The sequence below is a fragment of the Quercus suber genome, unplaced genomic scaffold (genome assembly GCF_002906115.3).
Source record: "Quercus suber isolate HL8 unplaced genomic scaffold, Cork oak 2.0 scaffold_70, whole genome shotgun sequence".
Classification (NCBI taxonomy): Eukaryota; Viridiplantae; Streptophyta; class Magnoliopsida; order Fagales; family Fagaceae; genus Quercus; species Quercus suber.
Genome location: NW_027069535.1, coordinates 1110278 through 1182366, shown reverse-complemented (window position 1 = coordinate 1182366; position 72089 = coordinate 1110278). Strand labels below are relative to the sequence as shown.

Below are 72089 nucleotides of genomic sequence, written 5' to 3'. Positions count from 1 at the left end.
TTCTTCGGCCCCTTTTAATTCTTTTAATTTCTCTACAAGGGACAACCGGACATGACCGAAGGTATCACGGTTCCAAATTCTGAGATTATCTTGACAGTTGATTATTTGCTTGGTCACCATGCAAATCGGAGATGGATCACTCACCTCTTGCCACGAATTTTTAACCACTTCTTCACATGAATTATCCTTGAGCCACCTAGCCTCAAAACGAAAAGGTCTTCCTTTGCGGTAAAACCTTTTTTGCTCGGAATCAGAGATAAGCAAAATAGGTTTATGGTCGAAATGGAAGGCATCCAAATGATGAATACGACATGTGGTGAATTGAAGCATCCACTCCACCGTAGCTAACCCTCGGTCTAGCCTAACCCACACATTTTGGTCACCTGGTCTTCTGTTGCACCAAGTGAATGGAAAGCCATTAAAGCCGAGATCTTTTAACCCACAAAAATCTATTGCATCTCTAAACCCTTGCATTTGCCTCTCTTGCCGATCCAGCCATCCTTGTTTCTCCTCTACTCTAATGATTTCATTAAAATCCCCCAAACAAACCCAAGGGATGGAAAACCGGGAGCTAAGGTCCCTTAGTAATGACCAGGAATTTTTCTGGTTGGCAGTATCAGGGTTTCCATAGAAACCTATGAAACGCCAGGCGTCATTCATTCGATGATCAATTACTGTATTAATATATCTCTCTGAAAAATTCATCACTGTAACTCGAATACCTTGTTTCTACAACAAGGCTAAACCACCTCCCCTAGAGATCCGGGGAACAACAAAAGAATTAGTATACTGCAATCTCCGGCAAATTCTTTCAATGACCTCTTGATCAACCTTTTATCTCCATCAAGAAAATCATTTTGGGATCTTTTTTGTTGACTAAATCAACAAGCTCGCCTTCTGTCTGTGGGTTCCCAAGCTCACAACAGTTCCAGCTCACGCAACTTATAGTAACTGGTGGTGCTGGCGACTAGCATCCACCTGAGCATTTTCATTGGAAAATCCTCCCACTACACTTACTCTCTTTTTCTTTTGAACAGGTTGCTCCGAAAAGTTCCAACTCCGGTTTCCTACTATCTTGCACTTCCATATCAGTACTAACATTGTTTTCATCAACCTCTCGCTCCAATTTTGACCATTTTTTCTTTGGACCTTTTCAAGGTTGTTTAGTAACCTGGTTCATTATATCTGATAATGGAAGAGTTTTTGTATTGGAAGGTAAAGGACTAGGCAACCTCACATTGTTTACTGCATTATCAACACTACACTCTACGTTCTGCATGGGCATGCTAGCATGGGCATGACCTCCCAAGTCTATCAACCCATTAAATAGTTCCACCGTGTACACAAGAGGTTCATTGATAAAAGCATTACTTGTATTAAAATTAGTAGATAAAAGTTCACCTTTTGGTTCAAACTCCATAGTAGTCACATTAGACTCCAATGTATTGAGAATATTAGATAAAAGCTTCCCTTTTGGCCCAAGTTGAACCCCTTGAGTAGTCACTTTCTCTGGCTGTCCATTCTGACCAAAAGCCAGAATTTTTGTTGCGTGTTCAGAGTTGATCTCATCCCCCAACATACGGTCCTTCTCATTACCCGGATTCAAGCTTTCACTCCTATCAAACAGCTTTAATCCCCTGTCAATTTCCTCAATGCGCTCCTCAAACCCATCCCCCAAATCTCAGCTTTTTCCCACTGTCTCCAATGTAAACGTAGCCTCAGTACCAGCCCCTGTGTCACTGTCACACCGCTCTTCCTGAACAACCACTCTTACCTCATTCCGAGTTTGCCCAACATGGGCAATGGCAAGATTGTAAATATTTTATTGTATATCCGGTGGTTGTGGTAGGAATACACATTATTTGTCCCATTTTATTGTGTTTCATTTATGATGTACCAACTCATCAAAAATTTATGCTCTACCAATTATGGTATGTAATGTAATGTGTTTTTTTTTTTTTTTTTCCTCCAATTTTAAACTCTAAATATTTATAAAAAAAAAAAGTAAAAAGAATATTTAACAAGTTTAGATTAATAAGTATAAAGTGAAATACAAAATGTGGGATAAAGAATTTGTATTTGCTGAGTTAATGGACTATTTTAGTAAATTTTTAATACCACTTTAGTGGAAAATATTTTTAAAAAAAATTGTCAAAAAAATCAATTGTTTTTTTTTTTTCCATAAAAAGTTTCTAAATATTTTCTAAATTAATACCCTTAGAACATTTATCAATTTTCCCCTTTTTAGTTTCTTACCCATATCTCATACAGTTTTTCTAGGGCTAGCCAAGTTAAACGGACTCTCAACTTGGAGATCTCTATCTCATCTCATCTTGTGTCGATGCTATTAGTCTTATCATCCCTCATGCCCAATTTCTTAGATGGATATATTGCATATTAGATAGCTTATGGACAATACATGATGTAGGGTTCTTGATTTTAAGGGCAAATTACTTTCGTTATTGTCAATGACACATCATATGTATTTTTACTCTTTATTTTTGAATGGGTAGATAGTGGGAGAAGAGGAGTTAGAATTTAAATCACATATATAAAGCATCACCACAAAGTATGTTACTACCACTAAACTATTACTTAATCCCATTATTTCTTCCTCCTTGAAAATAAGAAACTGTTTAGATGTAAAAAGAGTTTTAAATGTTTTTGTAACTATGGATAAAATGTGAAATATGAAGTTAAATACATTTAGAATTAAAAGTTTCTCAAAAAAAAAAAGAATTAGAATCGAAATCTTCTATCCCACTCCCTCTACTTCTTTTTGTGCTCCACAAACCAAAACCTTCCACATATCTACTTATTTAGCTAATTCCTAAAAGAGAAACCTAACACATTACCATTACCACTACCAAGCCTCTGCGAGATGCACTGGCTAGAGGTTGTTCGTGCCATTAACTCCAGTCATGGGCATGCCATCGCCGCCAAGTCCATGCGGGTCCGAAAGCCCAATACTGTTGAATTGCCTCATTCACAAGCCATACTAGATCGGCCCCACTACCACTAATTATTTATGGTCGAGTTGATTTGTTTGTGCGGAAGATCTAGTTTATGAACGTAGGCCCAGTTCATCAAAAAAAAAAAAAAAAAAGGAACGTAGGCCCAAAGCTCAAATAAATTACTTCATTCAAATTGAACTAACTTTAACACATTTTTTGGATCATGTTGCCAGGCTCACTCATCTTATGGAAAGCCTCCTACGACTTTTCTTTTTGATCTTATCCCATGTCCATTTATTATATCCTTCTGACTCCTACCAATTCAACTTAGCAAAATTAAATGTCCTATCAATTCAATCCCATCTTTTATCAGCATTTTTTTTTCATGGTTGCAAAAACTCTATAATCGCATTGAGTCTGTCTAATTGTTCATATTTTGCAATTTTTCTTCCATCATTTCTGACATAGAAACTTGCGCTATTGTACTTTTTAAAACTTTAGAGGCAAGATCACTATAAAATATCACTAAGCAAAAACATCTACAAATACAAGAGTCCGCCTAAGAATTTGCATATGAAAAGCTCAATCATTTACTCGTAAACACACACAAATGAATAGATCCGCACACATGGGTAGATATCTCTGGTATTCAGAGATATTCTTCTCATAGTATATCAAGCCCATAACTGTATGAGATTCACATATTATGAAATGAATGTTACATTGCTACATATGCCAATTACATTAGATAATATAATTATTGACAGAAAAAAACAACAAATCATAGGGAAAGATCTTGATCAGAGAATGGAACAAAAAGAAGAAGAGGGTTGAGAAGCATCGGTAGCAGAATGATCATTATCTTTGGACTTGACTCCCGACCATGCTCGGCAAAGACAGTGCTGACCTTCTGGTATGCCCTTATAAACAGAAGGAACATGTCTTCCACACCCGCCCCATGTGGTCTTGCCACACGTTGAGCACTTCGACTGGTAGCACATCTTGCTCGATCGTTAAATCTTACCTAGCTAGCTAGCTGATCTTAATGTGAAACCTTCCCTTAATTGAATTTAAATGAATTTGAAATGAAAAACTAATAATACAACTATGGTATCGCCTACCAAACAATGATATGCAAACCCAGGGATAAAAACAACTACTACATTACCAGTTTTGCATTGCTTTGACCTGTTGGTGGGCTAAGCCTAAGATACGCGTTTTGACTTCAACTGGTCAGTAAAGGGCCTAAAGGCCCGCCTGCCCTGCATTGGAAATGTCCTTTATTTTTGTTTGTAGTTTTAAATATATTGTTTTTGACAAATTTACCTAATTACTAGCTTCTTCTTCTTCTTTTTTAATTTATCACTAACTAATTACTAGCTTAATTATATGATTAGATGCAAAGGCATGTTAACATTAGGTAAATCCAATTCAACCTAACTAACTTTTACTGGACCTGGTCAGGCCTAAAATGTTGGGCTGAACTATAACAAAAATTATATATATACACATAACACATGGTAATTATTTTTTCTCAATATTATTACATTATTTAATAATCTCTTATATTTCCCTAAAAAAAAAAAAAAAAAAACTCTCATATCACTACTATTTTACTCAACATACTTGAAACCTATAACCTTCACCTATTTAATTACTAGTATTTAGGTGTGTCAATATGGGTTAGTAGATCATATTTGCGTCATGCTTAGCTGGTCAATAAAAGAAGTTTGTTGTATGTGATTCTCTTTAATTATTTTCTTTGTAGTTTTTAATATTAGAGAATTTTACCTAATTATTATAATGATAAGGTGCAAACGCATGTTAACATTATAATAGATCAACCTAACTAACATTTTCTTCCTCAAAAAAAATAAAAATAAAAATAAACCTAACTAACATTTATTGGGCCAGGTTATTAGGCCAGGTTATTAGGCTTGAAATGTTGGACTAAACTATACTTAAAATTAATATATAGTTATATTATTATTTTTTATATTATTCTCTTATATATAGTACTACTATTTTACCGAACATACTTGTATCATATAACCTAAGTAACTTATTGTTGAGAATTTTACCTAATTACTAACATTATTATATGATAAGATGCAAATGCAATTGAACATTATGCGAGATCAACCTAACTAATTACTTCTTTCTCAAAAAAAAAAAAAAAAAAAACCCTAACTAATTACTTTTATTGGGCTGGGTTGTTTCTCCCAAAAAAAAAAAAACTTTTATTGGGCTGGGTTAGACATAAAATGGTGGGCTACATACATTATACTAAAAAAATGGGGTCTTTTCAGATTGATTGCAAGTCGAGCATGTCAACATGATATTGATTAATTTTTCAATCAAGTCGAATAAAGTCAACCTCACTTTGACACAAATCCAATTATTCTAAACAATAATTTGAAAAAAAAAAAAAAAAAAAAGCATAGCATATATGTGGATCATGTCGAATATTGTCACCTTTATCAATAATACTTATGAAATATTAGGATAATTAGAAACTAAGAATTATTTCATCTAAAAGATATTCAAATTTTTGGTTTTATATATTTTAAAATATACCAAGAGATAAGTTTTTGAATGGAATAGAATTAGTGAATGACATTTGATTTATGCAAAATTATATATGCATGTATGATAATCATACATATATATATATATATATATATGGCTAATGTGTGTAAAATAATGGACTTAGCAAATTATTGATCTAAATGAAAATTGTCTAAGTATTGTAATATTGTAATAAATATACGGCCATGATTAAACCCATTCATGAGAGAGAGAGAGAGAGAGAGAGAGAGAGAGAGTTCTTTCATCTCAAAAAAATATATACGTACATATATCATGTTTTTCCTAGACAGCTAGCTAATTGGAAACCTAACATGCTCCAATGTTTTCATATTTTATTGAAAATAAGTTGCTTACAATTTATTGCCTACATCCACCAAGGCATAAATTCCTTGCATATATAATATAAAGTACATGAACCTTACACAATTGAAAGGAAACATATATTATTGGACCATGGCCACATAAGAGGACAGTTCAAAACTTCAACAACCAAAATCCATTGCCGCCCAAAGCAAAACAGCCATCCATTATTTCTCACTAAATGCCATGCAAGACATTGCAAGTTCCCTGAGTCACACATGCCATGTTTGTATATGCAGCTGGCTACCATGCATGCACCGTCGTCATCCTAAGCCGACTGGCCAGCTTGTGTATTATTGGGCCCTTGACACTTCACAAATCGACACCCTAATAATGGAATGGTTTGTGGTGTGCACATTTGTTCACATTAATGGGTCAAAAGCCTCAGGGCCCAGCTATAGTTGTTAATACTGTTCCATGAGTTGAGGGCCCAAATTGATCTCTAGATTTATTTGAAGTATGGGATTGAACATCGGACCCATAGTTTTTTGCTCAATATGCACTATCTTGAGTAAGCACATGCTTGTACTCATAATGATTCATCCAAGTTGTGTAGGGAGTATCGGATGAGAACGGATCAAAGTGCATGAAACATTCAGCATGCCTCTCACAACATTTAAATATTCCTATACAGATTGGCTAGGGAATCATATATTAAGAGAAGTATAGTATATATGTCTGATGCATAAGATAATCATTTGTATAAAAGTAACTCAAATCCGGTTAATGAAGTAATATATAAACTTGACAATCCATGGCTTCTAAGCCCTAGTAAAGGCTGGAAATTATAATTAACTATTTCTTTTTTAAGTTCTTAGGATAACTGTTCACGAATCGGTGTTTAATGTAATATATTTTACTTACAATTGGACCCATGTCTCAAAAAAGGAAAACAGCGGTAAATTAGCATCTGGTTAATCACTTTATTACTGTTTCAATTCTTACTATAGAAGTCCTATTCCTTTTTAATCCCCATGAGATAAATCCTGAGTGGCCACTTCTTTCCCTCCAGGACCAGCTCCGTATATGGTTGTACAAGAGAGAGATATATAATGGCATTGTAGTGAAGAAAAAAGCGGCAATTCCACTTCTACTCTATCCTCAATAGGGATGAATAGGGCTTTGGTGGGATAAGTTTGGCAATTGGCATTAGAAGCTAAGCTTGTAACAACACCCTATTCATCATTATTTTAGTGACCAGCCCATTAAATGAATAAAAAAGGAAAAGAAAAAAAAAAGTTCCAAAGAAAGCGAAAAACAATAGCAAAAAACCAAAGACAATAGAAACGAACAAAAACAACCACCAGTAGTCATGTCAAATATATATATATATATATAGATAGCTATATATTTACATTCCTCATGTGTGTGTGTGTTTCATGTGGGCCACTCAAGACCTTGTGGACTTTGGAAACATGATAATTGCCAGGGTAACCAGTCACCTTAGAGGAGGGTGAGGTGGGGGCTGAGTGTGACATGGCTCTCTCTCTCTCTCTCTCTCTGAGGCAAAGCATGATGCTCTCTTATATGAAAGTCTATCCTAGTCTCCCACAATAGTAAGTAGAAGATATTGACGACAATATAAGTGGGGTAGCTAAGCGTAGCTTTTGGAAAAGTCGGTGCGTAGCTAATGCCTCTCATCTCATCTCTCATTCAAATCAAAGAGGATTTCATTATATACGTTGCTCTGACTAGACCTATGTTGTCCCACTTGGGAACTTATTCCACCCCTCAAAGTCACATAAAAAACGGGTCGTCCAATTATTATTATTATTGTAGTCATCGTTAGGAAAAATGTTATTTTCACCCCTTATTTTTGTTACTTCATGATCAATACCCCCCTTGTCTTCAGGGGAAAGAAGTGGATATAGATTATATAGGCTAGCTAGCTCCATGCTATTATTATTGTATGTTGTCCCTCCTTTTTATATTATATGTACTTCATTTAAATTATACTTTTCTGAGAAACTGTAAATAGTTCATTGGATAAGTTTCGAAGTACAACAATCTGATGACAAATTTGAGTAGATGGACGGAGCCCCTAATTTTTTTTTTTTTAATTTACTATATTAATAGGTACTAATTTTAGTAATTTTGTTCATTAAAATTACACTTTGTCATCCTTAATAATGCCATCAATTTTTTTGAGAGTAATATATAGCCACAAACATTTTTACAACATTTATGCAAATTATTAGGGTAGCAAATTCTTATTAGTTTGTACACTTGCATCACTTTTTACTTATCAATAACAACTCACTACATTAGCAATTTGTAAAAATTTTGTAGTTTTAGCATTTTTCACCTTTTAAAGGACATAAAAAAAATTATCTAAAACAAAATTTACAAACCCCAAAAAATTAGCCCAACAACAAAAATTACGAATAATAAAACTAAAAAAATTAAGCCCAATCAATCTATTTTACCCGAAAAAAACAACTTGGCTATTTAAAAAATTTTAAACAAAAATCCTTAGTAAAAAGCAGTAGACTTAAGGGCCGGAGCTGCCGCATACAACTAGCAGAAGAGTTGCCCACCCCTAACTTCAAGTCTTGACTCTGTCCTTGTTTGAGTACTCTATATTCTTATTGTATAAGCTATATGGATTATAATTAGGTGTTTGTTTCGTAACCGTTATTTAACTTATTTGTTTATATATAGTTTTAAAGACATTACCTTTTAAAGTACAATTATACTTCATTCAATTTTTAACAAATAAATTTTCAGTTCCATCTATGAAGCGTGTCAAGATATGCATATTTAAAAATGGATCAAGTTTAATATCTAAGGGAACCTTCCTATAATTTGATGAAGCGTGCATAAAATAAAAAATTCTATTGTGTCACTTAATTAAAATCTTGTACAGCTAAATAAAGTTATGTACAATTATATACACGCGTCATGGGCCAATCATTCTTTACCTCTCACTAAATTAGAGAATTGAACTAGATGCTAATAATAATGCTTAAAGTGTAACGTAGGTTACAATCAATTAAAATCCAGTTGGTGTGTAGTAGTGAAAAGCAGACAAAAGTGGTGGCTTCCTCGATATGGCCGGTTGGTATGAAAGAAAAAGGAGTGGCAAAAGCCAAACAAAGAGCATAATTCTCACACTCCCAATGGTCGGCTGGCCTTATAGCCTGGAACACATCTGAAACCTTATCTCCAACACCACATTTTCCTCCATCATTGCCAACTTCTACGCTCCAAAATCCATCATCATCATCCTTTAGAATCGAATGCCCCATCATCATGCCAAATCATTAGTGGGTCCAATACTATATACCCTATTATTATTATCCCTATACCTAGCTCAATTCTTTCTTGCTTCCATGCTTCCTGTCCACATGTCGACCACCTAGGGTAAACAAGTTGACGACCCATGATAAAAGGAATCAGCAAATGGGTGTCTTACCTTTTTAATCAACTAGTCATGTAGAAAACATACCCAAAAAAACAAAAACAGAAAAAAATAATAATAATAATGCTACTTTTATAATATTTTTATGATAAACCTTATGTAAAAAGTAAATTATTATTATTGATTTTAATTTAAATTTATTACTAAAATTATTTTTTTAATCTATCAATGACAATTTGTTCCTAGATTTTGTTGTGAAAATATTTTAAAAATAGCATTTTCAAAAAAAGAAAAGAAAAAAGAAACAAGGCAGGTACAAATGAGATAATATATAATAGGGTGTGGTAACATGAGGACCAACATTAGTGCTATTAAGCTTTACATCTTCCCTTAATTTGTCCTTTTGGTTAGTGTTTGATTTAGAGCCAAAAAAAAAAAGATTATTTTATTCTAAATTCAAACTTTTCTCAACCATCCCTTTGGACGAAATTATGTTATTTTACTCACTGTTTCAAAGTCAATGTCTATCAAATCACGCGCCTTAGAAACTTGTCAATGAAGGATCCTATTTGATTTTCTTTAAAGAAAAACCAAAAATATATATATATATATTATGAGCATAACATTTTTACAATTTTTAGTGAATTATTAAAATGATAAGTTATTAATTATAGTAACATTACCTTTATAATAAATAATAAATCATATCAATGATTATGAACAAAACATTAAAAAAAAAATTGTGCTACTAAACTTAATTAAAAACTATAAGTAGAAATCCCATCTTCTGCATGTGAGATATAAATTCAACCTTGTTGCCCGCTTAAATAACTTTTCGTGACCTAAGAATCTTTGATTAATTATTTTTCTTTATGGTCATATCATTAGATTATATTGAATCAAAACCACTGTTAAAAAGTTCATTTCCCCGACAGTTAGATGTCTCGTCAATACGAAATTATCAATTATGACTCACACAAGGGGTGCACTCGTAGATTCGCCGGTGGATCAACCGTACCACATGGCAATCATTTCCAACACTTTTTTTTTTTTTGGGCCTCTTTTTTTTATATATTTTTTTAATAATTTGTTGATTTCTTACTTGTAATTTCAAAAGAAAATGATGCTTTTATAAATGGTTATTCCTAAATGAGATCAACGGCCCAGCTAGTTAGCAAAAATGTGATTGTCTTCTTTTTTTGATTCCTAAGGCAGTAACGGATTATACACTAAATTGTAATATTCTGCATACGCACGTAGTAATATATATTAGGCTAGTGCTTATTTAAGGAGAGAATTTATTTTTATTTAACTTAGATAAAAGTATAACTGCACTTAACAAAAATCGAATATTGTAAATAAGCCAAGTAGAGTAAAAACAAACACTACGACAAACATATATATAAGAGTGTGGAGGGGCTTAACTCTCACGTAAAGAGGATCAAGCAATATATTAAATTACAAGAGTTTTGACTATGAGAAACATGCTTTAGACATCAAATTCTATACTAGCATAACCCTTTAATAAGTTCAATTATCAAGAAGTTAATGGCTACTGATCTCTACATTATATTATAGCTTCAACCTTACATGAAAAATGATGGTGGGTAAGATTTTGGATTTTTATGCAACTGAATAATATATTAATAAAAGATTACATAGTCTATAGCCTAGGGCTTACATATATAAATGGGTAGAACCCAACCCTCTAATAGCATGCATGCACAAAACAAGGGTAAATAAAAGAAAGGCATCATGTGATTCTATAAATCTTTCAAAGTGATTTTTATAAAAGCAAATAAATAAATAAATAAATATTTTCTTGTGATATATATCTTTCATTCTTGGCAAGATGCCACCACGGACACGTGATTTGAATGCACCATTCTGCTACCAAAATATTTCTTAGTGTCCAAAATGGTTAAGAAGATATATATTTTTGAATAATTTCTTTGATAGCTTTTATTAGTGTATCTATTGCTGATTAAATTTGGTATTGCTTTTTCATCTTTCATTGCAAAAATAAAATTAACATTGGAAAGTTCAGCTATTAAGGTAGATGAGAACCCTCTAAGGCTCTAATATTTACTAGTTCCCTATAACTTGTGCGTTTTCGAATGGAACATGTTAGGTTCTAAGCCTTTAGGTTCTAAAGTATTAGAACTTCAATTTGTATTGTATAGGCAAACCATGATCAAAACATAGAGTCTAGATTTAGGCTTACTCAAAATATGTTTATTTGTAAAATTTGAATCGAATGATTGTAGAATTTATTAGACTAAATCTGTAAGGCTCGATTGATCAAAAATTAGACTCAATCGATCGAACCATATGCATATTTTTTTTTTTCTGCAGAATTTAAATTCAGCCCAAACTCTACTTAAACGTATTAGGTTTCAAGTAAAGCACTCCTATATATAAAGGAAACCCTAAAACGTTTTTATAAGTTTTTAGAGATATTAGAGTGCCTCTTATGCCTCTTTTGTATTTAGGGTTTTGTACCCAAAAACTCTCTAAAGGTTGTTCTTTATGCTGTGTGTGTAAATCTTTTATGAGATCTAAAGGTGTTTGCCTTCACACATACTTAGGGTTATTAAGAATCAAGACTATGTTAAGAATTTGATGATCATTTCAATTGTTGATCCAAGAGCTTAAAGATATACAAACAGGAGTGCTTGTACTTACTGGGAATCCAAGAAAGAAGTAGTCTGTTAACTCGGAGCTGTCACATGGTCGTGGTAGTAAGTTTCCTACTTGAGGTAATAATAGGATGTTATTGGTCTAAGTCACTATTGTGTAAATTTCAATTCTTTCATAGTGGAGTCGGTTTACCTTGAAGATAGCTAGGTTAAATCTTCCCCAAGTTTTTTACCGGTTTGGTTTTACTGGGTCATCATATATTTGTGTTCTTTATTTTCCGTACTTACATTGATATGATATATTTGTGTTAACCTAGATCTAATAATTTGACTAAGTAATCACTTGACTAATTAACTAGGTTAATCTAGTTGGTTTTAAGGAGTCTAAAAACAAACAGAACAATTATTTAGAAAGTGAGAAAATACAAAGTACTGTATAAAAATTGTCATTATTTAGTTTTTCTTGCTAAAAAAACAATTTATTTTTTTTCCTAAACAATGTCATTTAGTCGGTTCAAACTTCAACATCAACTTTCTTTGGTAAGCAAAGATTCTAATGAATCATATTCTGGAACCATTTATATTTCTTTTTGAAATTTATATAGCTTTCTGTTTCATCCATGACAATTGGTTCGAAATTGACCTTTAAGGCCCCAGATTATTAAATTTTAAATTGTGCATACCTTTCTCTTTTCCACATTAACCAAAGCGCTTACCGACATTCTTATAGATAACTAGCACTTTTCATATTTCTAACAAATAGGTTAGAATTCTAATCTTCTCTTCTCCAATTATAGAATTATTAACAACAAAAAACCACTCAATTATCTATTTAAAAGGAAAGTTATTTATGGAAAGAATCTAGTAATTTAGTAGTGTTTGTTTTTAGACCCCTTAAAATACAACCAGATTAACCTAGTTAATTAACCAAATGATTATTTAGTCGACTTATCAAATCTAAGTTAACATAAATATATCATATCAATGTAAAGTGCAGAATATAAAGAACCTAAAGATATGATCACCCAAGAAAATCAAACCGATAAAAAACCTGGGGTAGATTTAACCTAACTATCCTCAAGGTAAACCTGAATCCACTATGAAAGAATCAAAGTTTTATAATAGCGACTTAAACCACTAACATCCTATTACTACCTCATGTAGAAAACTTACTGACACGACCACGTGCAAACTCCGAGACTACAGACTTCTTCTTTTTTGGATTCTCCAGCAAGTATAAGCACTCCCACTTGCGTATCTTTAAGCTCTTTAGTGCAGCAACTGAATGATCATCAAGCTCTCAATGAAATCTCCTTCTTGATAATCCTAAGCATGTGTGAAGGCAACCACCTCTCAGATCTCACAAGAGATTCACACACACAGTAAATAGAGCAACCTCTAAAACATGGATAGGGTTTGCCTTTTATACCTAGGGTAAAATATAAAACCCTACACGTCATATGGGTTTAGGGCTAAGTTGAAAATTCTACTAAAAAAACAATCTGTACAACTTTCGATCGATCGAGTCTAATTTTCGATTGATTGAGTCAATCAGAATTGCACACTCAATTCTGCAGTTAACTCGATTCCAACTTTACATAAAAGACATACTTTGAGCAAATCTAAAACAAGCCTAACAACATGTTTTGATCATGGTTTGCCAACAATATAAATTAGAGTTTTAATACAATAGTTTCTAAGTACTTAGAACCTAACAAGTAGGACTTTTTTTTTTTTTATTAAAGAAAAACTTCATTTCAATTTCTCTTATCCCATTTGTTATAACCAAGCTTAAAATAAGAATAAAAATAAGAGAGAGAGAGAGAGAGAGAGAGAGAGAGTACACACTTGCACATATGAGCTTTGGTATAACTTAATTTATTTCTTTTAAATTCAGATCTTTAAAAAATTTTGTAAGGTATGATTTTGTTAAAACTTAACTTATTTATCTCACTAAAATAAATTATACCAAACACACAAAATGCAATAATTTCTTCCATTTTTTCTTTGATATATTACTAATTGGGGGTGAGGGTTTTTAACCCTAAATATTTATGATAAAAACATCATAAAGTACTAACTAGTTAAGTTACAAAAGCTCTTAGCGCAAGGCGTTAATTTATAAGTCGCACAAAATCTGAAACTTTGAGTTGGAAGATAAATTAGGAAAATAGTTGAAAGCATGTTTCTCAGTCATCATGGTTGGTTATTTTCCACGCTGCGCCACACCTTTCTAAGCTTATTTCCTTCAAGAGGGCACTCTCATGTTGCCCTATCCAACTTATTCAGTTCCCTCATAAAGTCATAGGTAAGGGCATAAAGCAATGGCCCCATGCATCTAGACAATTTCAAGTCAAAAGGGCTGATGGTAACGGACACTACCCCCAATAAATGAGGCAATCATCTAGTGCACGAGAAAAAAACTGAGGGAATCAACTCATAAAAGATCAACTTTTGATATAGTTAATTTGGAATTTATATTGTAACTTGTAAGTTTATTGCATTTTCTTAATCTAACTACTTTTTTTTAATGCTTTGGCTTAGCTTTCTAATCATTTTTTTTTTTTTTTTTGGATATGGGCTTATATATGAACTTTTATACATATATGTCAATGGGATATAGGGTTATATGTGTAGTACGCATCGAGTGTGTGTAACTTAAGAACAGCCCCAAAAATGGGCAGGGGGTTACTTGTAATTTTAGCACACTAATTGCAAAAAATTCTCCATCGAGTGTGTCATTTGGACAAAAATTTACAAAAAATATTCACTTTTACGTTCTCTTCTCTCATTAATAAAGATATATATATATATATATATATATTTAAATAGAGTGGTAAAAGAATAATGTACGAGATATAGAAGTAGTATGTTAAAATAAATAAAGTAACGTTTTGATGTACTAAAGTAGAATTGTTTTGTCAAAGGCCTTGTAACTGAATTAACACCTTCCTATGCACAAAATGCTTGAGGAACTAGATTCGCGCTGTAGATTAGCAGCATATTGTAATTATCTCTATAAAAAAAATAAAAAATAAAAAATAAAGTAGTATTGTTTTATAGCACACACTGAATGCTTAGCCATCTCATCATGACCCCCATGTTAAAAATAAAGTAAAAATATCAAAATTTTATGTAACATTAACTTTAAGATCAAGAGCCATGCTTACTATTGTCTACACATCTTGTGAGTGAAGTGATTAAGGCATGTAGTGGGGGACATTTGGGTGGTCTGCAACTAGGTGTACAATGAGGCACACGTGATGTACTCTCCGACCTTCATGGGTATAATCTTCAATGAGTTGTTCCACTAAACTCAGAATCATAATTAATACTAATTATTTTCTCAAAAAAGTAATTAGTACTAATTATTCATTATTTATAATGCCTTTAATATCAATGGTGCTAGATTAATTTAGTTATTCATTATTCTTCTCAAAAAAAAAAAAAAAAAAAATCTATTCATTGGAGAGACAAGTTAATCATAATACCCATACTATATATATGCCCAAATCAACACGTCCGTACACATGCATACATGCAACGTACAGTACGTAGTATACAATATTATTAGCGTTATATACCCTATATATAAAGTTATATACCTTAAATTAATACTCTCTCAAAATAATTTGAGAAATTGTGTACTTTCCAACTAATATAGGTAATCTGATGTTAGTTACGAATAGTCCTTAGCACATTATACAATAGTTTTTTTTTTTTTTTTTTTTGGTTTGGTAAATTTATTCAATAGTTTATATATTTAACTCTTAGCTATGACCTTTGTGCTTAGTTACTAAAGCACATACATGATATATTAACATCTAAACGTTTAATCCTGTGCGAGACACGGGATTGACACTGTCTATAGAATAAACTAATGTATATTGGAAAGCGCAAAACTTAGAAGATAAACGAAAAGAAAAGGTAAAAAGAGCCAAAATATATTCTCTTTATCATGCGTTCTTATATATAGTACATCCACTTTCCATGTTGTTCCACTTATGTCTTGATTCTGTGCATTCCATACATTGCATACTTTGTAGTGGTTTACAGTTAGTTCTAATGAGAAAATGATTTAATATTTCTATATGACAATGATGTAGTACTCTACACTAACAGATATAAATCATTTACTTTTAAATTATGATATAAACTCAGAAAGTAATATGAAAAAATTTAATCAGTATTAATTGAGTTGTATTTATTGGTGCAGAGTAAGAGAAATTATTGGCTCTTGTACTTGAGGAATGTCCTCTCATCATAATGAATAATTTTTGTAAAGTATTATGTATTTTCAAGTTTTTTATCATTAAATAAATTATAAATTATCATGGACTAAATATTATAAATTTCAAATATTATTGTAGCGATAATTTTTTTTTTTTTTTTTAAAGTTGTATACTCGAAGAGATCGAGAGATTTCTTTGTCATGGTCAACCTATAAGGACAAAGAGATATGGGACTTTCATAATTCCACAAACCGGATTCGTTTCCCTACTCATTTCCTTCCTTTGTTTAATAATCAGTCCCCACGCCCTTCTCACAAGAATACCTTTTAACACATATTCCTCCATTAAATTTTTTGGAACAAGAAGACCTTACTGCCTTCATATATACGTGCTCTTTCTACTTCAACAATAATAAGGCTTTCTTACAACATGGGTCCCGATGATGTCTGTAACGCAGGCCTTGCTCTTGCACTAGGCTCCCATGACAAGCAAGAAAATCACGATCACTTGCAGCCTGATCATCATCAAGAAAAGAATAAAAAGAAGAGGAAGAAGAAGAAGTTTTCTCTGAAGTATGACCACCTTTTCCCTTCTCTTACGTTAGGCCCATCAGATGAGACTTCTTACACATACCAATTAGCTACAACAAAGAAAGAAGCTGGAAAAGCAGTACTAGGTGGTGATTCTGTGGATTATTTGCCTAATAAACAGGCATCTTCTCTTAGTGCAGTATCATCTTTTTCTAATTCATCTAGCATCAAGAGGGAGAGAGAATTATCTGGTGGTGAAGAAGAGGTTGAGGTAGAAAGAGTCTCTTCAAGGGTAAGCGATGAAGATGAGGAAGCTAGTCCAAGGAAGAAACTTAGACTCACCAAAGAACAATCGGCTATCTTAGAAGACAACTTTAAAGAACATGCTACTCTCAATCCTGTAATTATTTCATCTTTCTTTATCTTTGTATTCCATCTATCTCTATGTATGGTAGCATCCATGTTCTTGTGCTATATAAATTATAATCATTATCAGTGTTTTTATTGAAGTTACGCATTTCTTTTTTAAGACTGATAAGTTTGTTTCTCTTTTTTTTTTTTTTTTTTTTGTGCTTTGGAATTATCAGAAGCAAAAACAAGACTTGGCACACAAGTTGAATCTACGGCCGCGGCAAGTAGAAGTGTGGTTCCAGAATCGGAGAGCCAGGTAATTAACCTAAACCATGAAATTGATCTATTTCAAATGGACACGGTCCATTTCTCTTTTATTTATTTATTTTTTATGATTGCATGAATAATTTATTATTCATTTTCCCTTGTATATGTATAGGACTAAGCTGAAGCAAACTGAAGTAGATTGTGAATTATTGAAGAAATGCTGTGAAAGACTAACAGATGAGAACAAGAAGCTACAGAAAGAGCTCCAAGAGCTAAAGTCATTGAAACTAGCTGCACCCTTTTATATGCAGCTTCCTGCAGCCACTCTCACTATGTGTCCCTCTTGTGAAAGGATTTGCAATGGTGGTGATGGCTCTTCTACAAGTCCTTTCTCGATTGGACCATCAAAGCCTCACTTCTTTAATCCCTTCACACATCCATCTGCAGCTTGCTAGAGGCAAGTTAAGAAGGCCAGAACACCGATGTTTTTGTAAAGGGGCTTCTGTTCTGTGTCATATATATATATATATATATATAGGAAGGATTGGCTTATTAATTAATTTGTAGAGACTATATATATATATATATATTTCTGTGGTGTAAGAATTAGTTAATTCAGTCTCTAAGACGATCCCTTTCTTTCTTTTCTGTACGTGTTTATAATTATTTTTTAAAAATTTATGAAGGGATTCTTCTTTTTTTATACTAGATGGGAAAATATTAGTCAATGATTTTGATTCATTTATATTAGTGAACAGTTTTTGTTATCTAGCAGGGTTAAAAAGTGTGAAAAACAAGGACCAGTGTGTGTGGAAAGTGCAAACCATACCATAATCAGTTAGGTAATTAAGGCACCTGTAAAATTAATAAATGATGAGGATATTTATGGGAAATACTCTTTTACGCAACCTAGTTTGCACTACCTTTCGGCAAAAGTTGTTGGTTGAAGCACCTTTCTTAGAGGTGGGTTTAATTATCCGAAGGTTCCTACCTTGCTTGGATGTAATTGTTGATGCGTTAGTTTGTTTGGAGGTGTGTGACCGTGTGACTTAAGCTTCTATACGAAAAAGTATTTCATGCATTTTATATATACAACATTTTTCTCATAATACATAAGTCTTACATAATTGTGAGGTGAACAATGTTACAAATATAATATTTTTCATAATAAATTTTCACGACTGTTGAGTTATTGAGTTGTCATCATTAATTCTTGTTTGGACTCATTACTAACTCTATTTTATTGTCTATCATTTAAAATTTGCCACCATAACACTTGTGAAATAAAATTTAAAAAAAAAACAAAAAAAAAAAAACTTGTGACTCTGAATTTGTTGTTGTGGGATCCACATACACGTATATATTGTGTATAAGGATAAAAACCTAAGAACTAGAGGAGAGTAGATACACTAGCTAGTTCAAACCGTCAACATGCATTAACTCTCTTGCATGTATATATCTTTGTTTCTTTCAAGCAATGTTGTTGAAATCTTAGACTGAAATATGAAATACTAAAACATTGTACGCAGCATGAGTCATGAAACATTGAGACTGTTACGTATGTGGGGAAAAACCTATGTTAACAACCATTGAAATTAGCGCGTCCTTGCTCATTCCCTTGTAATTTGTAAATCATGTTAGGTTATACTTAACGACTTTCTCTAGCGTTTCAAATCATATTTATGCTCGTCATAAAAATTTTAAAAATATATATATATATATCATATTTATGCTCATATTAATTACAAAATCTACTTCCTACCGTGTTTGTTGTGCTTTACAAAAGAATTCTAATTGCGAATAATAATAGATCATTCAATAAATGCTTGTTCTTCCTAGTGATGGAGCTAGAAATTTTGAGCCAAGGGGCAAGATTAAAAGTAAAAAAATTAATCTAAAAAATATTAATAACAAAGTAAATAATCAACTATATGCTAATGTAATTCTCATACACAATCTAACATAAAATGTAAACTTTAAATTATTTTTTCACACCTAGTTTAATTTTCTTAATTGTTGTCGAGATTGTTTTCATATTTTGAAACCACTGTATGATTTCTTCACACTCAATAGTCTTAAATATATTTTTATCATCAATATATGTGACTAAGCAATTATCTATCCATTGATATCTCATTCGATTGTGTAATCAATTATTAATTATATTCATTGCTAAAAAATTCTTTCAATAGTAGCTGTTGCAACTAGTAAGATCAATGACAAGGTCACTAACGAGTAAAACAATGAATATAAAATATCTTTTTTCATTTCTACCATTATTTTAATGTAGGAGTTGTTGGAGTGTAGGTCTATTTATGTGTAAGAGAAGCTGCCGTGGGATTTAAAAAAAGAGGTAAGTTATTTTTCCTTTTGTGTAGTGGGGGCAAATAAGACATTTTTGTACAATTAATAGTATTATTAGAGAAATTTTTAGAAGTTCGGGGGGGGAGGGGCACTTGCCCCGGCCCCTCGACTCCCCTTCCCTAGCCTCCGTCCTTGGTTCCTCCTCATTACATAATAGTGAGTTCCATTAATTAAATTTATTGTGAGACTCATTACTTAAGTGAGAGTTGAAAGCATGCATTTATAATGCACTAAGAGCATTTAATAATAAATCCATAAGCTTATCAAGTATAGTTATAATTCATCAAAAGTCTTATAGTTTAGTGATATAATCTAATTCTTTAATTAAGGAGAATTTGGATCCAAATATCCAATTTCAAACTTATTGTATAGGAATAAAAGATAAACAAAATGATGACAAGGGTTTCTTGCCTCAAATAAATTGTAAGTGGATTCTTCTTACCATAAATTAGTGCATTTTATTTTATTTTTGTATTTTAAAAAAAAAAAATAGTCAAAGAGAATTGATTAGGTGATCACCCCAACCATCTCTCTAGATTTTATCTTGCCGTGATACGAAAGCTTTTGATAGTCAAAAATACAATCATGAAAGCAATAAACTAATATATAGTGAATGTTCTTTGTAATCGAAATTGGTTTATAAGACAGAAGCTTTTTTGGCTTTTGGTGAAGAAGAAATTTGTACAGCAGCTGGGACACAACTCACTGGAAATTGCTCCAAGGCCATTGCCTTATATTCTGGTGACCTTAACAACAATAATCAAAATTTTGGATAATGTTATGTACAAAATCTTTTTTTTTTTTTTAAAAGATAAAAAGAAATAAATTAAGAGAGTATGTGGTTGGTTCATGATGCCCATCTATTCATTTTCAATTCGCATTATAAATCCATTCCTTCATTGCAAGCTAGCTCTTGGGCAGTTGGGCATAATGCCATGTCTCTTTCAATCTGTCTATTCATTTTTCTTAGGGTTCAATTAATAAGTGCCCTTAAGGTATTTCATTTGTTAGTGAATAATTTTAAGAAAGTATTAATATAATTTTTATGGAAAATATAAGAAGTTTTAAAAAAATTTAATTACTTTTTTCTTTTCTGATAAAAATTTAAATTTAAAAAAATCTTAAACTAATGTAGCCTACGTTAACTTGCCCTTCTTATTGTTCTTTTTTTTTTTTTCCTTTAATTTTCATTTTTCATTATAAGCTTTTCATATCATTCTCTTATAAGTTATAAGCTCAGGTGCCTACCCAAACGGGGACCATTCACACCGGCAGGGTGTTGAGGGTGCTTAACAATCCCAAGAGATTTTCCTAACCATTAATTTAATATAGATATCATTATATCTCCTAACAAATTGAAAACCCAAAAGTGACAAAAGTCACCACTGATTGAGTTTTAAAACGGATATAAAATTAAACATGTCAGTGACATGAACATCTAGTTTATCATTTACTATGGGAAATCTTTTTTAAAAAAAATTATATAGAAAAGAAAAGAAATTATATAGTTTCTTACTTTTGACCCCTTATTTAATATGCATAACGTGGTAGTGTTGGGTAGAGAGTTAAAAAATAAAAATAAAAAGGGGGGGTTTCGGTTAGAGGACCTGAAGGGAAGGAAGGGGAAGCTGGCATTGTAGAGTTTAGGTTTTTTTGGAGGTCGATCGAGAAGGTTAGGGTATTTTTCCTTCTGTGTAGATGTGTTTTTTTTATTTTTTTTTATTTTTTTTATTTTTTTATTTTTTATTTTTTTATACTTAATGTTGAAGCTGCGTTTAATGGTTAAACGCAGCTCTAACCATTACCTGAGCTGCGTTTGGAAAACGCAGCTCCGGACATACTTGACAAAAAAAAAAAGAAAAAAGAAAACGCAGCTTCACCCTTAAAAAACGCGGCTCCAGGGAGGGCTGGAGCCGCGTTTAGTAAACGCGGCTCAAAGGCTAACTGGAGCCGCGTTTTCTAAAAACGCGGGCCAAGCCTATGGCTAAAATAAAAAAAAGGCCGGTTTTTAAAAAACCGGCTTTTTGAGCTATCCGTAGCCGCGTTTTTAAGAAAAAGGAAGACTACTTAGGATACCTGCGAGCTCAACAACAAACCGCTTGTAAATCTCTCTTGATGTAATAAGGAAGAACTACCTCGATCCAACATTTACATAATTAGAATTGTTGGCCAAAGGTCCGCTACCTTGGGCCATAATCACATTTGGTTATTTAGTATTTATATATATATTATATTCTATTTTATTATTTGGGTTACATACTTGTGAAAAATTATAATAAAAGATAAAAGGCATTTAAACTTTAAAATGTATTTTGAGAAATAATACAATACACTTTAAGGTGTATTTAAATGCAAAAAAATACCTTCAATAATTGTACTAATACTAGTACCGATTTTTGTTACGACCCTAGATCTTGGAGAACTGAAATACCCGAACCCAACATAACCAGCAATAATATAGTATATCAGAATCATCTAACTCCACATACATCCTATCATGGTGCGATCAATTAAGAGCTCCCCCAGAAAGTCCGCCAATCATATCTAGTGAATGAGGTGCTAACTTGGGGCAACAATCTTATTATAAAGAACTTTTCAAAAAAAGAAGAAGTCGTCATTATAAAGAGAAAAAGGAAACTCTGTGCAGATTATTCAATAATTAGCAAAACATGTCAAAATTACTCATCAATCACGCTTGATTATCACTTCCCTAGCTCATGATTCGCTCGCCACAATATTTATTTCCATTATTTCTTTTCACACTTTCTTTTAAGCATTAAGGTGCCGTGACAAAACTGTATTTCCTTGCGTTTCAATATAAAAAGCCCCCCCCCCCCCCCCCCCCCCTTTTTATTTTTATTTTTTAACTCTCTACCCACACTANCTTCCCTTCAGGTCCTCTAACCGAAACTCTCTCTCTCTTTCTTATCACTTATTTATACTTTTGAATTTCACTTTTGACTCTATTTTTTTTTTTTTTGGTGTTTTCCTCAGAGACCCGCACCAAATGGAAGAAGCGAAAGAGAGAGCCCCAAATCAACCGGAGGCAGAAGCACGACGAAGAAGACGAAGACGAAGAAGACAACCACGACGACGACCTAGACCCCCAAAACGACTCCGAGGACCCTCAATCCGACGCCGTTCCGCTCGATCCCAACGGCCTTAACGAGAGCGAGGTTTTGTCCGACGCCGGCGCCCGAATCTTCGACTTCCCTCCGGTCGTCAGGCACGCCGTCAATCGCCCTCACTCCTCCGTGCTGGCTATTGCGGCCTTAAAGCGTGCCAATGAGAGTGGAGAAAGCAAGGGCCAGAATTCGATGGTTTTGGAGAATGTTTCTTATGGTCAGCTCCAGGCGCTTTCCGCCGTGCCTGCCGATTGTCCCGTGTTCGATCAGGACCGGATGGATGGCGCTGCCGCCACTGCCGCTGCCTATGTGATCACGCCGCCGCAGATTATGGAAGGCCGCGGCGTTGTCAAGCGGTATGGGAGTAGGGTTCATGTGGTGCCAATGCATTCAGGTACATAACATAAACATAGAGCTATATGATAAATGTATCTACAGGTTGCTTAGTTTTCAAGAAAATTGAGCAACATTGATTACTCTATTAGCCCTAGAAAATGCACTTGAATGCAAATTTGCTTTACAATTACATAAGCTGAATTGCTAGTGTTTTACATAGTAACAAGCACTTGGACTATCTGTTGAGCTGGATAAGAAACATTTGTGAGTGTTATGTAAGATTCTACTTCTGATATTGTTGGAAATGATTGCTTTATCAATTTAAGCCCGTTCAGAGTGGAAGTTTATTTTGCTGTCGCTTTTATCCATTCCATTTATGGTTGCCTTGGTTGAGAGGAGTGGCTATAGTCTAACTGCTTTCAATTTATAATGAAATCTTGACACAAGATCAGTTGTCATATTGTCCATAAATGCACCATCATTTGGAAGACCAACAAATTATAGTTTTGTTTGTTTGCGCTTCTTTACCTCTTTCATCAATGAGTTTATTTTAAAATGTCCTTTTTTGGGGTGGTGGGTGTTTCAATGAATCGATCTAGTTTTTACTTGTACTCTTGTGTCAAGATATGTATATAAATTTATAGATGTTGGAACACTTGTATGTATATAAAGCTACGAATTTTACCTATTTGTTCTTTGATTGCTTTAACACCTCAACACCTCATTTTAGTCCTTCATCGTGTTCAGGGCGTCAGGTAGGGTTTGTAGAGAGAAGAAATAGTGAGCAAGAACTCTGGGCTAGCCACTCTCTTTAAATTGTGTAATTTGGAAACCATAGAAGTAGAGGAACATAGCTTGTTTAATTTTTTAAATAAAAAAATAAAAAAAAAACTAATTCTGGGTTTTTCTGGGTTCATTTTAATTTCTTGTAAGTTTTAGTTTTTGCATGTAGTTTTTAGAATTTTTGTTCAAATTAATGTTCCGTAGTTGTGGTATCATGGTCTGCAAATTGGTCCCATGTGGGATTTTGAATGAAAGTTCAAAGTTTACATTTTTAAGTGTTATATGTCTGCGAGAGGTGGAAATTTTGCATTTTGCTTATCTGGGTATCCTTACTTCTCTCCTAATTTTTCAAATTCTCATATTTTTAGTGTAGTCACATGTTGCTTTGAGTAGAATTGTGTTTGAAAGTTTTCATTTTTTTGAGTCATTGTTGTTTTGTACCTGGTTCACTTGTCTGAATTCTTGGTTGGTTTTTAATTTCTTCAAATTAGATTTGTTTATAATTGGAGTTTTTGTTCACATTAATTCTCAGTAGTCTTATGTGGGATTTTGAATGAAATTTCACATTTTTTGAGTGTTATATGCGTCTGAGAGGTGGGAATTTTGCATTTTCCTTACCTGTGTATCCCTTTTTCTCTTCCAATTTTTCAAATTCTCATCTTGTTATTGCAATCACATGTTGCTTTGTGTAGAATTTTGATTGAAAGTTTCCTTCTTATTTTTTGTTTTGTTATTGTTGTATTGAGTCTAGTTTACATGTCTGTGTATTCTTCATTTCTTTGTTGTCTTTTAATTTGTTCAAATATATTTTTATAGTGAAATCATGTACTAGAGGAAACCCATATGTATAAACTGAGTTTGGATCCTAAACTGGCATGATCATGAAGGAATTGAAACCCCTTGAAGTAATTCCAGTAAGAAGCTCCAAAGCAGAAAGTTGATGAGATGCAGTAGTGGTATTGGTAGTAGTAGAAGAAGTACCAGAAATTTGGTTCTTGTTGCTGTTATCATTATTAATGCTAGGTACTTGAACCAATTCTGTGATAGTTCTGAACTCTTGTGTGGTTGGGAAACCCAAGTTTAGATCATGACCTTCATGGATCTTAGTGTTTTGAGTGGAAGATTGTGACAGGCTTTGGGGTGTCTGCATAAATATATATGAGATGCATAAAGAATTGAGAATACTCTTGGATTGGAATGGATTTTTTTCTATAATTTTATATTAATTTATAAACCTAAAGTTCTATTAACTGTTAGATTTAAAATTTTCAATGAAATAACACTCTATATGAGATGGACATTAAAACATAAACCAGTATAACTATAGGGAGTGAGTAATGGAAACTTTCATGGCTTCATTACATGCCTGACTTGAACTGCATATAATAAAGGAAACTTTCAGCTCTTTGTATATTTTTGTGATGTCCAAACATTTGTATATATCTTTTGTGATGCCTTAGTGTTGTTGCTTGCTGCTTAGTGTTGGGAACTTGCCTTAGTATTGCAATTGCTTGCAAGCAAATATTATCATTGCTTGATGTGCTGTTGGGAACCTGGTCATGGACCTGTGATGTTGGGATGTAACAGGTTGTATATATGTATATGGCAGGAAGCAGTTATTTAGGTAGGGTGGGGGNGAAACCCCTTGAAGTAATTCCAGTAAGAAGCTCCAAAGCAGAAAGTTGATGAGATGCAGTAGTGGTATTGGTAGTAGTAGAAGAAGTACCAGAAATTTGGTTCTTGTTGCTGTTATCATTATTAATGCTAGGTACTTGAACCAATTCTGTGATAGTTCTGAACTCTTGTGTGGTTGGGAAACCCAAGTTTAGATCATGACCTTCATGGATCTTAGTGTTTTGAGTGGAAGATTGTGACAGGCTTTGGGGTGTGACCAAATCAGGAAGCTTATTTTTTGATGAAGTATTAGAGGAGGAAGAATTAGAAGAAGAAGAGGCTGACCTCTTCTTCTTTCTTGAACCCCACCAACAGGAATGTTTCTAAGAGAACCACCTTCAGTCCAATACCTTCTACAAGTCTTGCAAAAGTATCTAGGCTATGTGAGGCTGTAGTTGTTGTAGTAGCAGAACTTGTTGTTAGTTGAATTGCACCTTGGATAGTTTAGGGCTTGTTCTTTCTGAGGCCTTGCTTTCCTTTCTAAACTTGCAAAAAAAAAAAAAAAAAAAAAAACCCTATAGCCGCGTTTTTAAAACGCGGCTATAGGTCCGCAGCCTTAGCCGCGGGTGTAGAAACGCGGCTCCAGTGGGGCCTATGGCCGCGTTTTCTGAAAAGCGGCTAAAGGTCTGCGACCGTAGCCGCGTTTTGAAACGCGGCTCCAGCCCCCCCTGTAGCCGCGTTTTTTAGAAAACGCGGCCATAGGTATGCAGGGCCGGTTTCCTGTGCCAGAGGAAAAAACGCGACTACAGGTCCACCTATAGCCGCGTTTTTGAAAAACGCGGCCTTAGTTCTGGAGCCGCGGTACTTAAGCCGCGTTTACAAACGCGGCTACAGGAAACGCGGCTCCAGCCTGTAGCCGCGTTTTTGGGGTCTATAGCCGCGTTTTTGAAACGCGGCTATAGACCCAGTTTTTTGTAGTGTTAGTAATGTATTGGTGTTTTTTATACTTTATCAAAATGAATTCTTAGTTTGGAAGTGATTAGAAACTACTACAGTTTTGTCCAGATACGAAACTCTAAACTTAGTCGTCATAATAAAATCACAGCAATCTCATAAATGTAACCCTAATTTGGTAGAACCAGGTAAATATGTGCATTTGTGTGTGTGCTTGTGCTATGATATTTTCTTTTCTTTTCTTTTATTCTTTGATTTCTGTTATTTGCATCCATAGATTTTGCTTATTTCCTGACACGCCAATTGTTTTCATAGGTCAACACTGTTGTCGTGATCATAATCATCAATTCACATTTCACACCATTAGTCTTTGTCATTATCCAAGTGAAGTCATACTGTTGTTTGTACATGTAGATAGACCTTTACTTCTTCTTAGCACGCCCAGGGCATAAAAATAAGATTTCTTTTCTGAGTTTGTCTCATTTGGTGCAAAGGTAAGTCAGAGCCTTAAGGGGTTTGCGTGGTAGATATGACAACATGAATTAGGTTACTTTTCCACGTTAGCATGTCGAAGTCTTAATTTTGCATTAAAAAAATTAAAGCAAAGCAAATAATAATGAAATATAATAGAGGAAAAGGATACGTAGATATGGTAGGATATCATAGGCACGCTTCAGCCATGCTTCAATATGTCAGTTAGCGAACGCTAACAATGGCCCATCACAAACTATATCTTAATTACATGCTTTTTGCAATAATAAAAAAAAAATTATGGAACCACTTGAATCTATAACTTCGAAAATCTTGAAGGCTAAGTCTGCGTTTTTTGGCATCTTATTTTAGTGGGTTTTCACGTAAAATCTTTTTTACTTTAAAAAAAAAAAAAAAATTGTGTTATACTTTCNAGAGCAATATTTTCAAATCTTGCTTTCACATTAGTAGATACTAGATTTGACCCATAGGCCACACCCAAAGTTGGGCCGACCAAGCATTAAAGAGCAAGGGCCCACTTAATTAAATAAATGTTATCTACAAACTGCAATGCTGTCGTGCGGGGAAATTGTATTCCCTTCAAAGTTGCTTTCTACTTTCTACTCAAGTTCATTGGATGATGTACGTTCACACTTCACACCGTATATAGCATATGAGGGAGCTATCTTCTCAATTAAAATATATGAGTTTTAATAAACAATTTAATTAAATTAAAAATTCTAAGGGAGTCAGTTTAATGGTGAATTTCATGTTATTCAAGAGATTAAGGTTCTGTTTGGTACACCTACTCAAATACATGTTTTCAATTTTTAAACAACATTACATGTATTTTTACAAATTTTTTCACCCACACATAGTTCTACACATGTTTTTAGTTTTAAGTGCATGCATCAAATACCTCCTAAAGTCTCTTAGTTAAGATAATGGACTACTCTAAGAATTTCTAATTTTTCATAGTAATTACTTGATGTATGTGGGATATGACACATTGGAGCTGACACCCAAATTATAAGAAAAAAAAGTTTATTAAATTTAAAAAACAAAAGAGAGCAAGAATATGCATATTCTAGGGAGTCTAGGTTAGATAGAGTCAAATTGTCACCACTCACTATGCTTTTTCGCATACATTATGTGGAGATGAACATTTGGAAAGTTGTTTTGGATCCTTTTTCTTTGATTATGCAACAGTACAATCAATAATGTAGTCTTTGTAATGATCTGAAAACATGCAACTTGGCATAATGGTGGCTATTCTTTCTTAGAGATGCTATTGGAATATAATGTGTTTAATACTTTGTACCTATGGGTTCATATATACTTAAAGTTGGATTCATGTACTGCAAAGCTTAAGCGCCTTGAAAAGAATAGTGAGATTCTTGTATTTCTAAACCGACACCCGGAATCAGGAATTGCATCTTTATAGGAATTGCTGTATTTGCAGGCAATCGAATTTGACAAAGAAAAAAATTCTTTGATTTTTCAAACAGTAGCCATCCTCGCTTTCTACTACTTCACTTATGTTCATCTCTTCAATTTGATTCTAAAAAAAAAAAAAAAAAAAAAAAAATCTCTTCAATTTGTTCTCATTTCAAGACATATATACTGCAGATAAAGTAAATTATACTACTTAAGACATGACTATACAACTTTACAATTTGACAATTTGGGAACTGATCAAAGCTCTGTTTTATTCAAATTTGCATGTATACATTTAATTATTAAAAATCTGTTTAGATATACTTTACTAATCGTTTATTTGTTATGCTACTGCAGTTTTATTTTTTATTTTTTATTTTTTATTTTTTATTTTTTAAATGCTAACGATAGCTATATGCTTCAGCTTTAGAAGTTGGACAAGTCGAATATTTTTGTAATCTGCATGGATTTGCTAAACCTAACCTAACCTCTACAAATACTTAATACTTATATTATTAATTCATTATATAAAGCTTACATTGATCTCTCAATAAATTTGGTTTTCCAACCATCTATAATGAATTGAAATATATATCACCTTAAAAGTTGGGTTGGGAAAAATGACAGAAAAAAATAATACTAAAAATGTTTGCTGAAGTTAGTAGGCCGACACGAATTATTACAAAACCAAACTGTATGCATGAATACAAACATTTTCCCATCTTTGTCATCAGATGTTGAATTCGTTCTTTTTGATAACCATATACCTTGCAGCCATATACATAATACTATCAGCCAAACACTTTCCCATCTTTGCCATTTGGTCTTTAATTCCTGCATGAAGTACTAGTCCGTTGCATTATTTATTTATTTTTTCCCAACTTATTGCAACAAATCTTACATGAGTTCTAGCCCTACGGTAGTAGAGGGTATATAATATATCTCATATATAAGGGCACGTTTAGTAGACTGTAATAGACACTGTTATGTAATAGATATTCCTATGGCATAACTATTTGGTTGTTTGGTTATGTTTTTATTACAATGAATAATTATTCCTTATGAATAGTTATTCTTCAAAATGAGAAATAAATATTCCTTATCAAAAGTACTGAATATCTATTCATTCACCTTATGTAATAACTTTTTAAAACATTTCCTAAAAAGTCATTAGCCATATCTTCAAAATGAAAGAAAATAAATTTTCCTTGTTGTTAATTATTAGCTCTATTTTGAACACCTTAAAATAAGTGTATTTTAGGAAATTTGACGTAAAAATGATTTAATTACACCTTCTTTTTATACTCAACTAAATTGTGGATGCATATTCAGAATTCTATTTCTAAATGATCACCAAACTAATGAATAATAATATTTATTACATTCCAATTTAATGTATTCCTTGTAATACTTATTCCTATTCCGATGAAATAATCATTATAGTATACCAAACACGCTCTAATTATCTATCACCCCCTAGAACTTGATGTGCATTATTCAATGCGAAAGATGAAACCTTTATCTTTTCTTTTTTCCCATTTGATTTCCATATAAGTGAAGGATTTATACCATGATCCTTGATGTCTATTTCATGAATATGACAATATGTAGTTTTAATTCACATTTGATTTCTAACATTTTTTTTTTTTTAGGATAACCTCTTGAATAAGTTTGAATATGGATCCCCCCATTTCAAGTTGAATTATTATTATTATTATTATTATTATTATTATTATTTAAATTTAGCAGTATACATGATGTCACATGGATCCTATATACCTTTGGATTTATAATAATAAATCTTAACCATAAAATAGATACATTTCAAATAGAGATAATACTTCTTTGAAAAAAAATTTGGTTTAAATCCCAAAGTAATTAAGCAACGGAAGAAATTAGTCAATGTATGTTTTTATTTCAAATAGTTGATAGTCCAAACAATTATCTCAACCGTAATTATAACTCACTAAATCTAAAATCAATAACAATAATAAACATTAAAAGCAATAAGGGACAGACTCAGGTGGGGCCCAATGGGGCCTGGGCCCCCCTAGGTCCAAAAGAATTTTTTTTTTTTTAATAGTTATTATATGTTTAATTTTTGTAGTTGGACCTCCTTCCAAAACCTTAGGTTCCCATTCTCCTCAATAAGTCTAACTAGCCTCATCCAAATAGTAACTATTTAACCCAAAAATTTAACAAAAAATAATAAAAACATTCACAATGGTGATTGTATTTTAGCAAAAAATACTATATTACCACCAAAGAACCAAAAAATCATGTGTCATTGGATAAACTAAAGCTAAATTTTTTACAACTACAGTAAATTGATATAAATACTAGTTGACTATAACAAGTTGTTAAAATAAAATACAATATTTTATTAAGATTATATCTCTTCTTTCAATCAAAAAACTCAAATTCTCTTTCTTCATTTATTATTTTAATGAGTTGTTTATATTATTTTATATAAAATGATAAATAAATAAAAAAACATTTGATATTGGATGTATTGTAGAGTGAGGTGGAAAAATAAATAAAATAGCTTTTTGAGGTGCTAATACTTAAAATCTTTAGCACCACTACTGTGAATGCTCTAACTTCAACAAAAAATAAATAAATCTTAGCCAACCTAGTATTGAAAAATAAACATTATTTTGTTTTTGTTTTTTATCTTTGTTGGTAAATGATTACATCTTGATGTATTTAGAAACAACAATTTTGAGTAATTATAATTTTTTAATACTATATGGATGCCTATTTGGAGTTCCCCCCCACCCCCCCCGTTATACTCCAGCTCCTGTTAACTTAAAATTCTGGGTCCGTCCCTAAAAGCAACACATGACAAAGTGGAAAATTAATGAAGAATCTCTTTAAAGGAAAAACCATTCTTGTGGATCCAACCTTGTAGGAAATGCACTAATAAAAGAAATAGTTACAATAGTCTAAACTTATAAAACCTTTGTTGTCCTAGACTATACAACCTTAATAAACATCTCGTTTTCCTTCCTACTGTAGTGGTCTTGAACTTTGGAATTTTACTACAAAATCTTTCTTCACGAACAAACTTGACTACAACATAACCGAAACTTTGGTGCTTCAAAGAATTTTTCAAAATGTAACAAACTCTGTGGTTTCAATGAATCTCATTTTAAGTTTAAGGATGAATTTGTTGGAAAATCTAGTTTTACATCTCATACAAAACATACAGCGGAAGCAACAAACACGGATCTACTTCATTCATAAAAGATAATATATAACCTTGAATTCTAGAACAAAAAATAGAAAACGCACATTGATGCAGTAAAATTCAAAATCAAGACTTGAGAATACCTCTAGTCAACATCCCAATTTCAGATGGTGCCCGAGAAGAGTGGTCTTTTAATAAGTCTTTATGTACGTTGATTCTCAAAGAAAGTTCTTCTTCTCATTATAGAGAAAAATTGTTTTCTTTTCTTTTCATCATATGTACATTTAACTGTTTTGGCAATTACTTTATTTAATAACTCTTATTAAATAAATAATTGATTATCTAATTGGATTAGCATTTTGGGCCAGCCTAATTGGACTTTAGTTTGTGGCTTGAGATGAAAGGGAACAAATAAGACTCTAACTCCAATGAGTCTTGGGCTTATCTGTCAACTCTTGACAATTCCAAAATTACCATTACTTATATTTAGTACTACTATATAAATATAATTGTACTCTAGGCCTTATTAATAAATTATATCCCAAGACTCTAATGATATCATTTGACCCCTCCATGAAATATCCATAGTGAACAAAGTCATAATGAACTGTCACTTTGTAAATAACTATTTTATCCTTGATTACCCAGTTTAATCTTTTAGTTATTCATATTTATTGAAATCTGACTTCAATAAATATAAACTTTAGTAACTTCTTACTAAAGTGGGCGCCCTAAATAACCAGTTCCTATTAAATTTATCTTAAGGGGATATTTCATATCTCTATAAAAAGATATTATAGATTCCATCTTGAGAATATGTGTTCCCTCAACACTACATGTGGTTACCCAATATATTAAGATTTTGACAGTCAATATTAGATCTCACTCCTGATATATCAAAGTAACCTACATTTCATAATCGGGTTCATTATCCTCTCAAGATTGAGAGTCTATGAAATTAGACGTTGTGAGATTAATCATTCAGGTGACAATTGTTGATTAAATAATTAATCTCACAGCAGTCTAATTCAATATGTTTTAACACTTAAGACACATTAACATATCAACTAGAAGTTTCCACTTCCATGATCAAGACAAACCATCTTAGTTGATGTGTTATAATCTTCGTAAATGCTCAATTTTATCATTGACTACTAATTATATTTTGAGTTTACAAGGAACTCGTGATTTATATCTTTTGTAACTAAATCACATAAATCACATAGAATGCATCTCAAGTACTATGATAATGTCCTATTAGTTCATTTATAAATAGTCTCATAAAATTAAACAATTTAATTATTTATGACATGCCAATAAATTGGATTTTAGGACATAAACCCCAACAGAATTATCTCGAATGATTTTTTTATTTAGGATCAAGGGTAAAGGCTCTCAATATTTTCTATGTTTGACCTACTTCTTCCTTTGTAAATTGTGATTTAGAAGGTATATATAGATTTGAAAAAAGCTAGGGTAAATTGGACTTCAAATAAAACTTAAAACTAGGTTTTCATAATCTTGTTGAGAGTTTCGAGCTAGTGTCGTGCAAAGTTTTTGCCAAACTTTAATGAGTGCTCGAGCGAATCCAACTTTCACTAGATTGAAACTTCATGTCTTCAAACTCTTCCTACAACTTTTTGCAGGGACTTTAACCTAACTTAAATACATTAACTACAAACCTCTTTAACACATAATTTGTCACCTAGAATTTAGCAATTTTAAAATTTCACATTTTCCTAACAAGTTACCCCTAATTTCAACTCTTCTTTTTTTCAACTATCAATTGCTTACATTTTATAAGTCTAAAGCACTTCTCCCATAGCAAAATGCTTAAGCAAATGACATAGGAAACACGTGTTGAATTGTTCCTAGCAAGGACATCCCTAGGCTAATGAGGTATCTCATGTATCTGTTGCATGCAATGGAACAATGTTATAATCCTAATATCCCACATGGATTAAGGATAAACTTAACCATTTGTTTACAAGCTCGTGGGCACCCTCCCCTTGCAAGCCGGTCTTCAAGGATGAGTTCTACCCATGTGTTCCTAATATTCAATATCAAAGCCAACCACCACCCCAAGTAATCAGGTGTAACTCATTGAGTATGAGATCAAATGAGTTGCTATTTGTGCTTAGATCCAGGAAGGGGGGGGGGGTGATCAAGGATAGATTAAAATAACTGACAGGTGAGAGAAGTCGCCAAAAGTGAAAGGGCTACCATTAGACCAGTGTTGTTAGAGCGAGTAGTTGTAAACATTGGTTGCGAAGCATGATGGTATGTTATGATCTTAGTATTCCACATGGATTAAGTATACACTTAACTATGCGTTTACAAGCTCTTGGGCACCCTCCCTTTGCAAGCCGATTTTCAAAGTTGAGTTCTACCCATGGGTTCCTAACAAACACTCACAACATATGAGACCTATCGGAATGTAGTACTCAAGTATTGTTAGTGTTCCGCTACATGCAGCAGACAGATAAGATATTTTTGTCTAGGCTAACACTCCACCCATACAAATATTGACCACCATAGTCATAAGCTTGTCTAGTTCTAGACTCTAGATATGACAAATGAAAGCTATGCTTCTAATACGATGCCATGAACAAACAATCTAACTGAATATTTTAGTTACAAGACCAAAAAAAAGAAAAAAGAAGAAGATAGTCTCAAAGTGGAAAGACTAATAAATAATAATAATATTACACCCTCATTAATTGAGTTCACATATTAGTTTCTTCTCACTATATACACTTACCAGCAAGTAGTTGCCCTTACAGATTTGCATAAGAGTTGAATTAAAATACATATGCTCAAAAATAAAAATATCCTAATAGTACCTCCTTACATATTTAAACCACACAGCAAAGTTACACACTAGGAGGACTGCATCTTCTAAAGACAGGAAACAAATCAAAACATCCCAAATTGATGTAAATGGCACAAGGACAGTTCACCCTGAATGATCACCACCAGATACGGACTAGCTTTCACTAAATTATACTGATGACATTTCTTGTAAAAAAAAATCCGATCAGTTTGCAGGACTAATCCCAACTCTGGTACGGACTAGCTTTCACTAAATTATACTCATGACTGAATTCACACAGCATTACTACTTAAACAACTTTAGGCTATGTCTGACATATAAAACTAGTACAACTTCAAGTAACAACGACCATGCACACAAATGAGTTGTTGTTCATGGTCCCAAACGGTAATGACCATCAGCCATGTAGTGACCATCCATGTAGAGAGTTGCATTCTGTGGATGTAGTCCATCCATCACCATAAATTGCATATCTTCAGAAGGTTTCCAGTGACGTTTTCTTTGGTTTATGAACCAATTATTTATTTGTTTTTGGTCTAAACCAGTTGATTCAGCCAGTGCCACCTTTTCTGTCTCCTGTATATTTGTCACGAAATAAAAGGGAAATATAATAAGCTTGAGATCCAAGTTACCATTACACATGAAAGTTGCTTTATAATGTGAAAGAGGTTTGGAATTCGGTTCGAAGGGGTTACACATACCGAAGGATAGGGCCATTTGTAGTGCAACTCCCACCAACTAAGTAGCTTCTGCCTTGCATCTTTGGGTAGTTTACCTTTCTTCTTTTTCTTTGAAAGCTCTTGCTTAAGGCTGCTTAAGTAACCGCTATACTTCCTTAGTAGGTGGTTCTTCAGTTCTCGGTCTTCAGCACGTGGATCAATCTCAGGCAGTTCTGTTTCTCCGGCACTGTTGTCTTGATCCTCCTCGGATGAACCAACGCCTTCACACTTCTCATCTGTATTCAAATGGGAATGCAAAAACTGGATGGTTATAACTAATTTCATAGCATAACATTTTAGCATATGACGAATGGTTGTGAATAATTTGATAACATAACATTTTAGCACAAGACCAATTACTTTGGATAGTCGTCATTCATTCAATTTTCATCATGTTTCTGCAGTTGATTAAGTACATATTACAATATCCACATAGTGAAAATAAAAGAAATAGCTAATGATATTTTGTGAAGGATTACAGTGAATATGAAAGATTAGCTCAGAATCTTCATAATAATAATCTTATTTTTAACATCTGTTGTGAACGATTACAATGAATCTTGGAGATATCTTCTTCACTCACTACATATCCCTCAAATATGACAATTAGTGTTCTCTAATTAAAATGCAGCGGTAGGCAACATTTGTTTGCTATCCAATCATCCATATCCAGCTACTATAGTTACACTCAGAATACTTTAACAGAAAAAAATTTTAAAAAAATAAACGAAATATGATAACTTCATTTCTAAAAACTGTAAGCAAAAGACATGTATAGCCCAATTCAAAATAAGGCAAAGTCGTCAAAGTTTATAGTCCATGTGTCACATCTTATGTTGCTCAGATGGCATATGTCTGTTAGCCTTTGCCCGAAGCCCTCAAGTTGTAATCACATATGAAAGATCATACCGATAATTGCCATGCAGACTATCCATACCACTTTTGGACTCATTGAACATCGTTGTAAGAAACAAATAAGGTACGGATACACAAGTCCTTGTGGATTTTGTTTCCTACAATATCCATTTTCAGTTTCATGGCGCATTGGCGCTACACCTAATGCACCCTTTTAACATCTGCTAAACTTGAATCCCATATTGCCTTGTGTGGCTGGCCATTGACCTTTTACATGGCCTTATCTAGAGAACTTAAGCCATGATCACAAATGCTATGAGACCATTCATTTAAAGGCCAAATTTACACTTTTTAGTCATATTAAATTCCCTTTTCTTCCGTCTCAATCATATTTGAGCAACAATTACTTTGTTACAATATTGCATCAAGTGCCTGACCGAATATACCACAAAGGAATGGACAGACATTTTGTCATATAAAAAATAAATGTCTCTTTCAACTTGTTTTTCATTATGTAATTGTCTATGAACCTAGGAAAGTGAATTAGAGAATAATGCCTTGACATTATATTAATTTAAGTACCCCACGTTTAACATTGTTAATGCTCTATAAAGACATGGCAGCCGCAAACCTCAATATGACAAATAAACAAAAACCATATTCCTCAGAAGAGGAGTTTTTCTGGATATGAAACTACAAGCTCTAATTTTTTTTCCTTAAAACGGATAAACATAAACTACAACAAGGAACAAATGATTTAATTCATTGAAGACTAATTAATGGATCGATGAGAACAAGTTTTTAAATGAAGTTGATTAAGTGAAAAGCATAATAGAGAAAAACCTACTATAACATGGTTAGAAGTAGTGAAAAAATGATAAATTAAGTGAAAAGGCAATAAAGAGTATGAGCTTGAATAGGTTAGAATTTACCATGAAGGTGGTTGGTCTAGTGGTAATGGGTTCACTTCTAAGGGTTTGGGAGGTGAAGGTCCTAGGTTCGAATTCCGCAATGGAAAGCACCTAATAGAGTATCACTATAGTTACACCCAGGTGGAAGATGCCAACTCAAGTCGCCCCCCTCTACTCATTTTTTATAAATCTTGAATAGGTTAGAATTAAAAAATTAAAAATATATATCTTCATGGACCAACCCTAATTAGTTGATGAAGATCCATATATGATCCCAATTTAATTGCAGTTAAAGCTTAATTAAGTTGAGCGGAGTTGAATAGGTTAATGTTTATACTACAAAGCACTCTAATTTATCTTATTAGAATAAAAGTAACCATATCAAAAAATAATACACCCAGACCAAAAGAGAAATGGAAAGGTAAAAATAAATAAATAAGAAAATCCATTAGTCCCTAGAATCATTTTTTAGGCTATTAGCTTGCTATTAAATATCTGTAGACACCCTATATTATTATCCCTATTAATAAACCTAAGTCTCTAATCCGGATAATAATAACTAAGCAATTGATTTCTACATTTCTTCTAATACAATCCAAAAGTGTTTCGAAAATAAACAAATGTGTGTGTGGGAGGGTGGTGTTTGTTGAAGCCCCTTTCAAATCAATGGTATTTGGAAAAAAAAAAAAATAGTGTTGTAAAAATTATGCATGGAAAAAGGCACAATGCTTTTAATAGGTTGAATTACTCGGGGGTTGTTTGGTAGGATGTATTGAGCAACAGTTTTCAATGTTTAAACAATATTACACGTATTTTCACACACTTTTTTACTCACACATATTTTCAAAAAATACAAATAACGTTACTAGAACAACATTACCAAACGGCCCCTCAATTTTCCAAGATAGAGCTATAAGATTGACGAGGAGGACCAAAACATGTTATTTCTAACCTCACTTCCACCTTATATGATATTTTGGTGACTACATGTCTACAAAATGTGACAACAATTCTCCTAGACGCAAAGAAGTTCAGAAAGCCAACAAGTAATACTAAAGTTAATACATTTGTGATAAGGTCAAAATCAAGTCCAGATAAGTTTACGTTGCATGGGAAGAATTTTCATAGGGAGAAGTAAAGATGCCTTTAATGACTCATCAACTACCTTGCTTGAGGAATAGTTTCAAGAAAATGGAGATGAACCGGAATGATGTCCTAGCTGGTTTATGGGTTGAGTGGAAAAGGAAAATATGAAGTTAGTTCTATCCCTCTGTAACTCTGTTCATCTTTGTGATAAGTAAATTCTCATGAAAAATTGACAATTTTCTTATAGCTTGTGATTAAATTTAATTGTTAAGATTTTCTGTTGGATAAATCTCTCTCTCTTAATAGATGGAAAATACCAATGCAAGAACTTAAGAGCAAAGTTAATAAATTTCAAGTGAAGTCGATCGTGATACTTAGAAGTTGGCAAATGCAATAACTACTACAGTAGATAGTGAGGATAAAGATTGTGGTAATGTTCTAATGGTTAGCAAAATACATCTTTAATTAAAAAAAAATTAAAAAAAATGCAAGTTTTGGATTTCAATTAGTCCTTTCCTATGTGTTGGAATATAGACTGATTTGACACGTACAATATTTTTTTATGAGATTTGATGAGACTCTACTTGCTCTTTCATATATATATATATATATATTCATGTGAAGGTTTTATTATGTTGGCTAATAATATGGAGTGTAAAGTTTTGGGAATAAGCGTAGTAAAATTTAAGGTGTTTGATGTGATTCTGAAGACTTTGGCTAATGTGAAACATGTACCTAAACTTGGGGAAAGTCTAATTTCTTTTAGGTAGATTCTATTATTTGGGTTATGGATATTTTCATATTTTGCATGAGTGGATTTATGAAAATTAGTAAAAGACTTTTAGTACTCATCTGGTATACCTTATTTTGCAATTTTTTAAAAATAGATTATATTTAAAAAATTATATTTAAAATAAAATTGGAGTTTTAAAAAACTATATTCTGATAAAGTTCAATTTTAAAAAAAAAAAAAAATAGTATTAAAATGAAATATACAAATATACTCTATAACTGTATATGACAATAACAATGTAAGCCAAATGACGTGCTCATTTTACTAAACCATACTTAAATAATTGTCTATAATCATTTTTAGTGACATATGACAGGGACAAATGCCATCTTTTCATTGTTAACTACAACCAAGTTTGTAATCAAATTTTGTCTTTAAAAAAATCTAAAATTTTATACAAATTGAATGGCAAAAAATAAAGTTAAAAATAGAGCTCATGGCTTTTTCTTTTTCTTTTTTGTTAAAACATTGCAAAGCAACAAAACTAATGGGTTAAAAAAATGTTAAATTTTGTGGAAAATATAGTGATATTATTAAAAGGGTTCAGTTAATGTATGCCCTTAGGGCATATATTAATCATCCATTTTTGAAAACATTTTATGAAGCATTGAAAAAGTTGTTAACTTTTTCATTCTTTTAATAAAAAGCTTTCTAAAATGGTTTACTAATGTATGTCTTAAGGGCACACATTAGTAAAACTCTTATTTAAAATTTAAAGTCAAGTTGAGTGAAAAGTTCAAACATTGCTGAAAGTCAATGAAAAAAAAAAGATGTGAAATTTGTGAAAATTGTGATGATATGATTAAAAATTGAAGCCAAGTTTGAGTGAAAATTTCAAACATTGTTGAATCCCAATTGATCTCATCAATTTAGAGATTTCGTTGGTAGTTTTGGACTCCCACATCATTAGAAGAATTTGTGTGTGGATTTAAATTAATTTGTGTTTGTTTTATGAGAGTGGTTGTAATCTAGATTGCTAAGAGCATTAGCATTGAGGTTGTAAACCTCTCCCCCCGGGCCCCCAAATTGCTATTTTATCAGCCAACACTCCAAAAATCAAGTTTATCTGGATATGTATTCCTATTATTTTTAGCAACTATGAATAGTGAATTCTCAAATATACAAGTTACTATTCATTGGTTGTAAACATAAATAAATATATTATAAGAGAGAAAAAAATTTTAAATTATTTGATTGGGTTGTATATAAAAATAAGAACTGGGATATTTGGTGTATTGTTAAATGGGTTGGTTAAATAGATAAAGTAGTATTTAAGAATGTAAAATAGGTCATTTTTTTACATCTTCAGATGTGAATGTTCTAATGGTGAAGAAAGTCATTTCTTGTAATTTAAAAATTAAATGACATGACACAATATATTTTTAGATTTGTAATATATATTTTTAATGGTAAAATAAATCTAAAGATATTTTTCCATTTCAATTCCCTGGACCACATTAAAAAGATTGAGGAAATCACTAATCATTTGTTATGAATGATTTCTTTATACTTCTAGAACTCATGAACATAAAAATCACTTATATTGAAGATCAAGTAATTATTTAGTAATTGTGAAGTACAATGATATGGTGATTAGGAGTGGCAATTCGTGTTCACGGGTCGAACTCGAGTCATGTCGAGTCATGAGTATTTAGTTATATGGGTTGACCCGAGCCTGACCTATTTCGTAAACGTGTCAAGAATTTTCAACTCCAACCCAACCTGTTTATTAAACAGGTCGACTCGATACGACACATTTAACCCATTAAATCAACAAATCATGTAAAGGTCAATACAGATGACTCGTTTAATAAATAGATTATATCTAACCTGAATAACCTATTATCAATTCCCATATATCTAAAATTAAAATATAATTACCACCATAAATATAGTAATAAACATGTAATTACAACAAAAAATTAAGCAATAATAACAAAAACTAATACTTTTATAATCTAAACAGGTTAGATGAGTTCACATGTTGAACACGAATACTGTCCGTTTATTAAACGGGTCAGCCATTTCAATCCGAATATGACCCAAACCCGTTTAATCTCAACCGATAACCTGTTTATAAATGAATTAACCGTGTCAGGTTCGCAGGTCGTGTTTGCCACCCACCCCTAGTATTTATGGTGATTACTCTTCTCATAACTGGTTTTCATTAGTAAAATTCATAATAAAAACCCCCCATAAATGAAAGAAAAGAATAATACGTCATTGTAGTTTAGGAGCATCTCATAATTTGCCTTAGGATCATGCCATCTACATGCAACCTCAAAATTGTCATTGTGATACCCACCATTTCCAAATTAGCTGCTGCATATAAATGCATGAATCAAATCCACTATATTGAAGCCTACAATCCACGTAAAAACGTGAAGAACTAACTTGGCAACATCCATAGATGACCTACAGGCTACAGACCCACAACAAGCGTTCAATGGCATCAACCAACCTGAAAATCATGCCAATAAGCAGGATTTGGCTGCGTCCTCATTGAATTTCTAAAATTCAGCAATATCAATTGAAAATTAGAGAGAGGGGAACTCATTCATTGAAAAAGCATCTAACAAGTAACAGCCAAGTTCACTGTGAATTTCGTTCAATCTAACAAAAGAAAACATGTCTTCTTTGCCAACACAAATGAAGCTTATCCGTTAGAAAACGAAAATGAGAAATCAATAAAACCAAGCAACAAATTAAGATGCATGAATGATGTCTGTGGTGATAGAATGCATGAAGATATGGTTACCTGGGATAATTTCTCTCAAGCTACACCAGACGAAGCACACCACCACAATATAACAATAATAGAATTAAAAGAAACATGAAAATACCAACAATGTTCGTACTAGTAATTTTTTTTTTTCCTCGTTTATGGTAATTCTAGAAAGTGAACAAAAATCCCGTATAAGGGCAGAGACATTAATAATGAAAGAAATATATTGCTGACAAGACCAGACAACAGGCTATATATACATGGGCAAGTAGCTAGCACTGAAATGAACAGCATCCTATGCTTCACTTTTTTTCTGGGTCTAGTAAAGAAAAAAAATAATAAATACACGTCCAATTTTGTCTTGGACAGCGAGAGGGAAGTGAAATGACAACAACAATGATGCCATCCATCTCTAGGTGTATATATGTTTATACTTTTATATCACAGAAATCTATAGAATCTGAATAAGAATTAATTAGAAGTTTAAAGAAACATAGAGCCTAGAGATTTTCGATAAGAAACCCTAATAACAATGATTTGTCAGAAGACAAAAACCATAAAAAGCTAAACCCATTGGAGAATTGAACGTGCGCTATTCATCATTGTTTATACTGCCATACAAGTGCGCTTTGTCTTTGGTCCTTTATGTGGATTTTGGAAGCTATATAGAAGTACATATATAATTATAAAATTATGAAATATCCAATACAAATTGGGTTTTGTGATTAGGGTTTTTGTTTGCGAAGCCAAACGTGATCGAGGCCTTGACAAAGGTATATATAAGTGTGTGTCTTTGCTCTCCTTCAAGTCTTCAACTATTGGAAAGCGTTATCTGGGTCAAAGTTTCATACATCGAAAATAGGAAATAAGTGAAGGGACAACTCTACCTCTACACTTCTCAAGAAGTACTTGACTGTACAAAACTAGAGCATCAATTTTTGCAATCGAATCCAAACCAAAGTCTTTGAAACAACAATTTTGTAAATTTATAATAGTATTATATATAGTATATATTTTAAAATAGAATAGATATTAGGTAGATACCAGAGGAGAAGACCCGAACGGGACCATTGCCAAGCATGTTGAGCTGAGATTCAATCCTACGCATGAAATCCATTGCTTCTTGTATAGGCCTAGTTAGTTCCTCACGATATTTCACCAGCATGTCATAATAGGCTTCCTGAATAGCCATCCCAAATTTTTTGTCAGACATTGGAGTAATTTAGCGAGTGAACAAGAGAGAGAGAGAAATAGATTATTATTATTATAATATAAAGAGACTTTATTATAAATCTAATTTATATATATATAAATAAAATAAAATAAAATAAAAGTAATAGTACATAGAAGAGTAAAGGAATTAATCAATCACCATGAACTGATCGAGTTCTGGGTCCTTTGAAGTATCTCTAGCACTCCCTGAAGATCGTTGCCTTGCCTCAAATTCTTGGCGAGCAGCTGAGAGCCTAGCCACCACTTCAGGTGGAGCTCCCACCTATAAATTTATGTTACACCAAGAAAGAGAAAGATGGTCAATTTTCTATGTGCTGTAATCATTCTTTGAACTTTCATGTACTACTATTCATAGACTTTATGTAAAATACCTTTTGGCAATCCATGTAAGCTTCCAAAAGGTTCGAGTATTGAGGGTGGGCGATGATCTTGGCTTTGATAGCTTCAACTTCACTAGAATTCTCATTCCCTTGTTGTTGTTGTTGCTGTTGTGGATGTTGAACTTGGTGTCCTCTCATCAAAGGGTAATGAAATTTCTGAACATGTTGGGAAGTGCTAGCTTCAGTCTTCACAATTGGGTGTGTTTCTGATTGAAAAGTACAATCTCCACCTGATTGTAAAGGAAAGGTGTTGATGTGCATCTGGGTACCCACGTTTGAGCCACTGCTCGTTCTTCCATAACCAGAAGAATTGGCCGCAAGAACCGGTGAAGCATACAAGAAATTTCCCCTTGGAGCTGAATTCTCATTAAGTTGATTATTGTAGTCCTCCATTAGATATACTCAACAAGACCCAGATGAGAAAAAACCACTGAAATCCTTTGTGAACAAAAGAAAACAATCCTAAAACCCTAAAAGGCGAGAATTTTGGAGAAATAGTTCGGTAGAGGAAGACCCAAAAACCCTAGATGATTGAGACAACTAGTAGTTGATAGCCAAAGCTCACAACCATGACTTTGTTCCTATTTTGGTATATTTAAAATGGAACACAAACCATGACTTTGTTCCTCTTAGCAGGCAGCTAGTGTTTGGTCAAGGAGGCCTTGAAGTGAAGTTGCACCAAGATTTGAGCATGTTAGAGAAGCAAAATTAAAGAGAGTAAATCAGGAGTACAACATGATGTGTGAAAGAAAGGGAGAGAGTTGCTTAGCCGGAACCGGCTACAGCTCCGATTCTATGGTGGCTGACAAGACTATCTTTCTTGAAAGAAAAAGAAATATTTGAAAATTACAAAAAGCAAAGAAGCTATAGGGCCAAAAGATAAGGCAACTATAGAATCATAGATTGTAGATTTTTTCTTCCTTCCTTTCACTCATCCTTTTTTATATTTTCTTATTATTATATACTATTATTACCCTTTGTTTCACGGGAAGGTTTTGATTTTCATCATTTTCTTTCACTTTATATTATTTTTAATTAATACTGACCGAAAAAATAATAGTTTTTAAATTAACGTGTTTAATAGGTGTACTTTTTTATTTTTTTATTTTTTTATTTTTTAACTTCTTTTATGGTTGTTGGGCACTAAAAGAGAGTTGTCTAATGTTCTTCATTGTGGAAATCAACTATTTCTAGCACAGGAGGTGACCAGTTTCCTGGCGAAGCAATTAATGTTACGGAAATTATGCAAAGGACAGTGCAGATAATCCGATCTAATCGTGTATTAATGCTACACAATTAATATTTTCATAAATATTGATTAGTTCACAAGTGTTTGTTATTGATTATTTGATTCTATTAGTAGAAAAATAAACAATTAAATAAATGTTAATCAATAATTATACAGTGACACAATTTTATTTTATTTTTGAAATTAAAAAAATTTTGTGTCACTGTATAATTATTGATTAACATCAATAATTATTTATTATTTATCATTGACATTTGGGAAACATATTATGACTCTTGACTTGTAGTAATGCTTAATTGTTAGGAGATCACAAATTATTTGAATTGAGATTAGTCTTTAGAACCATAGGTACTCACTAACCACTTACATGTTTGATAGTATAATCATTAATCATGATTGTAATAATCATTATAAGTTATAGATGTTCTAATTTTTTTTTTCTTTTTTGAAGAACCATTAAAATTTCAAATTAAACTTGCTTTAATATCATCATGTCAAATGAAAGTTGCCTCTTGACTTACAAAACTTGAATTTAATATATCAAATTATATTTTCTTTGATATTATTAGAAAGTAATGCTCTTCATTTGAAATGAAATTATTATATATATATATATAAATAAAATTTAACCATAAAAAGATACTGTATAAATACTATTAAATATAAAAGTCAATTTCTCATTTCAAGTAAAGTAGAGATGATCTTAACCTTTCTATAAATTGTAAGTACACATAATCATCTTGTCAAGTAAAGATTTTCCTCTCCACTCCTTGGTCTCAAAAATACAAACTCATGTATCTCCAATGAAAGTGTCATATATATCACGCTTTGTGACTATCTGTTTAGATTAGGAAAATCAAGAATGCTAAGGACCATCATCATTGTTCATCAATTGCATCCGTTCCAACTGATTCCTTGGGGGGTTAAATGTATTCTAATAGAATCAACCATGCACTTACATTACGCAATATTGTACGTCTTATGCCTTAATACAGTTGGTTCTGATTGGGCACTCACAACTATCATTTGTACTACTCTGTAATCACAATTCAATATTAAGTTGTTGGATGACGATATACCGATTGCCTATCTCTATATTATTCCCACAAACTTATACAAAGGAGATATTATAAAATTAATAAAGTTTGGCTTCAAACTGATTTGATGCTATTATTTTCAACCTATTATGTATTGATTTAAAAGACTTTACATGTATATTATTTAAATAAATTGTGCAATTATCAAAATGCTAAGAGCTTTGTAATTGAATTAGCATCTCTCTATGCATAAAGTACTTAGAGATTTATAGAGGAAAGGTTTCAAGTTATGACATTAGTAGCATGCTGTAATTATCTCTCCAAAAAATAATCCATCAATAAAAAAATAATTAAAATCCCCTAATATTTCTGATATTGGACGCAGAAATTTCTGAATTCATATGATAAGACCATCAAGTACTCATTTAACTCTGAAATTTACTCCTCAATGAATGTAAAAATAACTTGAATTGGAAATTGGAATCCCGCGGGTGATAGCATTTTCGGCATTAGATTTGAAATCGAAAAGTACATAATGAGTTATTGAGGAATTAATTGTTAGTCCCAGTGTATTCACGTTATTAAAATTCATGCTCAGAGGGAAATTAATAAAATGCAACTAGTAGCTAGACTTTTTTTTTTTTTTTAACAGTATACTCCACGGATGGATAAGTTTTTTTAAGGAGTTGTGTCCCTTCAAATAGATGTGACCCTATGAAAGGTTGTGCCTATACAAAAGCCAATACCTCTAATGAAAAGTTATCTTTATTAAAGAAAGAACAAAATATGTGAGATTGTGCATCATTATGACATAGTGATCACTCATCACAAGCCTACATAACTAGAATTCTTTTTATGGCAGTCTTAAGTACTGTACTTTAAATTTTGTTTCTTAAATTTTCCAATTATATTTGACCATATAATTGTATAACCAATTCAACATAAATGGCGTTATTTTCTTCGAACGGTAATTAAGTTCACCTGTGTAGATCAATTAAGTTCTCCTCTATATATGTGGGTTCCAGTTACCTCAACTGATAAAGTTTCTGATAATTGTATAAGAGATCTGGGGTTTAAACCCCGTCTACACCAAAAACTGATTAGTGTCTTGGTCTGATGATAAAGAGCGCTCATCAGGAACGGACGCCATAAGTTAAAACTCTCTCTCAAAAAAAAAAAGTCATCGTCTATATATATATAATTTTGAAGACCACAGCAACACAATTTATTGATTTTTAGAAGTAGAATTTTTTTTTTCTTTTTGGTCTTCAATCGTTTAATGATTGATGTTGCAAATCAGTTAAATGTTAATGAGGTTTTTATGTGTCAATATCTCAAGTGTGATGACCCAAGAACGAGTTTTAATCATGCTTGCGTTATATTCTAAAATGACTAATTTAGTCACAATTGAAACTCATTGTAGTTGTTAATAACTCAAATCACTCTAGTATAAGCCCAATATGGAATTCAGCACACACTAACACAACATACACTCAATAAATATCCAATTAATATGGGATTTCACAATATCTCCCACTTAAATCTCTAACATCCTTATTAAAGCCACTTTAAGAGACATTGTCTCCAAGCTGACACGGGGTTACTAAATTGGGGCTAATACCATTTGTAATAACCCAAAGAAGCGCATTAGTCTTGTGGGGTCATGGGCCCAGATCATACAACTAGATTTTGGACTTAAGGCCCAAGCCGAGGATAAGGGGCCGTCCGAAAATGGGTAAGTATAGCTAAGGAAACCCATGCTAGTGGGTAAGGAAGACAATATTGAACATAATGGCCTAGGAGTTTTTGCCGAGGATGAATTTGTCCTCGGCTAGCCAAGGCGGAGGTCCGTAAAGGATGCTTGCCATCTAGAGGTGCAATCTATGAAGTTTTGGAAATATGAATAAGCATTGCAGGAACAAAAGACAGAAAAATCCCAAAATATATTGGGAAAAACTGCTGTCACCGCATTGAATGAACCCCAGCTAACTCCTTGACCGCATTAATGAGGAAGTAACCTCTGCACAGTATTATTATAGCCTTACAACCACCCCAGAAGACTTCTAGAGGGGGCTGATGGGACAAGTATCAGTATAAACCATCAACTGTCCACGTGTTGGGTAATGGTGAAGGAATAGATGTAGTATAAATAAGGGAAGAAACTTAAGGAAAAAGGGGGCCGGCAATTGAGAGAGAAAGCATTGTAGCAATCTCAAGAACTCTTGTAACCATTCTGATCCAATATTTACTAGAACAAAGCTCCTCTGATTGTGCCGAATACAAACTTTCTTTCATAAACTCAGTTCATCTCTGTTTGATTGTCATGAACACCATATTAACTGTTATCCATGCACTAAAACCTAGCTATTTGACCCATTCTCTACAAATTCATTATACTGAGCTCACTAGGCCAAGATCTCATGCATTTTGGGGCCTAGTTTGAAAATCGTGTCCCTACAAGTCTCATCTATGTTATACCCCAAAAGGATTAGTCTAGTCAAAATTAAGACTCCTTGTAATTGTTAAGAAAGCCTAGACCACCTTAGTATATATCCAATATGGGATTTAACACACACTCAATCAATATCCAATTAGTTTAGGGCATCACATCAAGGATACAAGTTTCAAAATTGGATCAAGTTATTGAAGTATTCAAAGTGTATTTTTATTTGGAGGGGAAGATTTCGATAGTTAGAAGAAAGCTTGAGTTTGAATTTTATTCAAGTGGAGGGGTCAAATGTAGAACTAAATACGGGGGTTGAATTTTATCTTTTGTTTATATATATATATATAATGTTTGTTATTTAGAACCCTGAACACTCAGATTGTTTAACCTAATTTATTAACCAAGTTGTTACTTAAATTTTTTTTATGCAAATTTAGGTTAAACAAATAACAATCATATCACAATATTGGAAAAGTAAAGAAGATAAGTGATATAATGACCTAAGAAAACCAATGAAACCATCAAGTTTCAAGGTAAAAAAACTGAGGTGGATTTAACCTAAACAATCCACAAGGCAACAAATTCACTACATAGAAAGGAAGTGTTTACAGTCTATTTTTTCCTAAATCTAAAGCTACCTCTTATAGTACTTATTCACGAGAACACACAGCCCCAAATCTACGGACTCTTCTATTTGAATTTGTTACACACAAACACTCCAATTTGTGACTTTGAGATCTCACTCAAAGGTTTAGATTATCAGTAGTAGTTGATCTTGTATGCAGCAACTTATCTCCACTGGTTCATGCAATATCAATTTGATCTCCAGTAGATGCTTGTTGAATTAGAAGGTTACAAAATCTCTCAAATCTCACAGGAGTATCTCACAAGTTTTAGAAAACATGTATTAGGATTTTGCTTTTATACCTAGTAGTATTGGACTCAAACCCAAAACGTTTTGTGGGCTTTCGGGCTTTATTTAAAATCTGCAGAAAATGCAGTTCGATTAGTCGAAGGTTTCTCTCGATCCATCGAGCAAGGTAGATTTTAAATTCTTCTTCCTGCAACTTGACTGTTCTTAAATTTTGACTTGAATCAACTTAAGTAATGTCTAAAACTGTTTTAAGACATAAATATTTTACACTAGACATGTTTTTATACTCAGTTTACTAACATACATAAAATTAGAACCTAAACTTTTAATCAAATATTTAGAACCTAATATAAAATTTTAATAAAATCAAGGTTTTCTTTCTTCTTGCTGGATTCTAGAGCTCTGTATTTTGAATTCTCTTAAGGATCTAAGAGTTTGTGTCTATCTAGAACAAGATCTAAAATGTTCGTATATTCTTTTATCTTTGTCAACTCTGCCATCGTGAAAATCAAGTTGTCATCAATACCATGCTTCGTCACTCATCAATATCACGTTGCCGCACATTGTAAGTTGATTCTTCAAAAGATACATCTCGTCAAATCATGTCACTTATCAATCATTCAGTGAGAAGAAGATTGGCGGGTTTATAGGAAATGGGAGTGGAAGGGAATGAGAGAATGGTTGGAATGAAAAGGAAAAGGGATTAGAATGGGAGAGCTTATTATTTTAAGAGAAGAAAAATTAAATGGCTCAACCATTGTTGAGCTTCAAGTTTGAGAGTCACGGTGGTTGTCAATGAACCTAATATATGCCTAACATTTTTGAGCCCACTTGAGATTCTTGGACCGACTCTAATACCATTTCGTAATGACCTAAGGAAAATAGCTAGTTACACTGGTTAATATCCCAAAAAGATTTGTCTAATCATAAATGAGCCTCCTTATAGTTGTTAATAAAACTCAAATAAACTAGTATATATACGATATGGGACTTAACACACATTCAAACAATATCCAATCAGTCATGGGTGGAACTAAGAAATTCCTGTCATCCAAATAAGCCATTGGATGACCAAAGCGTCACAAAGGGGGCATTTAATGTATGAGCCGTTACATATAGACAAACTCGGAGACATGACTGTTGGAGGATCTTCATATCACCCCATTAATCACCAGAGGCATTACAAGGGGGGCATTTAAGCCACTATTGAAGACCCCCAACGGCTAGAAAAGCAAAGCCCTATATAAACTACATCAAACCTCAAACAATGGTACAAACACATCATAATATTCTTAGTCCTTATCAACATTTTCTCTCTAATACATCTGACTTTGTCATCAGAAGCTCATTGGCTAGCACCACGCCGGTAACCTTTCCAAAGACAAACCCGCTACTAGTCTTGTGCAAGGATATAAAGTTAACTCTCCATACCTTATCTGGACGAACTTATCAACTGACGAATTTTGCTTCATCAATGGGCATCACAATTTTTTGATTTGGTGTCTTCAAAATTCTTTTTTCTACTTGTAACAAATTCTTGATTGCAAAACTTATTTTCATATATTCATCTTCTTCGTCTTACTGCCCAAAAGCTTCATCTATATGATCAAATCTCCAACTTCCTCCCATTCTCCCTGGACATAATTTTCTTCCTCATTTCGTTTTCTCTTCTTTCTCCTAATACCCACAAACCCTAATACCCAATTATATATCTATTATCTTCATTAACCGACTTTAGTGGTGGTTGGATCTGTCGGCGGATTAGGTGATTTTGCTTGTGAGTTTGGTTGTAGTTGGTGATTTTGTGCAAGCATTGGGTCTGCATAATGGTAAAGCCAACTCTTGTTCTTGGCATAACTCCTGCTATAAATATATATATATATATATTCTTCATATATTTTTAATTGGATTGCATTTTGATGAAGGAATTGCTAGCATTGGTGATGTGATGAATTTTTACAATGAGTTTTTGTTGAGGTGCTTTGAATTTGAGATTGAAGTTTGAATCTATAGTTCATCATGTGTTTATGAAATGTTTGTATTTGGGTGACAGTAATTAGTTTTGCAAGCTTGGCATCCTCCCCATCAAAGCTCACATTCGCTTTCCTACTACTTAAAGGAAAAGTTTGGTTAAAGCAAAGAGTAATTAAAAATAAGGGTAAATTGTAAATTACACCCCAAAAGTTTTGGGGTGTTTGGATTTTATACTCTAAAGTTTCAGAATTTGAATTTTACCTCTCGAAATTTGGAGTGTTTGGATTTTACACACATTTCAGAATTTGGATTTTGTCCCATAAATTTTGGATGTGTCTGGATTTCACATTTACAAATTTTGAAATTTTAGAGTGTAAAAATAAAATATTCTTAAATTTTAGAAAGTAAAATCCAAACAACTTTAAAATTTACGGAAAAAATTCAAATTCTAAAATATCAGTGTATAAAATCCAGACACTCCCCAAATTTCAGAATTTGAATCTTACTATCTGAAATTTTAAGGTATAAAATCCAAATATCCCAAACTTTAGGAGTGTAATTTGTAATTTATTATAAAAATAAAATAAAAATTTTGATATTTTTTGCCAAACAAGTTTCTAATTTTTATTTTCTAAAACAGTCAAAAACAATATTAAGCTTTTTATTAAGTATCTGTTTGGATTGCATTAAGGCAAATGTACAATATTTGGAAAATAAACAGTGGTCCAATTTTTTTTTTCAATAATAAATTTTTAATTTTTTACAAAATAAACTATATCCAAACGCATTTTAAATTTTTTTTAATTTTGAATGCCTAGGCCCAAAAAATAAATAGATAAAAGCCGAAAAAGGAAGCATTGCCTAGTCATGAGAGAGTATGACATCATGTTTTTACCACTAGGTTGTGTTTATTAGGAGAGCAAAGTCCGTATGTATTGAATGAATAAATGTACCAGTACGTAAATTCAACGGTAAACAGTGAAATGGGTATTTGAAAGTCTGAACAAAAAACTGAGCAAATTGTACTGTTTGTGGTGACCGGTCGTAGGAAAACCACGTGTGTACAAAAGACACGTACAGTGGCCTCACACCTGCTCGTTCCTTTGGCACTGCAACGAGGTATATAGCTGGCGGCGACGATCACCATTACTTTCACTCACACGCTCACATACACACATACATGCACACACAGTCACTCACATTTTACTCTTCAGACACAGAAACACAGAGAGAGTAGTATTGGACAAAGGGGGCAAAGTGTAAAGCTGAGACCCACTTAGTGTAACACCCCCCGAGAGTCCCGCGCTACTAGCAGTGGGGGCCAATTATATAGGGAGATAGCTTAAGATTAGATGTTCTTTTTCTTTTTAATTTTCTGAAGGGACTGGACATTTCTATTGTTCCAGAGACACATGGAGGTTACTTACTACTTAGTCAGTCAGGTACCCCTCCCCATCTTCAGTTGTCATTCAATGCAGTCACTACTCACTAGTCAGTCATCTCTCCTCTCACAGTCCAGTGATATTATTGTGAATCTGTGCTTGCTATTCGCCTCTTCCCCATGCAGAATATGGGTACTATTCACAGTCACTCCTTGCTTGTTTTTCACATGTCACTCACAGCCTCACATGTCACACCCCTATTTGCAAGCTAGATTCCGGCATGGGGATAATATTTGATATTAGACAATTGAAGTTCATCATTGGGGGATATATGAGCTTTGATTTTTCACCGTAAGTTCTTGGGTTTGAGACTTTGAGCATCACTAATTAAGTAGAATGGGCAGGCTAAGTTCAAGATTAAAACACTCGTATGTTCGGCCAAGTGTAGCGACACTCATACAGATTATAGAACTGTCTCCTTTAACAGGCTCTCAAGTGTAGAGTTTTAATAGTTGAGGTTTTGCAATATAGAATTAATTGAAAAACCTTTTTTTTTTTTTTTTTTTGTGTGTGTGTGTTTGAAGTGTTTAACAAATTATAATGAATAATGTTATAAAATTTTAGATTTATGAAGAAAAATTATGATTGTACATCCACATGTGAAAATCGATCCACTTGCTCAATCATCAACTCAAATTGACCTAATCCTTTCTTTTCGGTTTTGAGACCAATGGTCGGTGGCGGTGGACCGAGTTCTGCAAGAACCGATGAACTTGGTTCAAGTGTCGATTTTCATGTATTGAAATTCAATTAAACTGGCCTAACTGTCCAACGAAGACATAAGGGAATTCTAGACTAGGTGGGGATGTAGCAATTTCTGCCCCATTGCCCTTCATTGTCCATTACTGTTGACTTTGATCAAATCAATGAATCTAGTTGTCACACATCGAAGATTGAATGGTCGAGATCAACTACAATTTCTACTATTCTCCACATACCCACATGGTCAAGTGAAGTTCTGGTGTAAGCCTTAAACCGACTCAACTTGACCTATGAATAGGCCCAGCAAAAACATCAAATTGATGAGTTTTTTCATTGGTGCTCAAAATTTCAACTTTAGTTTTAAAGTTGTTTTTAACTCTAACAGCTACCTTAAAGTTTTTTTTTTTTTTTTTTTTATCAAAATTATTAAGCGTTAGATAATTTATGCCAAAAAAATTTTATGGCTCTTAAAGTTAACATGGTAATACACAACTAAATGCACTTGGATATTATGTTTGATTAAAAGGAAAGGAAGAGAAGGGAAGAGAAGTGACTCATTGTTAATTTTTAAAATGAATAATTAAATATACATAAGAGCATACATAAATCGGAATCCAATAAGAGCATTATTATAGATGGTACTAAAAAGCCATATTGTTATTTTTAGCACCATAAATTACAAAACTGAAGTTGCATTAGTGGAGCCAAAGCCAAATAATTTGGCTTCTCAACTATAGTGCACAACTACTTTTGGTTGTGCACTATAACTCAAATGTAAAAAATATATATATTTTATTCGGTCTTCTCTCTTTTTTCTCTCTCTAGTCTTCTTTTTTTCTCTCTAGCACCGCCCCTATATCCCTCTCAACTGAATCAAGCCCTTCTTCTCTTCGTGGTGCCACCTAGGTTCATTAAGATTGCCAATGTGGATTCGTGGTGGTGAGCCGGTCTGCGTTCGTGGTGTGGGTCGGCTGGGTGGGTTTGTGGGGGTGGGTTTTTTTTTTTTTTTTTTTTTTTTTTTTTTTTTTTAATTAGAGTTGTGGTGGTGGATTTTGGGTGTTGGTTTTTGGGTATTCCGTGATTTCTAGGTGTTTATTTTTGGTTTTTTATTGGGTGTTGATTTTTGGGTTTGCCTTGATTTGTGATAGTTGTGGTGGCAATAGTTGTAGTGGCGGTAGATGTGACTAGTGGTGGTGTGGGTGTGTTGTTTGTTCTCAAATAGGGAGAGGAGGAGAGAGAGGGGAAGAATAAAAAATAAAATTTAAATGAAATAGTTAAAAAAACAAACTATTAATGTTGAGTGTGTTGTGAAATGGTAAGTTAAAATAGACAAAATGATTTTTTATAATATCAAAAAGCTAAAAATTTACTTCCATCAGTGTTGCAAGAAAGGCTCGTTTAGTACGCGTGTTTGAACAATAATTTTTATTTTTTTTTTAAATACATATAAATAAAAAAATATATGAAAAAACGTGTAATATTGTTTAAAAATTAAAAATATGTGTTTAAACACATATACTAAACATGCCTTAAACCTCACTGATTCCGATTGGACGTGGATACATCAGTTTGTGAGGTTTAACTAGGATAATGCTTATCATTTTTTGAACAAGGATAATGCTCATCATTAGAGCAATATGCAATGGAGAAACTTTCACATCCAAATTTTTTTAAAATAAAAACATTAACAAACTCGGCTTACTATCAATGGAGAATGCAAGACCACATCATCATGGACCTTCAGCGACATTCTCTGCTAGCTAGTATTAAAATGAAAGTAAAAATGCATGTGAGTCATTCATGTAATACACGATTGCTATCATTCTTACCTAACCAAATACCGTGGCAAGTTCTCATCCTAACACCATGGGGCTTGAGTTGAGTTTCCTCTACAGTTTAGCTGTCTATTATTCGGGCATGCCTTTTGCCAATCACATCACCATCTTCTCATCATCATCATATGAATGAGCTGTTCCTGTCATGTCACTTAGAAAACTAGTAAAAAGAGAAAGAAATTTGTGCGTACACTTGAAAATTGTACTAATTCTACCCCAAAAAAAAAATATAATTGTGGATTTGTCAATTTATTTTTAAAAAATGGTAAAAGTAAGACATCATTAACCTTAATTTGTGGGTTTGGGAACCGAACTGGGTCCAATGGTTTTATGGGATTGAGACACAATTTTTACCACTACACTTTTTAAACTTTTTAATTTTTTTTACTTCTTTTAGCCTTTAACTCAAAAAAAAAAAAAAAAAACTCAATCGGTTTTATGCATTGAAATTGTTGAAATGTGAACATGGATCAAACACTTCACGTGTACATATTGCAATGAATCTAATACACAAAAAACATTAAACTCAATTCTTGTCCTCGATTCTAAAAAAAAAAAAAAAAAAAAAATTCTTGTCCTTAATTTGGATTTGTGCATACATTGGGATTTGTTTTTATTTATTTATTTTTTTTTTGAAAATCAGGGTCAATTAATGAAAATTTAGGTGAAAATTTTGTTGTTTTTCTCTCTTTTTTTTAAAAAAAAATAAATAAATTCAGTAGTTGAAAAATGAAAAATTTAAACCATAAGCAAATTTATTGAAAGCATAATGAGGTATCGATTGAGTTACAAAAATTTTTATAGTTTTTTTATTAAAAAAATTTATTTTAGGTACATTTTTTTTCCAAATAACCTCATTTTTTAGAAAGTGAAGAAAAAATTATACCTATAAGACATGTAATAAATAACGAAGGGTATTATAGCTTTGGCACTATGTCACTTTCTATTTAACCTTAGATCTAAGCCTACTTTTTATTGGGAGTGTGCACATGCAGCTTTAGTAGAATGTATTAACGTAATATATTTTATGTTCGTTTGTATAAATATATTGTAGGGATCGGATTTATGACACTTCTTCAGGTTGAGAGAGTAGACCCAAGCCCAGCTTACCATTCAATTAATTTATAGAGCATAGACTCAAGAACTAAGCTCTAGTAAAGGGTACAACTGCCATGCATGGTTGCATGTGGATTTATCAACTTAAACATGGATTGGGATGCACAATGATGCTCCTCGGACTGGTCTTCCGAAGCTTAAATGTTCTTATTATTTCTTTCAAGGTTGATTACAAAGGTTCAGAGGGCACGGGTCATTACAGAACTTCTTAATGCCGATTTTCCGTCCCCCTTTCAGGAGAGACTCCCTACGTTATATATCTCTCTAAACTGATCCTAACCCTCCATTTGTCGATCAGTCAGGCCACCACTTGAGAGCCTGTCCCATCAGCCGCATCTCTATTCCTCCAGTGGGTTGCAGCACCCAAGGCAGCACTGTTCAGGAATCCTATCCTCATTAATGCGGCCAAGATGTTAGTTGAGGGCATTCAATGCAGAGGTGACAGCTCACCTAAGGCTTGCTCCTTCGCCGTGCTCCCATCGCCGACGCGTGGCACTGGACCCTCTCCTCCTCGGATATTCAAGAAGTCCCCTTTGGTGGGGTGGTGCTCGTGTTCTTCCGAGGTCTCGGACGCCCGAGGACGAGGCCATCCTCGAATATGTTCCTCGGGGGTCAGTCCTTGCGCTTTAATCCTCGGACCCCTCATGCATCCTCGGCGCGGGCCCTTGGGCCTGGCTTGAAGTGGGCTAAGGTTACCTGATGTTCTGGCCCCACATATATATATATATATATATGTGTGTGTGTGTGTGTGTGTGTGTGTGAACTGTGAAGTGGGTTATAGTTAATTTAATTAGTAAAGTTTTTTATTTTCAAATAAAAAATCTAAAATTCAATTCCCAGTTATACAATTGATGATATAACATTTAAAAATTTGCACTTTGTCCACCTAAAAGTTCATTACATTTTTTTAAGAGAACTTAATGAGGTTTTTTTTTTTTTTTTTTTTTGGAGTTGGATTTTCAAATAACTTAAACATGTGATTTTTTTTTAATGATTTTTTTTCTTGTTTTTTACTTTTTACTAAGGAATTAACTTAAGTGCAACTTTTCAAACCACATATAGTTAACAATTTTGACCTAAATTACTATAATTAATAATTATTTCATCATATCACGATGCACTTTAAGCGTGATAATCACTTTATAAGTATAAAATTTTTGCGTGGTGGAGGGCAATGGCCAAGATTTAAGTCTTCACAAGGGAGTTTCACATACATATACATTTAGATTAGGTTAGAGTATAATTTTTATTTTGTGTAAAAAATAATAATTATCCTATCATTTTTTAGATTTAAGGAGCGTTGATAAAAGAAAAGAAGAAGTTTATAAGAAAGAGAGAAACGGAGAAAAAAAGAAAAAATTAGAAATGGAGGGAAAGGATTCCCTCTTCTAGTATTCTCCTTGACGCTGATCTGTTTGACAAATGATTTTCATGGATCCTTCAAAATCAAGTTCAAATTAAATAGGATAAAAGAAGACGAAGAGTGATTCTCCACAAGTATTAATAGAGACATAAGTAAATAAAAGAGTCAAAGCCTTTTGTTGATTGAGCCTTCTAATAAATATATTTTATAGTGGATTTTGGTTTAACTTGAGGTAGATATGGAGTTTTTTTTTTTTTTTTTTGGATGAAAAGGTAGATATGGAGTTGGTAGGACTAAGTCATATTTTGTTATCTTATGTGGATAGTTTCGTTTCTAAGTTGTGTGAAGTTGCTTCCACTATTCCTAAATTCTAAAATATTGGTATCCGCATTTCCGCTTTGGCAATAAATTACATCAGAGCTCAAGATTTGACGCTAATATAATTTAGAGAAGATGGTTTTTAGTACATTTTTGCAATTGATTCGATATAGACATGTTGAATTTCGCTTTAGTTGTGAAAGAAATGCTTGTCTTGTTTGGATAGAGCTTGATTATATGAAATGTATGATGTATCGTTAATACGTTATTGTGATAGAGAATGAGGATCATTTCATAGAATATATATTCTAGTAAATCTCACATCGCTTAAAATAGTGATAAATTTTAGTTGGAGTAATATATATATATATATATATATATAGCCATTGTTATTTAGGATTTGAGGATAAGCCAAAGTTGGACTTTAAATGAAGCGAGTCCTCCTATATAGAGAATAATTTGGTGGTTCTTTATGGATGAAAAATGTCTAGACCTTGAGACTGAAAGATGCCTGCATGTATAAGTTAGTTGTGTACTGGATATAATGTAATTTGAAAGTGTGTGATGGATAGGATAGGACTAAGGTTTGTTTGAGCATGCGAAGATTGTAAATTTGGTTTGAGAGTGTTAGGATTTATAGTGTTTGGCTAATTAATTCCATGATATTTACGTCTAATAAATTTAAAGTTTATTGGAGTAATTTTTTTATTGTAAAAGTGGGCTGAGTCCAGGCCAAAAATTGCTCAAAGATGACAAAGTTTTGATATGCTCCAGATAAGGACTTGATACTCTGTTGTCCTATATACGTTCATCAAAAATGGATTTTTGAGTGAATCTTGCTACATTATGCAAGAAACTAGGCATCCAGCTCTTCAAAAGAATAAGAATGAACATAAATTTGACCCAATTTGGATTTGAAATGAGTTAGATATGACCGATTGAATATGACATAGTTATGTTGAATTTGATAATCTGGCTTAAGAAAGAATAAACTTCAGTCAAGCAAAATTGCGACATGAAAAAATTTGATTCTATTGGAAAAATGGTTTGGTTGCAGTTTTAATCTTATTTTGTACTCATATGTAAAGGAGCTTATGCAAGATGTTTAAAGGCTAGAAAGAGGCTATACCAGTCTTAGATAGATCTTAATTATTTTTTTCTTTCTTCCTAACTCTGTCTCGTGAGTACATAAGATAGCTTTCTTGAGAAAATCGTTCTAGTTTGTATCCATACGTGTGATCAAAAGATTGAATCCATGGAGACTACATCAAATCTTTATGCAGTCTTGGAGCGACCAAGAGATTAGTTGGCGGTTAACGTAATGACTTGTGGTAGCAAGTAGTGTTAAAGGCACAAGGTAAGAATCTACAGTTGCTTGTAGTAGCAGGAAACTTGGGTATGTAGTATGACCATGTATACAAGAAGTCAGATGAGTAACATATGTACCAAAACAACTTTCAATAGTGAACTTGCTTAGTTGCCTATAGTGTTTTTACCATTTTGGGTATTCACTCCATGGATAAATCTTTTAAATTGAATCTTGGCTAAATAATACATAATTTAGGCCTTGAATATGTTAGGTTCTAAAGATTTAGGATTAAATGTTTAGAACTCTAGTTTGTATGTGTTGGCAAACCGAGAACAAAACTTGTTTAGTGTATGTGTTAGGCATTGCTCAAAGGTGTATGTTTCAAGGTTCAAGTTTGAGCTAACAGCAGAAAAGAAGAGTCAGAATCTACCAAGCTGGATCTATAGAAAATTAGATCCGACCGATCGAGAATCGCAGAAATCAGATTCTACAGAATTTTAAAACAAGGTCCAAGCTCGCAAAAACGTTTAGGGTTTCAATCCAACTTGTCCACATATAAAAGGGAAACCCTAGCTACGTTTTGAAGACTTGTGTGTTACTCTTTGAGATCTGAGAGATGTTGTACCTTCTAACTACACAAGCGTCTACTGGAGCAAGATTTACAATCAAGTATTGGTAGAACCTAGTTGTTGCTACAAAGATCAACAAGTGAAGATGATCTAAAACCTTTGAGTGGGATCTTAAAGTCACAAGCGTGGGTGCTCGTCAACAGTAAGTCCTAGAAGAAAAGAAGTCCATGGATTCGGAACTTGTCCATGGTCGTGTCAGTAAATTACTATTTGAGGTAGTAATAAATTTAGGGCTAAAACTGATCATAAAAACTTTGATTCTCTTATAGTGGATTTACTTTATCTTAAGTACTGCTAGATCAAATCCTCCCTAGATTTTACCTTGAGACGGTTTGTTTCATTTGTTTTATTAGATCATCATATCGTGGTGTTATTTACTTTCTACTGCTTTGCATGATATGATTTATTATTGTTTAACCTAAATCTGAATAATTAACGTAAGTAATCCCTTGGTTAATATATTAGGTTAAACAATCTGCTTTAAGGGGTCTAAACAAACAAACCAAATAATTTATAAAAAATTGCAATAAACCATTGTAGTAGTCTAAATAGTATTTGTTAGAGAGGAAGAGTGTGAATTGTGAAAATTGGCTCGATGTTTGTGATTCATATATTTGATAGTTAATTTTATTTGGTGTTGCACATGAATGTAAGAATTAATTGATTGAACTACATTAAATCTTGTTTTATTGCGTGTTGGTTTTATTTTTTATTCATGTAAATGTATTTGCACTAGTACATAAGCATCACTCTCTGCCAATTCCGTACCAATTACCTCCACCAAACTATCATTATCCGCTACATTAGAACTTTGTTGCATGGGGGGGTAAGTCACTAGTAATCATGAATTGGTATTATGCACTATACATCCACATTACTTGTTTGGGAAACCAATCAATTTTATTTATTAGAATCCAAGAAGATAATGTTGAGCTTGTGATTCACAAATTTGTGACTTGTAAGTTACAAGCTACGTGGAATCAGATCACCCATGTACTTAATTAGGTTCGCAAGATCAATTTGGATTATTGATTTATTATGATCCTAGCTCCCTCCAGCTGCTTGGCATTTTTAATGTAGCAAAAGCAAAGTTAAAACAACTGGCATTTGCTTTATTAGGTAAAACATTCCTCTTTGTGTCTACAAATCAACAAGGAAAGTGATTTAATGGTCATAAGCAACTTAGTCAACAAAGGCTCCTTTTTTATAAAGGAAAAGACTGATGATTTAATCACTTTAATAGGGGGAAACAGTATTAAGCACTAAAGTATTGACAATAGCCTGGGACGAGATCGTAGCTCCATATAATTAAAGCTTTACGAGTTTGATTTGATGGTGAGTGATAGAGTAATTTAGTGTAATAAGAAAGATGAAGTCCTTAAATAAAAATATCATGTTTTTCCTAATAAGTCTTTGTCAAGGTAGGATATATTTTACCATTTTAAGCATTTTATTTTGAGTGGTGTTACTGTAGGTGAGGTGTTCAGAAAAGTGAGAATCGCAGTAAGAATTCCAACCCAACTGGGCAAGTTTGTCTTGTTACTCAGCTCCACGAGTTACACCTAGAACTCAGTCTTGGTGCCTTATATCGGTGTCCATAAAACCCACTAACTCAATGAAACCAATTTTCGGGTAAGTGGTTTGGGTTGGGTTGGGTTGGGTTAAAATTTTATTTTGAGTTTTAGATCGGGTTTTGGTTGTTAATTTTTTCAACCCATCTGACCAAATTCAACCCCCTAAGTGTATAAATTTATTTTATTACCTTTATGTTAATTATTTTAGTGTGATTTATGATATTTTGCGAATTAGTTTTGGTGAATTTGAAATATAATTTAAGCATATTATATAAATTATAATAATTTATTTTAAAAATGGCTTAAATAATTTATAAGCCCCTAATTTTTGACAAGGCATAAAACATATATGTACAACTCATCAACCTAACTCAATCCAACTCAACCTAACTTATATGGGATGCGTTGGATTGGTTTCTACTACACATGTGATTGATTTGGAATTTCTCAATCCAATAAGGTCACGTTAGATTAAAAAAAAAAACCCTCTAACCTAACTTGTGCACACCCTTAGTGCCATATAGATCTAGCTTATCATTTTCATTTATGATGTAATCTATATTTCGTTTCCTTTATGGTTTGGTTTACCTCACTTTTGTTTTGTAAGCTTTGCAATTGATGCAAGTATAATTTCATTTAATTTTTTTTTTTTTTGCTTGACTTAATTAGAGTTTACTCCAATCTCTGCTTAGATCGATAAGCTTCTTTTTTTTTTTTTTTTTTTTTTAATTATGAAAGTTCAATATGGGTAAGAAACACCCTTGAACGTTTAGACCTCCAGATACAAAAATATCAATTCAAGCTTTATATCAAACAATTAATGTGCGGCAGATGATAACAAGCTTATAATAGAATTGATAAAACAATCTAAGCCAAATATAAACACATCCATAACAGTAAATATAAGGCAAAGATAAAGGAAAGAGAGATGCAAACACACGGACAACACACGATGTGTTATCGAAGAGGAAACCGAAGTCCTCGGCGTAAAACCTCTCCGCCGCCCTCCAAGCGGTGATAACATCCACTAAAGAATATAGTTGGGATACATGAACAGCAGAAAACCCTCCAAGCCTAATCTACCCAAGTACCTAAGCTCTCCAAGCTTCTTGCTCCAACGAGGTTACGCCGAACCTATTTCGTCTTTAGCTTGCCGGATTCCGCTACTTGACCATAGCATCAACTAATGTATATTGGCTCCTTTCCAAACTGCTTCCCTAAGCACCAAATGGACCTTTTCACAGACGTGGGTGTGGTGAGATAAGGGTTTGGTAAATGACCTCTCAAGGGTATGATAATGGAGAGGAAGAGAGTAGAGGAATTTGTAGAGTCTCTTTAGATGAAGATTGGGGATGAGGCAATCTTGTTTTTCTCTAGGGTTTTCTCTCACAAAATTCTCTCTGGAAGCTCTCTCAATATGATGGGTATAAGGGTATATATATAGTAGGGTGAGAAGGGAATGCAAAACTTCAGTTTTTGCCAAACAGGGCAAGTTGGCGACTTGGTCTCGCGGCTTGTCCAAGTCGCGAGTTCAAGTCGCGCCGTAACGGCCTGGCCAGTCTAGAACTTTTGTCCTGTAGCGTGACAGCTGGCGCAACCCTTCAGCTTCCCAGTGTGCCTCTCACATGCCAGCTTTTGGCGGCTTGCCAGTCGCGATCCACCCGCGAGCCCTAGCTGCGAGCCTCTGTTTTTCTTGCACACTCTTGAGCTTTTCTTCACATCTTCTCACACACTACCCTTACAATTTTTCCACCTAAATACAGGTTGCTAAGTGCTAAACTACAAGCAAATTAGTCACGGAATAAAGCCAATTAAATGGTTGATTAAATTCAACCTTACAAATTAGTTTAAAATTCATTGGTCTTATGTTTAAATCTCTTATTTCGAATTACCTCACTTTCAAAAACTCAACTATTGTCACGAGATTCACATTCATTAAACTCAAATTAATAAATATTGTTAGGTTCTAAAAGTTTAGAACAATTGGCAAATCATGAAAACAAACTTCTCTATATATAGATCCTAGAATTTATAGGTGTTATTAGATAATGCTTAAGGTGATATAAGTCAAGATTCAAGAATATACAAGCTGCTGAAAGAAGAATTCGAAATCTGCCTAGTTCAATCGATTAAAGAATAGGCTTGATCGATCGAGAGTCATATATGCAGAATTTTAATTAAGCCCAAACAGCAGTTCAAGCCCAAAAATGATTAGGCTTTCAAATCTACTTTTTCTAGTATATAAAGGAAACCCTAAGCACGTTTTTAATAAGGCTTTTCAGAGAGAGAAGAGTGTCTCTTTTGTATTTAGGGTTTTGTACCCAAAAAGCTCTCTCATATCTTCTACTGGTGTTATTTCTTGAAGAATCTTAAAATCCGGTGTTGTAAAAGTTGCTACATTCTCTAGTCATCAAAGGTGCTGATAATCTAAACTTTCAAGGGTGGTCTTAGAGTCACAAACAGAAGAGTTTGTGTTTTTAATCACAAGTGTGGGTGTTTGTGTTGCAAAGGCCTAATAGAGAAGGAGTCTATGAATTCAGAGCTTGCAAATGGTCGTGTTAGTAAATTTTACATGTGGTAGCAATATTATGTTAGTGGTCTAAATCTTATTGTAAACTTTGATTTTTTATAGTAGATTTGTTTTTTATCTTGAGGATAGTTAGGTTAAATCCTCCCTGGAATTTTTATTGGTTTGGTTTTCCTGAATCATCATATCGTTGTGTTATTTACTTTAGTTAATTAGGTTAAACAATCTATTTTACAGGGATCTAAAACCTAACAAATAGTATCAGAGTGGGTAAGCTCTTGTTTTTAGGTTTCTTGACCTAGAGTTGATCCTTAGTCCCTGTTATCATGGATAATTTTAAGTGTCTTACTATTTTTGATTGTGATGTTTTGAATTAAAAGGACACTATTGTTTCAGTTGATCTTTTTGAGACTTGTGAAATGAATTTGCAGGATTTCAGTATTTCTTAGAAAATTGGTGTAATCTCCCTCAAATACACTCTACTTCTCATGGATTTTTACCTACAAAGCCGAAGACTCGTGTTATATGGGTGAGAAAAGACTTGCTAAGGTGAGTGTTGTTTACTTGTCCCTAATTTAATTCTTTCAATTGTTTGTGGACATGTTTTGTTTCTGTTTTTGGTTGTTTTGTTTTTTTTAGGTTGATTTTTATTTAAAAAAAAATCCAAAAACATTGAAAATTTTCAAAAAGTCAAAAATATTTTATTTTGTGTCCAGTTTTATTTTTCTTGAGGATTATATGAATTATGATCTCTCTCTTGATTGAGAACACGCTTGACATTGTAGAGAAACTTGAATAATATGTATTGCTCAACTAAGTACATGATTATTTTGAGATAAATATGATTTTGTATGAGTATGTACTAGTTTATACATGTACTCATGGGTTAATTAAGAAATTGATATTTCTTATTTATGTACCCTCTATAGCTTAGTTTAGCACTATCATGCATTGCTTTAGCATAATGTGTGCTTTTTATTTTTGGTCATGAAAATTTTGAAAATCTAAAAAAGATTTTTTTTTTTTTTTTTTTGTGTTTTGTATTATACATCATGAATGTGTAGTTAAGGCTGGCCTATGAAGTTTACATTTCATGCCTATGTACCTTGTTTAGCTTAGATGAGCTTATTTTCTAAGCATTTTGCTAGTTTGTGCTATGTAATGCCTATTTGTGTGAGTGTTTATAGTGGTTGTTCAAATGTTCTTGATTTTGAAGTTACATTTTTTTTATTGTAAGAACTAAAAAATCCTAAGAGAAAGGTATAAATAACCATCTTACCATTGTTTACTAGCCAATCATGAACGCTTTAGTACATACCATAAAATTTAGTGTTTGAGAAAATGTAACACATGCATAACAAGAAAAGTAAGGTGTTGCCTTAAAAGAAAAAGAAAAAAAAAAAGAAAATTTTGCATAAAATGTATAAGGAAAAATATATATATATATATGTGTGTAGGGATAAAAGGCCCAAGAGTATGTATTAGACGTGGACCTTTTCCGAGGACGGTTAGTGATCCGAGGATAGTTAGACGATAGGGAAGACGTAAGAAGCAGGGCACCACGAGTAAACTATGGCTGCGAAGGTTTGGGAAGATAGTCCGAGGAGGAATGCCTCCTCGGCTAAGTAAAGTAGAGGTCAGAAGAATTGGTCCGCCCTTAAGGGCAACACTTCAAAAGGTTCTACTGATAAGAATAAACATCAGGGAAGCATAGGACAAAGGGAAGCTAAGAAATATTTAAGGGAAAGCTATTACTATTGCATTAAATGCTCTACAGCTAACCCTCTAGCCACACTAATGTGTAGGTGATACCTGAACAATGGCAAGCAGCCTTACAACTACTCCCAAAGATTTCAGAAATGTGCTGATGGGACAAGAACCAAAGCCAATAACTTGACCTACACGTGGACGGTAGAGATGAAGAAGAGAGGGGTATATAATAGAGAAAGAAGCCCCACATTAGGGAGATCGGAGAATTAAGGGAAAAATACTGTAACAGTAGGAACTAGACTTGTAATCAAATCCAAAAAATATATATACAATAACTAATCTCCTCGGATTGTTCCGAGTACTATTTTCTTTGGGTAAAACTAGTTTTTCTTTACTTTCTCATCATCTAGATTCACTATAACTGTTAATCCAACTCATTAGAGCCCAGTTTTCTAACCCGCTCTTTACAAATTCATTATATCGGGCTCTTTGGGCTTAGGAACCAAATTATATCCTTAAAATATACATGATTGCAAGTTTGTTTTCTAGGAGATGTGAGAGTTATATGATGTAACTCTTTAAGTAACAATCACTTTCAAATTTATGTGATGAATAATGTAGAAATTTTGGTTGTTTACTATCTACATATCACCTTATATGTATCTCACGCTCTTACTAGTTGGACACACATCACAAGTAATTCTTTGCTAAGCTTTGTACATGAGATTGTGTGTAAACTAGTGTGGCCATCCAAGATTATACACTTTGTGATGTTTGATGCAAAATTCTTTGAGGGTTGGTTTAAATTATGTGTTTTGAAAAACTTTTGGAATCATTTACATGCATTTCATGTTATGAAAAATCTTTTGAAAAATGATTTTGCAGAAAAATTTCTAGTTTTACAAAAAAATTCTGTTTTTCAGAGTCTCAATTGATCGAATGTGTTATTAGATCAGCTGAAATTTTTCGAGATTTTCAAGTCTGGCTTCTGCCAACTTCGATTTGTACCCAATCAATGCTCGATCGATTGAAGCTAAAAAATTTTCAGTTTCTAAGTTTTTAACCAAATTTTTTTCATGCATCATTTGTATTTAGGATTCACATACATTGCACTATTTTCTGTATCCATCTTACAATTTTACAATCGAATCTCTCATTGTTTCCATACATAACATGCATTCACTTTGCTAAATTGGGTACTCAACTTGATTTAAAAATTGATTGATTAATTTTTGAGTTATGTACTTTTTAGTATATGCTATTTTTTATGTGTAAACTGCAGAAAATATTTTTCTTAAAAGATATGATAGATAATCAATGCACAAATATTTTCTCTACTCATACAACTGTTTATGGGTCACATAGTGTCAAGTTTGCTTTTATTGAAAGAAAGAATTTCTTTTCTTCAAGTGAATTCTCAACTTAGATTTTTTTTTTTTTTTTTTTTTTTTTTTTTGTTTGGTTTGTGAAGTAAAAGGCAAATCCACTATATAGAATCGAAGTTTAGAATAAGACTTAGACCACTAATATCCTATTGCTATCACATGTAGAACTCACTGATATGACCACGTGTAAGTTCTGAATCCACGGACTCCTTCTCTATTTTGCCTTTGCAACTCAAGCCCCCACACTTGTGATAAAAAAACACAAACTCTCCTATTGGTGACTCCAAGACCACCCTTGAAGGTTTAGATCATTAGCACTTTTGATGATTAGAGAAGATGGCAACTTCTAAAACAACGGATCTTGAGATTCTTCAAGGAATAATACCGGTAGAAGATATGAAAGAACTTTTTGGGTACAAAACCCTAGATACAAAAGAGGCACACTCTCCTCTCTCTGAAAAAGCCTTATTAAAAAGTACTTAGAGTTTCCTTTATATATTAGAAGAAGTAGATCTGAAACCCTAATCATTTTGGGCTTGAACCACTATTTGGGCTTAATTAAAATTCTGCAAATATGAATCTCGATCAGTCAAGCCTGTTCTTCGATCGATTGAACCAGGTAGATTTCAAATTCTTCTTTTAATAGCTTGTATATTCTTGAATCTTGACTTGTATCACGTTGAACATTGTCTAATAACACTTATAAACTCTAGGACCTATATCTAGATAAGTTTGTGTTCATGATTTGCCAATTGTTCTAAACTTTTAGAGCCTAACAATCTCCCCCTCTGGCAATTCGTGACAAAATTTACATACAATATAAAATGCTAAAATACAAGATCAACCCAATACAATAAAAATACCCAAATACAACAAAAATCCCAATCTAAGACTTCTAACTTAGAAATTACAATAAGAGGTAGAAGAACTTGACCAGAATGTACCTGTCTTTCCTGAAAACACTTAAAAGAACACATTACTGCATGTGTGGAAAGAAAGGCATATAAACAATAAATAATCAAACTAAAGCAAATAACAAATATGCAAACTAACTCTTCCCCTAAGTTAGATACATCAAAATTTTTTATTTTCTCCTCATTTCAAAAACAATTTCAACTCTTCTAAACAAAACAAACATGATTCCCATATTTCATTCTATTTCTTCCCCTTTTTGTCACGTACTGACAAAGACAACTCAAACAAAGACTAAACAGAAAACATACGCAACAAAAGTGAAGAGAAAATAGAGAATCAAGGAAACAAATGAATCCAATTCTATAAAAAATAGAGGCAACTCCCCCTATGAAGAGCAACAACTCCCTTTAAGAACAACAAAGGTTAAAAAAATCTTTACTCCCCTATAAAAATAGGAAAAAAACAACACAAGTTTTAGGACAACAGTTTTGGAAAAATTTAGGAGGTTGGGATAACTAAAAAGANAAAAAAAAACTATATGTGTGTGTATATATATATTATCTTTTTCTAACTAAAACTATACAGTTAATCTATTATTATGCAAGAGATCGAGAACATGATTATAATTTTTTTGAAAGGCCCATGCAAGTTTAATACTTAAAAGTGACCATCACTTTTACGAAGGTCTTTAATTCGGAAAGACTCGTCAAAATCTTTGTCGATTGACACTTCTTGAAATTTTTAACAAAGATTTATGCTATAAATCTATATTCTTCTAACTATTAAATTATCCAAAAGAAGAAACCAATCAAAATTACTCCATAAAAAGTTCCAAAAAGAGTATAAAAGGTAGCATGTTGTTTTGGACAATGCAGTTGTCTTCAATTCAATTACACGCAAATTAGTGAAAGGAACTGTTTCTTTTAAAAATAAAAGAGATAATACAGAGAATGTTTGAGTAAAATATGTAATGTGACCATTTTGGTGTTGGTCAGTGACGTTGAATGTGCATATAAGTATAACAGCTAGCTCATAATTAAGCTGGGTGCTTGAAGCAAATTTTGAATGAGTGAACTATATAGTTGCTTCCAACTTTCAAGTATATATAATTAAGTATAAATTTAAATAAAGCTGAAAGAAAATTAAAATAAAACGTCAAGCTAAGAAGATGAGGGCCATATGACAGACGGTTTTCCTTAAAGCAACCACATGGTGGGGCAAAAATTTAGCAATTTAACCTCACAAAAAGCTATTTTATCTATTTCACCACCTCACTTTATAAAACACTCAATATTAGCAGTTTATTTTAGCATTCAACATAATAAAATAATATATCTATTACAATAAACAACAATCACCACCACTAACACAATAAAATATATATTTTTTAATAAAGTATATATTTTTACCTTCTTAGAGCATTCTTTATCAAAGATTCTAAAAAATTTAGCATTTAGCTTCTCAAAAACCAACTTTATAGCATTTAACACATCACTTTACAATACACCTAACAACAAAACTTCTATTTTTTTTTTACCACTTCATTAAAATATTATTTATTTATCATTTATTTATTTTTTTTTCACCACCCAAGCCATCACAAACCCACACAACCAACAGCCTCCACCATCGACACAATCTATAGCACTACCCAATGACACAACGAACCACCAGCCTCACCCCATAGCACCACCCACGACACAACCTTACTTTTTCCTCTCATCCTCTCTCTTCCTCAACCCACGACACACCAACCACCAGACCCACCACCATTACCTAGCAACCCAACCACCATAAACCTACAACAAACGGCCTCAACCCACCGACACAACCAACCTCAACCCGCGGCACAAACCCACAGCCTCAACCAACCTCAACCCACAACATAAACCCATGACCTCAACCAACCTCCACGGTTTCAACCAACCCCAACCACCACAAACCCACCACTAACCTCAACCCATGACACAACCAACCACGGCACCATCGAGACCCATCAAGCAACCCAGCAACCCACAACTGCTGGACCCATCGAGACCCATCAAAGCAAACCTCCACTTGCAGTCGGACCCACCATCTTCGGACCCACGACCCACTTGCAGTCGTCAACGACCCCATCAGACCCACGAGAGGGAGAGTCTGAGAAAGAGAGATTAGAGAGAATGAGAATGAGAGAGTAAGAGTGAGAGTGATAATTTGAGGAGAGAGAATTAAAAATATTAAAAAATGATAACACATTGCTACAGTGTGCTCTAAAAAATGAGAGTGCACTGTAGCAAGATATCAAATTTTTTAGGATATAACATCTTTGATGGAGCAAAGTTTTGTGGTTTCAGATGCTAAAATTTAGCTTTTAGCATTTTTAGCATTCTTAATGGGAATGCTCTTAGATATACTATGCACTGTAGCATAACAACCAAATAATATGGCTATAGTTCCACCAATGCACTAGCTTTTTGTGCCACTTTTATTATATCTAGTTGCTAAATTTAGCATTTTAACTATATGGCTATATGCTTCCACCAATAAAAATACTAACCTTCCCTCTACTTTTTATTTTTTGTTTCAAGTAATAGCTCAGTATCTTCTAAAAAAAAAAGTAATAGCTCTCTAATAAATTCATCAATAAATTCATCATTTATGATGTTTCCATATTTATGGTTTGAATTTATCTCTTAGTCCCTAACTTACTATCTACCTAACTTTAAAATAAATAAACAAAAACAACAACAAAATCTTTTCAAATGAGGACATGCATATTACTTACATTTTTCTGTGATATAGAGGTTCTACAAGTTACATATTTGTGATATCCTAATCAAAAAATTAATTATAATTAGAAGTCCTACAGTTTGGAATAAAAGAAATTATAATTAGAGGTCTTTGTACCTTTTTTTTTTTTTGATGGGAGAGGTCTTTGTACCTTATATAATCTAAATCGATCTATTACACACATATATATGCCCTGATATAAGGTTTAGTAAACAGTCACATGACTTTCGCCTTGATCCTTTTCCATAACCATGTATCGCATTTTCTCTGCTTTTGAAGCAGTAATAGAATGCCTGACAATGGAGTACATGCAAGACACAAAAAAAAAAAAACAACCTTGGTGGCACTGGCCTGGCCTTCAAATTGTACTTGATATTCGATATATACTTAATATAAAGTTTCATACGTCTTGATCCAACGAGCCTTTGTTGAGAGATGATTGAGGGTCAACTATTTACTGATATTCGATACTTAAAACTCAAAACAAGATACAATGTCCTGGATTTGCCAACACTAAAATAACACCATAAATCCAAACACGCAAAAAAGGTATTTCTTTTTTATTTTCTTTTCTTTTATATACACACACATATAGTTTTTTTTTTTTTTGGTAAACAACACACACATATAGTAGATTCTTCCCTTTTGCACTTTGAATGTCCATCATCATAATGTAGGCAACTATTCTGATGTCCACAGTCAACCAAAAGAATCTAGCTTAAAGCATTTCTACCCAACTTGCTTTTTCTTTACCTTTGTAAGTTTTCCCTTGCATTTCGGAGGGTTGGGAATTTTCGTTTTAAAAAAGAAATGCTAAACTAATATTTATTTTACTATCCAAAAAAAACTTATAAACTAAAGTGATTGATTCTACTTTAACAAAATTGTGGAGATAAAAGTTCAAATTCATATGTTAGGCCTTAGGCCCTATATGACGATGTGGGTCCATCCGTGAAAAAGTAAATAATTAGAAAAGACCCCAGAGTGGAAAATCACGAAAGAAGTGATAAAGAAGTATAGTCCGAGGAGATTATCCTTCTTGGATATGAAAAATACTGGTCAAGCAAATACCTTGGTGACTTGGACAATCTTCCAGGAAGTTCCAACGATAAGGATGAACTTCATACACGTATAAAGATGATAAGAATAGAGAAATATCTAAGAGAAAAGTTGCTACCACCGCATTAAATGTACTGCAGCAACTATTCTGGCTGCATTTATGTGGAGAAAATCCCTTAACAGTGCAACCTCAGCGACCACCACTCATGGAAAACCAAAAAAAATATCTAATGGGACATATACTCAAGTGGATGCTTAGATGAATAACAAGTATATGATCAAGATAGATTAAAAGAAAACTATATAAATGTAAAGGGCCTCTCATGAGAGGGAGATCGGAAAAAATTGAAAGTGATAAAGAAGGAAGATTGACTGTAGCTCTAAGGATTGTATTAACTTTTAATCTCCTTGGACATCAATATATTGAAGTTTGAAGTTTGTTTTTGCATTTATTCATCTTTTGAAACCTTGATTAACTGTTATTTAATTTACAAACAGTCCAGTTCTTTCACTCACTCTCTACAAATTTATTGTATTGGGCTTACATCCCATATCTTTTGGGCTTGAGCTACAAATCGAGACCCTACAAATATAATAAATAAATATTTAAATTTTTTTGTGATTAATTAATGACGCATATAATTGTAAAATTAATAATTTACTAAGATCTTTTTTTTTCTAGGATGGGGCTGGTTATAAATTTAATTGCACGATTTCTAAGGCTGACTCACAATGCAAATAGACATGTACTAATATGAGCA

The 72089-nt window shown here is 33.0% G+C and overlaps 2 protein-coding genes and 1 pseudogene across 2 annotated transcripts; 1 reads left to right on the top strand and 2 right to left on the bottom strand.

The window, feature by feature from the left end:
* The first annotated feature begins 16350 nt into the window (after window positions 1-16350).
* On the top strand, window positions 16351-17991 carry LOC111996753 (homeobox-leucine zipper protein HAT22). The gene is made up of 3 exons (XM_024028752.2): window positions 16351-17065; window positions 17253-17332; window positions 17456-17991. The coding sequence occupies exons 1-3, from the start codon at window positions 16565-16567 to the stop codon at window positions 17736-17738; spliced, it is 864 nt and encodes a 287-aa protein (XP_023884520.1). The 5' UTR covers window positions 16351-16564; the 3' UTR covers window positions 17739-17991.
* Window positions 17992-24621: 6630 nt separating this feature from the next.
* LOC136067406 (dof zinc finger protein 1-like) lies at window positions 24622-29187 on the bottom strand (annotated as a pseudogene).
* Window positions 29188-34235: 5048 nt separating this feature from the next.
* On the bottom strand, window positions 34236-44011 carry LOC112015571 (homeobox protein knotted-1-like 2). Its single transcript, XM_024047978.2, has 5 exons — window positions 43084-44011; window positions 42852-42974; window positions 42524-42659; window positions 35092-35345; window positions 34236-34966 (listed from the first exon to the last, which is right to left on the bottom strand). The coding sequence occupies exons 1-5, from the start codon at window positions 43483-43485 to the stop codon at window positions 34763-34765; spliced, it is 1119 nt and encodes a 372-aa protein (XP_023903746.1). The 5' UTR covers window positions 43486-44011; the 3' UTR covers window positions 34236-34762.
* Between the last annotated feature and the right edge of the window lie 28078 nt (window positions 44012-72089).

What these genes read in the sequence shown, in the direction of transcription:
- LOC112015571 (XM_024047978.2), bottom strand. Translation starts at nt 43,485, where the DNA reads ATGGAGGACTACAATAATCAACTTAATGAGAATTCAGCTCCAAGGGGA. An exon ending in CAGAACTCGATCAGTTCATG is followed by an intron (nt 42,660 to 42,851) that starts GTGATTGATTAA and finishes ATGGCTATTCAG; the next exon opens with GAAGCCTATTATGACATGCT. An exon ending in CGTTCGGGTCTTCTCCTCTG is followed by an intron (nt 35,346 to 42,523) that starts GTATCTACCTAA and finishes ATTTGAATACAG; the next exon opens with ATGAGAAGTGTGAAGGCGTT.
- LOC111996753 (XM_024028752.2), top strand. Translation starts at nt 16,565, where the DNA reads ATGGGTCCCGATGATGTCTGTAACGCAGGCCTTGCTCTTGCACTAGGC. An exon ending in AACATGCTACTCTCAATCCT is followed by an intron (nt 17,066 to 17,252) that starts GTAATTATTTCA and finishes TGGAATTATCAG; the next exon opens with AAGCAAAAACAAGACTTGGC. An exon ending in TTCCAGAATCGGAGAGCCAG is followed by an intron (nt 17,333 to 17,455) that starts GTAATTAACCTA and finishes GTATATGTATAG; the next exon opens with GACTAAGCTGAAGCAAACTG.